Below are 72,089 nucleotides of genomic sequence, written 5' to 3' on the forward strand. Positions count from 1 at the left end.
AGAATTAATGCTTTCAAATTGTGGTGCTGGTGAAGACTAACAGTCCCTTGTACTACAAGGAGATCCAATCAGTCAGTTCTAAAGGAAATCAACCCTGAATATTCATGGGAAGGACTAATGCTAAAGCTGAAGATACAATCCTTTGGCCACCTGATGGGAAGAGCTGACTCATGGGTAAAGACCCTGATGCTGGGAAAGATTGAAGGCAAAAGAAGGGAGCAGCAGAGGATGACATACATAGTATGAATTTGAGATTTGAGCAAACCCCAGGAGATAGTGGAGGACAGGGGAACCTGCCATGCTGAAACAACAGCATAAGGTAAAAGGAAGCCATAAGGGTGGGATCCTAATCTGATAGGATTGGGAGCTTATAAGAAGATAAAGAGAGAAAGCTCCCTACATACACACACAACAAAGAAAGGTCCTGTGAGTACACAGCAAGAAAGAGGTCATATGCAAGACAGGAAGAGAGCTCTCAGTAGGAATCAAACCGATCAGTACCTTGTTCTTGGCCTTCCTAGCTTTCAGACCTATAAGCAACACATGTCTCTTGTTTAAACCACTCAGCCTATGGCATTTTGTTATGGCAGTTCAAACAGACTAATACATTACATAAAGAAGGAACTTAATTTTTAACCAAAATAAATATCATAGATAATTCAGAGAAAACCATTGCTGGGAAATTCAGGGAAGCTTTTATGGAAGAGGTAGGTCTTGGGCATTCCTGCTTTAAAGAGTAAAACAAAGAGTTGGATATAAATATATATATATATATATATATATATATATATATATATGAATTGGACCTGAATGGAGACGTGGGCTGAGCATGTGTAGAGGGATAGAGGAAGACAGAGTCACAGGGCTAGAATGAGACCAGATCATGGCATTTTCAACACCAGGCTAGATGGACCAATAAAACAAACTAAAAGCTGAGGAAGCATATGGGGCAGATGTGTACTTGAAGGATTGGAGATGGAGTAGTGGTAAAGCAAGGAAACCACTTTGAATGGTTTGCTTTAATTTAATCAGGAGATAAGGAGAGGTTTCCCTGATGATGACAGCTAATTAAAGCTTACATCATTTCATGAATTAAGAGTAAATGTAACTATTACATTTTCATGGCACCAACTTCTGAGGGGATCTAAGACACTTCTCAGCTCAAGGGAAGCTGTGAAAACAGCAAAGATCAAGGCATAGCCCATGGAGTTCTGAAGGAAAGCACAGGGCCATGTACAAAGTTATATTTGAAACTTACTATTGAATGGTGATTTTCATTTTCCTGACTGGAACTTTAATTAATTCTTATAAACATTTATGATTTACAAATTTGTTTTCTAAATTATAATTATATCTTTAGCTGTTTCGAGGATTTTTCCCAGTGCCTTACTGGATGCCCCATGAGTATAAGGGCTCTTCAGAAACCTGGAACCAATAGGATGATACACAGATAGATAGACAGATGACAGATGGGTTTCCCTGGTGGCCCAGTGGTAACGAATCTGCCTGCCAATGCTGGAGATCAGGGTTCAGTCCCTGGGTCAGAAGATCCCCTGGTGAAGGAAATGACACCCACTTCAGTATTCTTGCCTGGAGAATTCCATGCACAGAGAAAACTTACAGGCTACAGTCCATGGGATCACAAAGAGTCAGATATGACTTAGTGACTGAGCAGGAGCACAAGATAGATTGATTGATAGATAGATAGAATACAGACACACAGACAGAGAGCTAATCAATAATTGGCTCATGAAATTATGGAGGCTGAGAAGTCCAAAGATCTGTAATTTGAAGACCTGATTACAGGAAAGCCAAAAGTGTAAATTTCAGTCTGAGCCTGAAGGTAGGAGAAGACCAGTGTCCCCCAACAGAAACCATCAGGAAAAGATAGTGAATTCTTTCTTGCTTAGCATTTTGTCCTATTCGGGCCTTCAGTGGAGTGGATGAGAGCTGCTTACACTGGGAAGGATGACCTGCTTTAGTTACTCTATTGATTCAAAGGTTAATATTATCCAGAAACATTCTCACAGACACACCCAGAATACTGTCTAACCAAATATCTGGGGACCCTATGGCCCAGTCAAACTGATACATAAAATTAATCATCACAAAGCAAAAATCACTTCAAAATCATCACTTCAAAGTAAAACGTTATAAACTGAAATGACCTTTTCCATTCCTATGGAAATAGGACTCTATATCCTATAGTCCTATCCTATAGGTCCTATATCTCCATGAACAGAGTCACTGCCAACCCACTAGCCCAAGCTTCATGCCCTCTCCCTTCTGTATAACATTCCACTGCCTTTTCAGACTTCTATCTTCAAAGGAATGGACTATTGTGAAAACTAACCTCCTGGTCTTCTTGCTTCTTTTTCTAATCTTACCCATGTGACAAATTTTTCCATTACCATAAAGACTAATTTTCCTAAAATGTAATTCTGATCACGCTATTTCTCTGTTTAAACTCACCCTTGATTCATCATTATGTGAAAAATAGTTCCAAACTCTTTACTATGACATTATCCAAATTTGGATTTTGACTACATAGTCACATAGTCACCATTCCTCCTGGTGCATCACTTTATCCTACAGTTGAATCAAAATGTTTATAAATCCATGAATCCACTAAATTTATCACCCTCAAGTTCATATGTTGATGGTCTAACCCTGAGCACCTCAGAGTGTGGCTATATATGGGAATTGGGGCTTTAAAAAAGGTAATTAAATTTAAGTCTTTTGGGTGATCCCTAATTCAATATGACTAGTGTCTTTATTAGAAAAGGGAATTAGGACATAGACACATATAGAGGAAAGACCTACAGGAGAAGACAGAAAAGACAGCCAACTATAAGCAAGAAGATTCTTTTCAGAAGAAACAAACCCTGTCAACTCCTTGATCTCCAGAATTGTGAAAAAATAGATTCTTCTTGCCTAAGCCATGCAGTCTGTTGTACTTTCATATGGAAGCCTTAGAAAACTCATGACAAAATAGTGTTCATTTGACTTAATTCATCTAATTAAATTCACTCAATATTGTCCAACACAATATTTATTAAATGGTCTCTGCCCCTAAGCTAAGATTCTTTTCCATATGTTGTCCCTTGGTAAAATTCCATTCATCCTTCATGACTCATTTCAATTTCATCTGAGAAACACTCTCTTCGTCCTCTGTGAATACATTATACACCCTGTTCTTGTGGCACATATCACATTATGCTTGAATTACCTTGTTAGTATGGTTTCAATTGGAAGAATCTTTTGGACTTAATGTACTATGGAAGTTTGGAGTTACAGAATTTCCAGGACTAGGCAAGATATTTTCATGGATTTTTATTGTAATAAACAGAATTATCTCGTACTAACCTAGACTCCTTTGTTTCAGATTGTTTTCCCCTTCGTGTCTACTTGATATTCAAGATGAAAAATTCAGAGTGTTTATTTGCTTATCTATTAATGCTAAATAAGAGGGAGAGATCAAAACAATAAGGTGTTTTAGCAAAACTTAAATGAGCGATGCCCTTGAATGAAGTGTCAGAAGAAGGTGGGAGATAAACTCCTAAGACAAGCAAAAAGCATTTTATAATTAGAATCCAGTTTCTACTGATAATACTTTCTCTACCCACTTTAACACCATATCACAAAATAATTATTACTAATTTAAGGAAAATGTTGACAAATATTATCTTTAGCAATAGATAGCATGTATTTTACGCTCTGTGGGACATATGTCTCTATTGCATGTATCAAAAATGGCCATTGTAGCACAAAGCCATCATAAGAAGTATGTAAATAAGCGTTCCAAAAAAGTTTTATTTAGAAAACTAAATAAAAGTTTAGTTTGATGAGCCAGATTTGGCTTGCAAGCCTAGTTTGCTAATAATTTGTTTAGGGGATAGTGGGAAGAGTGAAAGTACATTTCTTTTCCATGGCCAAGTTAACTCTTAGTGTTAGTGTGCTGTGATAGTTGCTTAGTCACGTACAACTCTTTGCAACCCCATGGACTGTAGACTATCAGGGACCTCTGTCCATGAAACTCTTCAGGCACGAATACTGGAGTGGGTAGTCATTCCTTTCTCCAGGGGGTCTTCCTGACCCAGGGATTGAACCCGAGTCTCCGCATTGCAGGCAGATTCTTTACCATCTGAGACACCATGGAAGCCCAAGTTAACCCTTAGCAATATACTAAAAAAAAACAAACTCTAGGTATTTGATATTATTAGTAGAAGCCTGTCATAGAGAATAACAGAAAGATAAGTCTTAAACTTGATTCTTAGAATATTGCTATGATGACAAGCCAGGAAGAATAAATGGAAGGATAAAATAGAGGCAGGCTAGATGAATATGCTGATGAAGAAATCTTCTTAATCATAAATCTCTTTTCATAGTAATTCTTCTCTACCTCTTAATTCCTAGAGTCCATGTCTCTGAATCAGGAACTGTGTGTTCCAACCCTTTATAAATTTGGTCATAGTTGCTTTTTTACACTACCAGAATGCCCTTTTGATTCCAGCAGTAGGCTCTGCACTGCCTAAAATATGTAGCAATACAAGTAAAAGACAATGATGAGTCCTAATGCACTCTACATGTTCTTTACTAACAGTATCCCAAATTTGTTCAGAGTAGCAATGTATCTGGCTAAGAACTCCAAGCTCTCTCTTACCACTTAGCACAGCCAATATGAACTTATCTGGGCAATGACATAAATCCGAAAAGGCTGAATGGGCCTTCTGGAAAAGCTTTGCAAAGATGTCATTTTGCTGTCTGCTCACTCATATCTTCATCTTCTTCCTTCTTAGCATGAGGTTGAGTGGAGCTATCTTACAATAAGAATGAAAAACATCTGCTAAGAATAACAGAGCAAGAAGCTAAAATGACTCTGTGTTGGTATGACACACTTGAACAGTAGTACCTGCCTTGGGCTGCCTAACTCTGGATTTCTTATTACATGAGAAAAATGAAACTTTCTCTGTTCAAGTCAGTAGTAATTGGACTCAGTATTTTTTTCTGCCTACATCGCAAACTAATAAGATGAGTAATAAAATCCATGGTTGTACCAACCATAAGAACTTGGTAGTATTAGTTTTCTATGGCTGCTGTGGCTACCAGCTTAGTAGTCTGAAATAATTTAGACTTGTTGTTTTCTACTTCTGTAGGTCAGAAATCTGATGTAGATCTCACTGGGCTAAACTCAAGGTGTTGGCAGTTCTATATTGCTTTCTGGAAACCCTGGGGAGCTTCCTTTCCATTTCCTAGCTTCTAAAGGCCACATATTCCTTGGCTCATGCCCACTTTCTCCATCTTCAAAACTACTCCTTGGTAGTTACCTCTCTGTCTGACTCTAGCCTGGAAAGGTTCTTTGCTTTTAAGGACTCACTTGATTAGACTGGACAGGGATAATCTAAGACAATCTAAGACTGGGGTTCTTAATTTAATCACGTGGAGAAGGAAATGGCAACCCACTCCAGTGTTCTTGCCTGGAGAATCCCAGGGACGGGGGAGCCTGGTGGGCTGCCGTCTATGGGGTCACACAGAGTCAGACACAATTGAAGCGACTTAGTATAGTTCCTTTGGCCAAGTAAGGTAAATTCAGTTTCTGACGAAAACTCAGTTTCTGGTGATTAAGATTTAGATATCTTGGGTTATCTATTATTCTGTTTACCAACAACTACATAAAGAAAACCATATAAGGTTAAATGACCTTGTTTCTTGGTATCACTCAAAGTTGTTGTATAGAGTTATGCAAATAATAGAGAGATAATGAAAAATAATTATGTTTATCAGATATAAGAATTATTACACATTTTTTTAAAATTGCCATTCTAAAGTAATCTTATTATATCAGCAAAATCTACCTTTGCAGGATGGATAATGAGCCTGAACTTCCTTTAAATTGGGAAAGCTAAAAATGGAATTAGCCAGAAAAAGCAAAAAATTTCTATTATTCACACATGGGTTGTTGTAATTTTTCAGCAGGACAGATAGAGAGGTAGAAAATTTTATAGAGCAAATGACTGCTTCTCAAGGAAAGAAGTAGTTATAGAATCAGGAAGTGAAAATTTATATAAAAACTTATGTAATAAGTTATATTTTATAATTTATAATGTGATTTTTTACATTATTCATTCCACTTATTCCTATATTTTTCCTAAAATTATTTGATTATTCTACTCTGTTCCATATATTGTAGACTACAAAATTATTTGATCATTTTTCAAGGAATCCTTCTTGTTTCTGTGCCTTTGCTATATCCACTGTCAACAATCATGCCCAAGTAAGACATAATTTAGTTTTTACATTGCCTAGTCTATTTGATCTTAAACTCTTACCCCTATATTACAACCCACATGCTGTTGTTCAAACAACCCTAGAAACATGAAGTTTTACAATATTTTAGATTTGTAAAGGATACACTCATTTAAGGGAAGTTTGAGAAGTGGCTATCTATCCGTTCATTCAAATCTTCTAATGACAGGTAATGTTGTTTTGCAAAGTTCTCTATACTATGCATCACTGGTAAACTTTCTACTTATTTGGAAAACTTCCCTTCCTATTTTCATTTAACTCCCCATATTTTTGCCTTTTAAAGCAACATGCTCTAAATAAACTCTTTCTCCAGCATAACATATTTTCACATATTTGAAGATAGTTATCATATTTTTTCACTATCATATATTGTCTCAGTAAATTTTTCATTTATCCAACTCATCCTTGTTGCAGTTGGAAATGCAAGATTTTTCTGTTCTCTTCTGAATACATCACAATCCATCAGTGTGACACGAAAGCTATTTTTGGTTGAGTTAAACTGAGTACTCCTAAGACCAGCATACTGTAGTATATGGGGAGCAGGCAAATCTGGCCGTAGTTTTTTATATTGCCTATGATTCATGAATTCTGCGATTTCATGTTGGATTTTCTTCCATGACTTTCATATGATTTACTATCAAAGATGTTCTCTCCCATCTTGATCTTTTACAATTTATATTTATAAATGAATATGTCTTATTGCACAGACAATACCTATTCATTGTAGAAGGTAAAGATAAGTGAAAAAATGAGAAAATTGGCATTCAAAAAATTATTAACCACTTAAACCTAAATGTGAAAATCATTTGCTTTTTAATAGTAGATTAAACAATTTGACCAATCTTCTTACCAAGGACAACTAGAACAATTTGATAGAAAGATATAAAAGTATATAAATAGCCTTAAGCACTAATAAAAATGAAGACATTTTAAAGGTAGAAATCTAAAGACAGCACTTGGAGCATCTTTTCTGCTGGTAGTGTCTGACATACTGCGAATGTGAGAAGCACTTCTGAAAACATCTTGGGGCAGGGAATAAATCTTTGAAGTTCAGGGTTCAAAAAACATGGAAGTCTTAGTAATTCTAACACTGTGGATGAGGACTCTGAAAGGCTGCAACCTAGTGAAAGAGAGACCTGGAAATAGAACTATATAGGCTCACAGAAACTTTGAAGAAAAGCTTCAAATATTCTCAGTGCCTAGGAGGGAAGTCCAAGAGGGAGGGCATATGTATACCTATGACTGATTCATATTGATTCATGGCAGAAACTAAGACAATAGTATAAAGCAATTATCCTCCAATTAAAAATAAATTTTAAAAAATGCCTGGGAGTTGATTAAATTAATCTCAGATTGCTAGTGTCCCCAGATACTTAGCAGAAGTAAAGATGAGTATTCCATGTAGGATTATGACACTGATCTAATCCTCAAATCATTACTACAAAAAAATTTCCAAATACAATGTCACTTACACAATCAAAATTATCAAGCCTACAGGAGCTAATACATGAATGACCTATCACTTAACACAGATCTTAATACAAATTTCTATATATGACAAAACTCAGTTTTCAGCAACTTGCTTGACGTCTCACATTGTAAGGCTCTTCTGTCCATGAGATTCTTCAGGCAATAATACTGGAGTGGGTTGCCAAGCCCTCCTCCAAGGAATCTTCCTGATCCAGGGATCAAACCCACAACTCTTACATCTTCTGCACTGGCAGGTGTGTTCTATATCACTAGTGGTACCTGGGAAGCCCATAAGTACAAATGTAAGTTTCAAACTAAGGCAATGTGACTGCAGAGTCTGTGTTTCAATCAATATAATAAACTGCCTCTTAATCAAAATGTGTAGGTGAGAAAAGCAGGCAAGTGTGTTATCTTGACTGGAGTCAGATTCCCTGAGCTTAGATTCTGGCTTCATGCCCTTATGCAAGGTACTTTATGTTGCTTTCCACCCATAAACTGTGAATGTTGTTAGCACCTACCTCATATGAATTCTGTAAGGATACACGAAAATTGTGTATAGTGTTTCCATCACTAAGGATCTTAGAATTAGCTATTATTTTTTTTTATCAGTATCTGCCCCAAACAAAAGCCATAATATTTAAAACTTATTTTGAAAGAATATCTAACTTAAAATATTAAAGTGAACATAAATGAGGTAGAAAGGGAAAATATTTCTTGTCCTGCCTTCTACAGAAATGAAACATTACAAAAAGAGAAATAAAATCATAAAAGGAACAAATCAGTCAAGAAAGACTAATGAAAAAGATTATTGGCCACTCTTATAGTTGTCTCAATTATTATTCACTGCAGTACCACAGGAAAAGTGCTTTTATTCACATATTACCTCAGGAACATTATTTTGTTGATTACTCATAATCACACAGTGAGTAAAAGGCAAAATCAGGAGGATTTGAAACCATATCTCCCTGACATCATATCTCCAATTTAAAAAGAGACAGATTGCTTTGGCTATTCGAGGTTTTTTGTATTTCCATACAAATCTTGAAATTATTTGTTCTAGTTCTGTGAAAAATATGGCTGGTAGCTTGATAGGGATTGCGTTGAATTTGTAAATTGCTTTGGGTAGTATACTCATTTTCACTATATTGATTCTTCCAATCCATGAACATGGTATATTTCTCCATCTATTAGTGTCCTCTTTGATTTCTTTCATCAGTGTTTTATAGTTTTCTATATATAGGTCTTTAGTTTCTTTGGGTAGATATATTCCTAAGTATTTTATTCTTTTTGTTGCAATGGTGAATGGAATTGTTTCCTTAATTTCTTTTTCTACTTTCTCATTATTAGTGTATAGGAATGCAAGGGATTTCTGTGTGTTGATTTTATATCCTGCAACTTTACTATATTCATTGATGAGCTCTAGTAATTTTCTGGTGGAGTCTTTAGGGTTTTCCATGTAGAGGATCATGTCATCTGCAAACAGTGAGAGTTTTACTTCTTCTTTTCCAATTTGGATTCCTTTTATTTCTTTTTCTGCTCTGATTGCTGTGGCCAAAACTTCCAGAACTATGTTGAATAGTAGCGGTGAAAGTGGACACCCTTGTCTTGTTCCTGACTTTAGGGGAAATGCTTTCAATTTTTCACCATTAAGGATAATGTTTGCTGTGGGTTTGTCATATATAGCTTTTATTATGTTGAGGTATGTTCCTTCTATTCCTGCTTTCTGGAGAGTTTTTATCATAAATGGATGTTGAATTTTGTCAAAGGCCTTCTCTGCATCTATTGAGATAATCATATGGTTTTTATTTTTCAATTTATTAATGTGGTGAATTACATTGATTGATTTGCGGATATTGAAGAATCCTTGCATCCCTGGGATAAAGCCCACTTGGTCATGGTGTATGATCTTTTTAATATGTTGTTGGATTCTGATTGCTAGAATTTTGTTGAGGATTTTTGCATCTATGTTCATCAGTGATATTGGCCTGTAGTTTTCTTTTTTTGTGACATCTTTGTCAGGTTTTGGTATTAGGGTGATGGTGGCCTCATAGAATGAGTTTGGATGTTTACCTTCCTCTGCAATTTTCTGGAAGAGTTTGAGTAGGATAGGTGTTAGCTCTTCTCGAAATTTTTGGTAGAATTCAACTGTGAAGCCGTCTGGACCTGGGCTTTTGTTTGCTGGAAGATTTCTGATTACAGTTTCAATTTCCGTGCTGGTGATGGGTCTGTTAAGATTTTCTATTTCTTCCTGGTTCAGTTTTGGAAAATTGTACTTTTCTAAGAATTTGTCCATTTCTTCCATATTGTCCATTTTATTGGCATACAACTGCTGATAGTAGTCTCTTATGATCCTTTGTATTTCTGTGTTGTCTGTTGTGATCTCTCCATTTTCATTTCTAATTTTATTGATTTGATTTTTCTCTCTTTGCTTCTTGATGAGTCTGGCTAGTGGTTTGTCAATTTTATTTATCCTTTCAAAGAACCAGCTTTTGGCCTTGTTGATTTTTGCTATGGTCTCTTTTGTTTCTTTAGCATTTATTTCTGCCCTAATTTTTAAGATTTCTTTCCTTCTACTAACTCTGGGGTTCTCCAATTCTTCCTTTGCCTGACTTCAGGCTCTACTACAAAGCCACAGTCATCAAAACAGTATGGTACTGGCACAAAGACAGACATATAGATCAATGGAACAAAATAGAAAGCCCAGAGATAAATCCACACACATATGGACACCTTATCTTTGACAAAGGAGGCAAGAATATACAATGGAGTAAAGACAATCTCTTTAACAAGTGGTGCTGGGAAAACTGGTCAACCACTTGTAAAAGAATGAAACTAGATCACTTTCTAACACCGCACACAAAAATAAACTCAAAATGGATTAAAGATCTAAATGTAAGACCAGAAACTATAAAACTCCTAGAGGAGAATATAGGCAAAACACTCTCAGACATAAATCACAGCAGGATCCTCTATGATCCACCTCCCAGAATTCTGGAAATAAAAGCAAAAATAAACAAATGGGATCTAATTAAAATTAAAAGCTTCTGCACAACAAAGGAAAATATACGCAAGGTGAAAAGACAGCCTTCTGAATGGGAGAAAATAATAGCAAATGAAGCAACTGACAAACAACTAATCTCAAAAATATACAAGCAACTTATGCAGCTCAATTCCAGAAAAATAAATGACCCAATCAAAAAATGGGCCAAAGAACTAAATAGACATTTCTCCAAAGAAGACACACGGATGGCTAACAAACACATGAAAAGATGCTCAACATCACTCATTATCAGAGAAATGCAAATCAAAACCACAATGAGGTACCACTTCACACCAGTCAGAATGGCTGCGATCCAAAAATCTGCAAGCAATAAATGCTGGAGAGGGTGTGGAGAAAAGGGAACCCTCCTACACTGTTGGTGGGAATGCAAACTAGTACAGCCACTATGGAGAACAGTGTGGAGATTCCTTAAAAAATTGCAAATAGAACTACCTTATGACCCAGCAATCCCACTGCTGGGTATACACACCGAGGAAACCAGAATTGAAAGAGACACATGTACCCCAATGTTCATCGCAGCACTGTTTATAATAGCCAGGACATGGAAGCAACCTAGATGTCCATCAGCAGATGAATGGATAAGAAAGCTGTGGTACATGTACACAATGGAGTATTACTCAGCCGTTAAAAAGAATTCATTTGAATCAGTTCTGATGAGATGGATGAAACTGGAGCCGATTATACAGAGTGAAGTAAGCCAGAAAGAAAAACACCAATACAGTATACTAACACATATATATGGAATTTAGAAAGATGGCAATGACGACCCTGTATGCAAGACAGGAAAAAAGACACAGCTGTGTATAACGGACTTTTGGACTCAGAGAGAGAGGGAGAGGGCGGGATGATTTGGGAGAATGGCATTCTATCATGTATACTATCATGTAAGAATTGAATCGCCAGTCTATGTCTGACGCAGGATACAGCATGCTTGGGGCTGGTGCATGGGGATCACCCACAGAGATGTTATGGGGAGGGAGGTGGGAGGGGGTTTCATGTTTGGGAACACATGTAAGAATTAAAGATTTTAAAATTTAATAAAAAAATAAAAAAATAAAAATAAAAATTAAAAAAAAAAATTAAAAAAAAATATAAAAAAAAAAATAAAAAAATAAAAAGAGACAGAGAAAGAGAGATTATATAAATGAAAACTAAAAGAAGCAAAAACCAAAATAAACAGAGTAACAGGGGCTCAGATATTAGAGTTACACCTCAGATAGTTTAATATAGGAAGTAAGTTGAAAATTGCCGGGAGAAATATCAATCACCTCAGATATGCAGATGACACCACCCTTATGTCAGAAAGTGAAGAGGAACTAAAAAGCCTCTTGATGAAAGGGAAAGAGGAGAGTGAAAAAGTTGGCTTAAAACTCAACATTCAGAAAACTAAGATCATGGCATCTGGTCCCATCACTTCATGGCAAATAGATGGGGAAACAGTGGAAACAGTGTCAGAATTTATTTTCTGGGGCTCCAAAATCACTGCAGATGGTGATTGCAGCCATGAAATCAAAAGACACTTACTCCTTGGAAGGAAAGTTACGACCAATCTAGATAGCATATTAAAAAGCAGAGACATTAATTTGCCAACAAAGGTCCATCTAGTCAAGGCTATGGTTTTTCCAGTAGTCATGTATGGATGTGAGAGTTGGACTATAAAGAAAGCTGAGTGTTGAAGAAATGATGCTTTTGAACTGGGATGTTGGAGAAGACTCTTGAGAGTGCCTTGGACTGCAAGGAGATCCAACCAGTCCATCCTAAAGGAGATCAGTCCTGGGTGTTCACTGGAAGGATTGATGTTGAAGCTGAAACTCCAATACTTTGGCCACCTTATGTGAAGAGTTGACTCTCTGGAAAAGACCCTGATGTTGGGAAGGATTGCAGGCAGGAGGAGAAGAGGACAACAGAGGATGAGATGGCTGGATGATCACCGACTCGATGGACATGAGTTTGGGTGGACTCCAGGAGGTAGTGATGGACAAGAAGGCCTGGCGTGCTGAGGTTAATGGAGTCACAAAGAGTCAGACATGAGTGAGTGACTGAACTGAACTGAAGTTGAAAATTGTAACAATATGAAAGGAGATAGATTTGAAAGAAAATAACATTTTTATAACTAAAAATAATAAATATAAAAGGAAGGATCTAATGAATAAATTTAAGAAGGTAATCTCATAACATAAAAGCAAGTCTTTATTAATGAAATATTAGAACATTTAATCCAACACTAAATTAAAAGAATAACATATCTTGACAAAGTGAATTTTTTTCCAAAAATGCAAGTTTGACTTAACATTTGAGAACCAATCATCACAACTCACATCCTCAGAAAAAAAAAAAAAAAGGAGAAAAACTATTGTGTTCTTTCAATTACAGCCAAAAAAAAAAAAAGATAAAATTTAATTTATTCTAAAAACCCTCAGCAAACTAGGAATACAAGTAAAGGTCCTCAGTTCAGTTCAGTTCAGTCGCTCAGTCATGTCTGAGTCTTTGCGACCCCATAGACTGCAGCACGCCGGATCTCCCTGCCCATCACCAACTCCCGGAGTTCACTCAGACTCACGTCCATTGAGTCGGTGATGCCATCCAGCCATCGCATCCTCTGTCGTCCCCTTCTCCTCCCACCTTCGATCTTTCCCAGCATCAGGGTCTTTCCAAACGAGTTAGCTCTTTGCATCAGGTGGCCAAAGTATTAGAGTTTCAGCTTCAACATCAGTCCTTCCAATGAATATTCAGGGCTGATTTGCTTTAGGATTGACTGGTTGGATCTCCTCGCAGTCCAGGGGACTCGCAAGAGTCCTCCAACACCACAGTGCAAAAGCATCAATTTTTCAACTCTCAGCTTTCTTTATAGTCCAACTCTCACAACTGTACGTGACTACTGGAAAAACCATAGCTTGGACTAGACGGGCCTTTGTTGGGAAAGTAATGTCTCTGCTTTTTAATATGCTGTCTAGGTTGGTCATAACTTTTCTTCCAAGGAGCAAGTGACTTTTAATTTCATGGCTACAGTTACCATCTGCAGGACTTTGGGGCCCAAAAAAATAAAGTCTGTCACTGTTTCCCCATCTATTTCCCATGAAGTGATGGGACCAGATGCCATGATCTTAGTTTTCTGAATGTTGAGTTTTAAGCCAACTTTTTCACTCTCCTCTTGCACTTTCCCTGGTGGCTCAGATGGTAAAGTGTCTGCCTACAATGCGGGAGACCCAGGTTCAATCCCTGAGTTGGTTAGATCCTCTGGAGAAAGGAAACAGCAACCCACTCCAGTACTCTTGCCTGGAAAATCCCATGGATGGAGGAGTGTGGTAGGCTACAGTCCATGGGGTTGCAAAGAGTCAGACACGACTGAGTGACTTCACTTTCTTTACTTTTTTTACTTTCATCAAGAGGCTCTGTAGTTCTTCTTTGCTTTCTGCCATAAGGGTGCTGTCATCTGCATATCTGAGGTTTTTGCTATTTCTCCCAGCAATCTTGATTCCAGCTTGTGCTTCTTTCTTCAGCCCTGAAGCAATATTCATTGCTTCTTCCAGCCCAGCATTTCTCATGCTGTACTCTGCACATAAGTTAAATAAGCAGGGTGACAATATACAGCCTTGACATACTCCTTTCTCTATTTGGAACCAATGTGTTGTTCCATGTCTAGTTCTAAATGTTGCTTCCTGACCTGCATACAGATTTCTCAAGAGGCAGTTCACTTGGTCTTGTATTCTCACTTCTTTCAGAATTTTCCAAAGGTCCTTAATCCAACAAAAATTCCTATCAAAACAGCATCTAATAACTTACTGAAAAATTTACCTTGATCCAGGAACAAAACAAGAGTGTCAACTATACTGATATGCTTCACATATCATACTGGAAGTCTCTGCCAGTATTGAAAAAGCCACAAAAAAGCCTTCTGGTTTTGGCTAAGATGAAATAGCCCCATTATTCCCAGGCATTGCCTCTTCTAAGTGAAAACTCTGGACATACAAAGGACAAACCCCAGAAGGCCCAGAAAAAAGGCAAATTGTATAAGGACCTTGGAACCTGAGGACAGGCAAAAGAGTGAGTTGCTTGGCTTCCTTATTGATTGTCATATATCCCAGCAGGGTGATGCAGAAGCCTTCAACCCAAGACCTACAACAGGCACAAACAGAAAACAAAATAAAAAACAAGCTCCAAGTAAATCCTATTTTACTGGTCCAAGGACCAGAAATGCTGCTGCTGCTAAGTCGCTTCAGTCATATCCGACTCTGTGCGGCCCCATAGATGGCAGCCCACCAGGCTCCCCTGTCCCTGGGATTCTCCAGGCAAGAACACTGGAGTGGGTTGCCATTTCCTTCTCCAATGCATGAAAGTGAAAGTTAATTCGCTCAGTCATGTCTGACTCCTAGTGACCCCATGGACTGCAGCCCACCAGGCTTCTTGGTCCATGGGATTTTCCAGGCAAGAGTACTGGAGTGAGGTGCCATTGCCTTCTCCGAGGACCAGAAATATGTGGCCTCAAAACAAAAGTCTTTAGTGGCAATACCCAATCTACTCTGGTCAAACACCAAGAGAAAAAAGTGTACCACTCACTGCAAGATTTCAGAGGCTGAACAGGAAGCTAATCATCTACCAACCCTATCCCAGCCCAGCAGAAGCCAGGCAGCTGCTGTCCAATTCTCTCCCCAGTGGTATGCGTGGAGCCAAGCTGGGAGCTAAAGTTTCATCCCCAAACTGGCCAAAGCTGGCAGCACTCTTAATTCCCTGATAAAACAGTATCATCATTCCGAGTCTGGAGCTCATCTTCTGTGCTCTGTATGCCTACAGAGGATAAAAGATGCTCCAATTCCCTGATCTCCCACCCAGAAGCAGATGGCACTAAAATAATTCCACCACGGTAGTGTCAGTGAGGTTCAGCCACAAGCTGAGCCTCCACCTCTTTGACAGCACTGAGACTGTATAGGCAGCATGAGTTGGGACTAGTCAATACTCTAAGTTTTCCTCACCCCTGTTCTTACCAGTGCCCACAGGCAGTTGAACCTTCATACCCACCCAGCAGCAATGAGACTGAATGAGGCAGTTCAAAGCAAGGTTAACTGATATGAATCCTGGCCATCTCCTAGTATTGGTGGGGCCCAGTGAAGAGCTGAGCCTCTAATTCACCTAGCATTACAAGGCAGGATGAGATTGTTGGGACAGGCATGTCTAGTTGACACTTGCTTCATCTGCGCCCTTCTAATGGTGTCATTTGGGTCCAGCAAGGAGCTGAGCCTATATCCCTACTTGGAGGCAACAAAGAAGTATAAATTGATGTCCTAGTTTTATCAAGAAGGTGTCAGTGTGGAAGAGAGGAAACGTGAATTTGTCTGAAATAATGCAGTGTGAGTCGGCCCTCCATTTTGGCTAGGGTAGTTTAGGCAGGGCCTGGCCTGAAGCAGAACAGACATGTTTATTAACACTTGCCCCAGGTTCCAGGCTTCCCTGGTGGCTCAGACAGTAAAGGATTCTTCTGCAATGTAGAAGACCCAGGTTCAATCCCTGGGTTGGGAAGATCCCCTAAGAACTAAATGCCGACTCCACTCCAGTATTCTTGCCTGGAAATTTTCATGGACAGTGGGGCTTGATAGGCTGTAGCCCATGGGGTTGCAAGAGTTGGACACGACTTAAGGACTAAACTACCACCAGATGTACACCTCAACAGGGGACTACCTGCTACAATAAGAAGATTATATAGTATCCAAAGTTTCATAAAATAATATCCAAAATATCTAGGGTACAATCAGAAATCACTCCTCTTACAAAGAACCAAAAAATTACAACCTGAATAAAAATATACCAGAATACAACACTAATATAAATCATATGTTGAAATTATGTGTAAAGGATTTTAAAGCATCCAGCATGAAAAGGCTTAAAGAAGCAATTGTAAATCTTCTTAAAGCAAATAAAAACATAGAAAATATCAACAAACAGAAATTATGAAAAGGGAAAAATTGGAAATTATAGCACTGAAAAATGTAAAACTGAAACAAAAATATAACCTGCTTGATGGGCTTAATAGTAGAGCGGCAACAGGTAGTAGAGTAGAGGGACAGAGGATAGACTCAGTCCCTGACATATCGACAGAATTCACCCAATCTGAACAACATGAAAAGCAGACTGAAAAACAAACAAACAAACAACAAACCCAGAGTCTCAGGAACCTATGGGGCTATAACAAAAGAATTAGCATTGGTGTAATTAAAATCTTGTAAGAAGGGGAGAGTGAGAGTGGAACTGAAAAACTATTCAAGCAAATAGTAGTTGAAAATTTTCCAAATTTGGTGAAACATTTAATTCTACAGATTCAAGAAGCTGAGCAGACCCGAAGTAGGATAAACCTCGATACCAAATGCTGTCAAGGATCTGGGGAAACTTGATCATTCATATATTGATGACAGAAATGTCAACTACACTCAGGAAAATAGTTTGGCAGTTTCTTAAAAAAAAATTAAACATGAGCTTATCATATGGCTCAGGAACGGCATTGTTGGGCATTTATCCCTAAGACCTAGAAAAGTTTTTACACAGGAATCTGTACATGAACATTCATAGCAGTTTTATTCATGATAGCCCCAACCTGGAAATAACCCATCTGCTGTATGGCTAGGGAATGGTCAGACAAAATATGATACATCCATACCACAATATCAGCAAGAAGAAGGAACAAACTTTGAAACAACTTGCATATTGTATGATGGGTCTATCACAAGATCATTATGCTGAGAGGAAAATTAAAGAAAACAGTCTCAAAGTTTTCATTCCATTATATAACATTCTTCAAATGAATGAATTATAGAAATGAACAAAATTATAGAAATGAACACCAGATTAATGGTTGCCAGACCTGAGGGCAGGTAACGGGTTGCAGTCAGAGTTAGGCAACTGTGACTATAAAAGGGTAGCACAAGGTATCCTTGTAACAAAACTATTCTGTCTTGACTGTGATGGTGGTTGCACAATATGATAAAATAGCATAGAACAAAATACACAGACACCCAGGTGTCACTAGTAGTAAAGAACCCGCCTGCTAATGCAGGAGATATGAGAGGTAGGTTCGATCCCTGAGTCGGGAAGATCCCCTGGAGAAAGGAATGGCAACCTACTCCAGCATTCTTGCCTGGAGAATCCCCATGGACAGAGGAGCCCCACGGGTGGGCTATAGTCCATAAGGTCACAAAGAGTCAGATACAGACACACACACATATACAAACGAGCACATGCAAACTGTGGAATTCTGACTAAGATTGATGGGTTGTATCAATATCAGTTTCCTGATATTGAACTATAGTTATGTATGCTCTAACTGTAGCAGCAAACTGGATGAAGGGTCTATGGAATTGTACCATATTTTTTCTTTCAACTGTATGTGCATCTCTAATTAACACAAAATAAAGTTGCAAAATGAATAAAAATATAAACTTTATAAATTAACAAACTTTATTTGCAGATGACATGATTGTGTGTATAAGAAAAAGTATCCAGAAGAATTTAAACTGTTGAAAAAAATTAATTAATCAAAGTTTCAGGATATAAGTCAATATTCAAAAATAATATCTCTCTATACCAGCAGCAAATTTCCCCTGGTAGCTCAGATGGTAAAGAATCCACCTGCAATGCAGGAGACCTGGATTCAATTCCTGGGTCAGGAAGATCCCCTGGAGAAGGGAATGGCAACCAACTCCAGTATTCTTGCCAGGAGAATTCCAGGGACAGAGGAGCCTGTGGGCTATGGCCCATGGGGTTGCAAAAAGTTGGACATGACTGAATGACTAACACTATACACTATATATCAGCAGCAAACAATTATAAAAGGAAATTTTAAAAAATGTATCATCTATACTGGTTTGCCTAAGAGTAAATATAATATGATATGTGCAAGAATTATATACCAGAAACTAGGAAACATTGTTCAAAAAGAATTTAATAGCCCAATATTAAAGGATTAGAACACCCTATATGATTAGTATGAAAATTGTTCAGATTTATCTCTGAATTCTCTACAAACATAGCATATTGGGGGCAGGACTGAAAAGCTGATTCTGAAATTTAGATATAAGTAGAAAGAACCTAAACTAGCCAAGACAACCTTGATGATGAATAACAAAGATGGAGGAATTCCACCAAAAATTTCAAGACTCATTCTAAAACTAGTGTAAATAAGACAGCCTAAATGTCTTATTGTCTTATTGTCTTATTGTCCTAATGTTTCATATGCATAGAAACATTGACTAGTGTAATAGAAGAGATAAGTCATTAATGGATGTGCAAATGAAGAGTCATCAATGGTTCCAACTCTAATTCACTGGAGGAAAGGATGTCTTTTTAATAAATTATATTGGAACAATTGCCTATTTATTAGATAAAAAAGAGGAACATAGACTCTTACCTTACATGCTCATAGGATAGGTACAAATTTCTCAAGATGGATCATAGGACTACCTGTGATTAGTAAACAATAAAGCTTCTATCAGGAAAGAGGACAATATTTTCATATCTTTGGTGTGATAAGGCAAAAGATTTCTTAAAACCCCAAATCACTAATTAAAAATAAGATAAATAATCCTTTGATTTTTGAAAATTAAATATTTTTATCAATCAAAAGACATCATTAACTAAGTGAAAAGATAGTTCATAGGCAGGGAGAAGATACTACAATGCACATTTCCAACAAAAGATATAGCTGGAATATATAAATCACTCCTGTAAACAACTGAAAAAACAAAAAAACACCTAATGAAAAGAGCAAGTCTTGAACAGGGACTTGATAAGAGGGAATTCAAATGGTTAGTAAGAATAGGAAAATGTGCTCAACATTTTTAACTACAAAGGGAATGCAAGTTATAACACATTTCCTCTGAAAATTCAGATTCTAAAGAGTCACAATACTAATGTCAGCAAGAATGTGGAGTAACTGGGACTCTCACAAATCAGTTAGGAGTGTAAATATTTACCATCATTTTGGAAAATACTTTGGCAACATTTGCTAAAGTTATATCATTCCTAGTCATATTCACAAGAAAAATGAGTGGATAAGTTCTCACAAAAGCATAAACAAGAATATTTCATAACAGCCCCAAACTGGAAATAACCTTAATTTCTATCAGCAGCAGATTAATAAATTGTGGAACACTGATACAGTAGGATGCTACAAAGAAATAAAAAGAAACTGTGAATACATATAAAAATATAGATGAACCTCATGGTTATTAGGTTGAGTAAAAGGAGTTGGGCATTAAACACACAAATGACTCCATTTATGTTAACTTCAGAACAAGCAATACTAACTGATGGTGGGATAAGTAAGAATATTGAATAACCCAAAAGATGAGAGAACCTTCCAGGCTTCAGAAATGCTCTAGATCCTAACATGAGTGGTAATATATGAATGTATTTACAATGCTGTAAATATGAAGCTGTACACTTATGCCTTTTATACAATCTATAACATTTAAGATACACCTCTATAAAACAAGTTTTTAAAAATCATAAAAGCTCTTGACAATACCATCTCCCTCCAAGGACGGTTAAGAGTTTTCTGACAAGCAGATAGACTTCTGGCAGAGCACTGTGATTTTATAGAGGCCTCAGGCTTCCTTAGGACTGCTCTTCAGAGTTTCCCTTGCTCTCAAGCTATTAATTTTATTCCTCTGTTGGAGGCCCTTACTCTTAGGACATGGCCTTTCTGGAGTCTCACCTGAAAGCCCAGTGTGTATATGAAGCCCACTTAATTGAAATGCTTGAATTCCAACTTTTGTCTCCACAGCACCACATAGATACTAAAGTCTCTGTTCAATTTTCAACATTCTATGTGATATTTTACTGAATTCTAAAGTGATTTACCCTATATACACATAGTTTCAGCACTGGCTGAAGATTCACAGGAGTATGCAGGCAGATTTTTCAGAGTCTTTACTGGATTGTCCTTCTGTCCAGAATTTAGTCTGTAAAGTACCAACAGATCTGAACTCTATCTTCCCAGTCAGTTAATTCTACCAATTTTCTTTCCTTAGCAGAACAGTTTGGAAAATGCCCTTAGAAGATAAAGTTGGGATAAAAATGGAACTCTCTTTTTTTTTCTTCTAAAGAATCACTGACTAGAAAGCATTGCCAGCACTGGTTGCTCTCCATCGTCTTTCAATATATATTTCCCCCTAAAACTACTTTCTCCAGTTTCTGTATCCCCACCTACAACTACACTTCCTGTTCCCTCAGTTGGAAAGTTAATCTGATACAAGCTATTCTGTCATAGTGACAATTTGAAGTCTATTTGTTTTCTTCACACATGGAATATAACAAATTTAGGAGCGAGGAAACACATCACATATTTTTTCTGTTCTTAAATTACCTAATTCCATTTTCAGGTCACAGTTTCTGCTCAGAAAGTTTTTTGATTGCTTCATTTGAGTTTGAATAAGAGGCAGGAAAACAGTAGGCAACAGTTGTGAGCCAAATTACTGTGACAGTGAGAGAACCTCAGTTAAATTTAATATTGGGTAGAGAAGGACTAATCTTGTATCTCTATCTGTGGGAATGATCCTTCAGTAAATTATGATTTTCTGATGCCTCTCTGTGCATCTTCCATGAAACAGTACAGAACAGCAATCACAATTTCTTTTGCTATTGTACTTGTGGTCCATAAATATAAATATATACTCTACTGAGATGTTTCAGAAAAAAATATATAACAGGTGAGGAAACTGAGAATCAGAAAGGATTGGAAAAAGTAGAGAAGGGAAGCCAACTGTCATTGAATCTCCACTAAGAATAACTGTGCAGATTTCTTTTACATAGTAACTAATTTAATTCTCACAGCAATCCTAGGGGTAAATGGCTTGTAAATTTCAAAGGGGTTAATTTTTTCCCCAGCTTCTCAAGTTATAATGAACTTGAGTGCATCTGGAACTTGAATACATCTTCTAACTTATATTCCTGTGCAGATTCAGATAGAATACTAATTAGCACACACTGATTGTAGAATAAAGCATGAAAAAAAACCTTGCATATCAAATCTGAGGGTCTTAGAAACAAAATGTCCAAAAATAACAAAAACTGCTGATTGACAGAAAATTTAAGAAGTTCTCTGTGATGCAAAACCATTAATAAAAAATTGAATACCAATGTGTGTTTTGGAAAAGCTCTATCCTTTCTAAACATACAAACATTATTCAAATACTACATCTAAAAGTGTTACAGGAAAGCTTTTGCATGATCTTACTTGGAAGATCATACAATAAAACTAGAAAATATGAACCTGATACCACATAATGCCCAATATTTTTTCTTGTGTTTTGTTTTAAGGTAAATTGTTCCCATTTGACCTAGATTGGCACTGTGAACGGAAACAGACACTTTAATTGAAACAACAGAAATTTTTAAAATATATTAAAAATTATAGGCAGTCTAAAATGTGTTTACAGTTGATCAACAAGATCAACTCTTGTGACAGTTGGTCACAAGAGTCGGGCTGACTTAGCAACTAAACTACCACTACCACAGTTGATCAAAGGATTTATTGCATCATATCCTTAATATTTGGCCTTTCAAGAAAAACCATAACCATGTTGGAAGTAAGAATTTTTTTCCAGTACATAAGATGATTTTAATAATTTCAAGTAAATGAATTCAGTAAAGGTTGTATTCTTTGATTATGAAGTAGCATAAGGATTTTTCAATTTCCCACATGTGCTTCAACTGCACAGCTAGATTTTGATTAGGTGTACAAGTGAGGGAGCCTGGACAGCCAGACAGAGGGATAAAAGAATTTGTCACATTCTGGCCTTCAAGGCTGACCTGCTCCTCTGTGTGCTTCATAAAAACTGTGATAGGAGAACCACCTTCTCTGGGGAAACCTGGCCACAATCTAGTCTATAATTTTACCAGGTCAAACAAGGATTCTTGACTTTTAGTAGGGAAAACTTGACCTTGCAGCCATTTTTTCCTTCTAAGGTATAAGATTTTTCTGCTAAGTTTTAACACTCTAAAATCTAAGTAGTTGACACTGAACTCCTTCCTGAAACATACTAAATTTGCAAAGCTCTAAGGTGATCCAGCCGTTCCAAATGAACTCCAAGGAAGCCTAATTTAGCAAACAAAACCTAATATTTATATAGGGCCTTGTTTATAGAAATCCAAATCCTTTAACACATTGCTGTATCTAATTTATCAAAAAATATTATTACAAAAAAAATTTTCTCAGAAAACAAATACAGGTCTTTTCTTACACACACACTGAGTATTTATATAGGTTCTAAGCTACCACAGTTTTAATAAACCCTTTTAAAATATGAAGCCATTCATGAAATATATATAAAAAAAAACTGGTGATATGATTCTAGTACCATGTTTACTATTTTCAGAGGGTCTTTTTCTATGCTACTTCATATTTTCATCTAACATTTCTTTTAGGGAATTAATATTTTAAAATGTCATGACTTGCAGACATATTTTATGTTTAGCCTTTCTCATTGGTACTTGTTTTTTTTTAAAGATTAACACTTCTTGAAATTTCAATCTTTGTGTCTCTGGAACTTCCAAATTGTCCACAGGATCCTCCTCCAAATTCTTGACATTAAATCACCCAAATGTTGGTACCTTAGTAAACGTTCTGTTCTCCATAAGGAACTCTTTCCCTTGAAACTCCATGCCTCCTACTCTTAAGGCTCTCTCTTGTTTCATACTTTTGACTAAATTTATTGACAGTGTGGTTTATGTTCATTAGCGTCTTATTTTTTCAATTACAGCTCACTCCCAGGATGATTTTGTTTTTCCTTAGTTCGTTTTTCATTTCATCAGCAATGAGCTCTTACTGGCCCAAATCTATTTTAGCGGCTAAACAACAACAAAAGCAAATTCTGCTATTAGTCCTACACTATGGATCACCCCTCCTCAGGTAAGACCTCTGCTCCCTTACCTCTTGACACACTGTCTTCTCCTAGCTCTCCTCACTTTTATATCTATTCTAGTCAAAATATTTCCATCCTGCTACCCCTTTTAAGGTTTATGCTTCAGAGGTAACTGCCCTTTGAAGTCTTTTTACAACAAGTGCCTTTTTCAAGTTCTTCCTATAGGCAGACATTTTATAAAAGCCTATTTTCTGAACCAACTTCCCTCTTGAACTCCAATTATCTACTGGATATCTGCACCAAAATAGTCCTTACACATACCTGACATACTGATTGCTGCAAGAGGCATTTGATCACATCATATAATGCACCAATCAGGGTACTTCATTTCACTAGTACACCATTCCATTTCACCCGTGGCGAAAGTTTTGACAACTGCATGCTATCCTATTCCAGAGACTCTCCTTGCTACCACCAATGATGTGTTCTGCCTTGCTAGATATTAAACTCAAAATCCCATTTCAGAGCTATCAATTGTAGAGCTTTGCTTATTACATACAGAGCTAACACATATTATTTTGACATAAAAAGCTATTATAGCCATTACAGCAAATTTAGAATGAGTTAGATGGTTTTAAGAATAACTATTTTTTAAGACCGGTATCTGCTAGAATTTCTATTCCAGCTTGCAAAGAATGGCGGTATATGGAGAGGTTTAACATCTGTGTAGAAAATTTAGAAGTAGAAGACTCTGTAGGAATTAAGAGAAACTGTGTTTGAATCTTAGTTTCACACTTTAAAACAGTTTTAAATAAGTCACTTAATCTTTATCATTTGTAAGGTGAAAGTGAAAGTCGCTCAGTGGTGTCTGACTCTTTGTGACCCTATAGGACTATAGAGCTCATGGAATTCTCCAGGCCAGAATACTGGAGTAGGTGAGGTGAGGTGAAGTCGCTCAGTCATGTCTGACTCTTTGTGACCCTGTGGACTGTAACCTACTAGGCTTCTCCATCCGTGGGATTCTCCAGGAAAAAATACTGGAGTGGGTTGCCATTTCCTTCTCCAGGGGATCTTACTGACCCAGGGATCAAACCCAGGTCTCCCACATTGCAGGCAGATGCTTTAACCTCTGAGCCACCAGGGAGTCTTTGCCTTCTTCAGGGGATCTTCCCAACCCAGGGATCGAACCCAGGTCTCCCACATTGCAGGCGGATTCTTTACCAGCTGAGTCACAAGGAAAACCCAAGAATATTGGAGTGGGTAGCCTATCCCTTCTCCAATTGTAATAAGGTAGTAAAATACCATTAAACTGTTTATATAAGATCTGCTTTCGCATGTAAGAAATATTCAATTATTAACCATTCATTTACAAGTTGTTCTGGATATTATTAGCTATTTTTGGTTTCGCGATCATATTTGCACTGTTATTGGCTTTACTATCATACCTTATGAATACAGAGAAAGAAAAGGAAATTATCACTTATTTACCTTCTGACCCACCTTAAACTTTTGGAGATTTGGTAGAGAGTTTTCTATAAGTCCTTAAGTTTTGTTCTAGTTGAACCATGTTATTGCATGGTTAGGCAAAATTCCTGATTATACAATTAATAACTAATTATTAAAATTGGCAAATGTTGTTTATCTTCTGTTAGTTTTCTTTAAATCTCTAGCAGTAGAGAATAGAAATATAAATGAGCAAGCCTAGAGCCAGCAGTTTAGTGATACAGTTTTAAATGCTTTGGTGTTTGACCTTCAGAGAAGGCAATGGCAACCCACTCCAGTACTCTTGCCTGGAAAATCCCATGGACGGAGGAGCCTGGCAGGCTGCAAAATCCCATGGACGGAGGAGCCTGGCAGGCTGCAGTCCATGATGTTGCAAAGAGTCGGACACGGCTGAGCAACTTCACTTTCACTTTTCACTTTCATGCATTGGAGAAGGAAATGGCAACCCACTCCAGCGTTCTTGCATGGAGAATCCCAGGGACGGTTGAGCCTGGTGGGCTGCCATCTATGGGGCTGCACAGAGTCGGACACCACTGAAGCGACTTAGCAGTAGCAGCTGTTTGACCTAAGAAAACTTATCTGATTTCTTTCTGATTCAGTTATCTGTGAAATGTGGAAGAATACTAGCAACTACTTTCTAAATTTGTTGAGTTGAATGAGTGCTTAGAATATAGGATGGCTCAAAATTAGCACTCAACAAACGTTTCCTCTTCTCATAGTCCAATTTACCAGATATATGAATACTGTTACTTTAAGTTTACTCATTGGGTCACTTTTCTGTTGAATCCCACAAGGATTCTATGATCCCCACATATTCCAACATTTTCTTTTCAGTTATCAAATGGATAGGAGTTCAGACTTCCTTTCTTCACTAGTAATGCCAATGATATAAAACTACATGTCTTCACAATTTAGAAAATGAAGACTACATGGACGAAAACCAGCAAAAACATTTATTAAATATTCTACATTGTCTTTTTCTTTTTAATCAGAATAAGATTTTTATGGGGAGTAGATTGGAAAAGGATATAATTTTGGTTATAAATACAGTTTCAGGGTGGTATCTTCTGTAATGAGATTGAAGGTATAAAACACAGACACTGAAAACCATCTGAAAAAAGATCCCAGTTAAGCATTATACATATTTCAACAGTATTAGATCTTACTATCTCTCAGTCTTGTTTTTAGTTTTCCCTTGCTAACACTACTGGAGAAGTAAATGGCAACCCATTCCAGTATTCTTGCCTGGAAAACCCCATGAACAGAGGAGCCTAGTGGGCTACAGTGTAAGGGGCGGCAATGAGTTGGACACAACTGAGCAACAACATTTAACACTGCTAACACTTTCTATTTTATTAAGTTAGTAAAATATTTTTATACTTGGTTATTTGCTCTATTGCTTTGTCTTTAATCACTCTGCATTTGCTTTTACTGACCTCAGAACTAATTATCTCTAGATTCTCCTTAGTATACACTACTGTAATAATTGGTGAACAAAACAATTTGATATAGTATCTCAATCTTTTATTACTTATTATTTAATTATTACTCTTATCTTCATTATATATCAATCAGCTGTTAATGATAGATGACTTTTATTGAACTCATATCATGAGCCAAGATGAACTTTACATGTTATTTATTTTTCACAAATTCCTTTGAGGTCAGTGCTGTCTCTACCACTTGCAGATAAGATAACTGATATTCAGATTAGATCAGCCCTTGGTGCTATATTTTCTCTTAGTATATTCTGTACTTTTTTATAGCACTTATCATAATCTATACCTTTGGATTATCTAATCCCACAATAATATAAATACATTCAGTGAAGGGACTTAGTCTTTTTTACTCATGCTTCTTTTTCCAGCACATAGCACAGCACCTGGCATACAGCAAGCACTTAATAAGTATGTATTGAATAAATAAGTATATATGAACTAAAAATTGTTTTAAAGATTTATTTTTGCCTGATAATCTCCCAAGAGGGATAAACATTTGTCTCTGTCATCTTTCTAATGAAATGGTCACATTTTCTATCATAAGCAGATCTAAACAACCCAAGGAGAGTCAAACACAGCTGAGAAGTATTACAGGATTTACTTTAAAAACAGACAAAATTTTCTATTCTGATATAATTATAGACTCTAGGAAACTGCAAAAGAAATGTACAAAAAGTCCCAGAAAATTATTTTTAGTACATAATATATGTTCATCAAAGAAAAAAAAAAGTATAGACCAAAATAACGATTTTCCCTGTAATGACAGAAAGCAGTAATCATTGTTGATGTTTTAGTGCACTGCCTTTCACAATTTTCTATGTGTAAGCATTTCTTCAAGAATGAAATCAAATCATATGTGATTAGTATCCATATTATGAAATGAGCATTTTCATATTATATTAGGTAATTCTGAAAAATGCCACTATAATACCTAACCAGTATCACTCAAAATGAATTTGTCATAAATAATTTACTCATTCTATTATCGTGGAGTAATTGATTTGTTCATAATTTTACTATTAAAATTATGCTTTAATAAATAATTTGAAAAATCATCTATGACAAAGTTTTACTTGTTTAGAGGGTAGACTCCTTGATATAAAAATATTCTTAAATAATATGACTATATTTGTTAGTTAGTTCAGTTGCTCAGTCGTGTCCGACTCTTTGAGACCCCATGAATCGCAGCACGCCAGGCCTCCCTGTCCATCACCAACTCCCGGAGTTCACTCAGACTCACATCCATCGAGTCTGTGATGCCATCCAGCCATCTCATCCTCTGTTGTCCCCTTCTCCTCCTGCCCCCAATCCCTCCCAGCATCAGAGTCTTTTCCAATGAGTCAACTCTTTGCATGAGGTGGCCAAAGTACTGGAGTTTCAGCTTTAGCATCATTCCTTCAAAGAAATCCCAAGGACTATATTAGGTATTCTTAATTTGAACTGACAAATTTCTTTCCAGAAAACTTTAACCTGTTTATTTTTATGCAAGTAGTTTATGGGAATAATTATGTCAACTGATCTTTATCAAAAATTTATATAGGTATAATAAAATAATAAGAATAAGAATAAAGGCTTTGCTAATTTGGTCAACAGAAAGTAGCATTTTAGCTATTGTTACCTGGGGCTTCCCTGTGGCTCAGATGGTAAAGAATCTGCCTGCCATACAGGAGACCTGGGTTCAATCCCTGGGTTGGGAAGATCCCCTGGAGAAGAGATAGGCTACCCACCCCATATTCTTGCCTAGAGAATTTCATGGGTAGAGAAGCCTCACAGGCTATCGTCCAGGGGATTGTAAAGACTTGGACACAGCTAAGCGACTGACATTTGTAACTTTTCACCTGAAAAGCATACTATCAGTGGTAAACTATCAATGGTGGGAATGGCTGCATCTAGAATTACAGCACTATATGAAGTTAGCAAAAACACCAGGCTGCCCTTTAGAGATGAAATATGATGAAAATCATCATATTTCTCTAAATATCCAGATCTTTGAAGGACAATACTAAAGAACATTTAAGGACAATCAGACACCAAGAAACAATCCAGTGGCACTGGATAGGATCAGCATGCTAGGCAGAATAAAGACAGAAAACCCATCGTGTAACCGGGTCTTTGGAAAGAGCAGCTCTCAGCAATGGTGGGCATGACTGCATCCTAAGAACAAACACTCCAGGAAAAGGTGACCAAGTCAACCTACCTCCCAAAAGAATCCACATACCTCCAGCTGCTCCAGCTGCTGACCTGTTGTGAAGATTGCCTGTCATCCACCCAGGAATGACACTCACTACTCAAGCCAGCCCAGCTCCTTAAACTTTCATGTGGGAATATTTTGGGAGTTTTTCCTGGAGCTGCCTCTGCCCCTTAAATTTCATGCGAAACACCTGCAGTCATTGTGCTAGGGCAAGATGCCATTCTCTTGCCAAATGAACCTCTGGGGCTTTAACTAGGAATTTCCTTAGGGTTTTTTTCATCCAAGGAGGAACAATGTTTATCAAAATCGGGTTTTGAGTTCAGTATTTTTATACCCAAGGATTCCGCTCATACAGAACTGTGCTTTTCTACATTCCCTTAACCCTTAACTAATTCCCCAGTTACCTCCAGCCCTGGTGAAGCCTGCTGCCACAGTTTTGAGCACTTATTAGTTCCTCTTATAAAACATTCTGAAAAATAGGGAACCATATAATCTAGTGATTATTTACTGTGAGTTCTGCCAGAATACATCTATGCTTTAACTTTATTTATGTACTTATTGAGTTTATTAACACATGCTTCTTAGTTCATAGAACATTTATCATTAACTCAGGCAAGGCCTCTCCTTTACTTTGTAAACTCTTTAACCCCAAAGCACAATGCTACCAGTCACCTATCCGGTTATACTTCACAAAGATCCTTAACAATGTACACATAGAACATCTGCTTCTGCCGTGCGGAACAACTGCCTTGTCCCCAAGCCATAAACAATTAGAAATGACACAAAACTATACTAAACAACATAATTTGACTGTAGTTATTGCAGGGCAGTGCTTCCTGAGAGAAAGAAACAAATGAAGTGAGTTCATGATCATCCTTGTTTTCCGCATGGAAGACCATTCTGGTCTGTGAAAGAAAGACAGGGAGCTTGAGCAGAGATTAGACAAGGATGAGGGAGAGAATAAGGTGGCTGGAATTTATGGGGTGGAGAAAGGAAGGGAAATCAGCAACAATAGTTCCAGAAATTGGCGAATTGAAAGCCCTGAGTCTGTTTCAGACCATAAATTGTATGCATGTGGTGAGACTGCAAGCAGCTGGTACCAGCAAAGAATTATAAACTGAATAATTCCTAGAGCTTACAGTAGAGTACAAACTGTACACTTAAATGGGTGATTTATACTGTTTATGAATTATAACTCAATAAATGTAATTTTAAAAATAACAAATGTGTATCATATATAATGGTGTTTCAGGTGTATGTTTCTAATGTAACTAAAAGTTGTACCATAAATCTCATATTTTTAATACTTTTTTCATTCAATAATCTTTCCCCAGTATTTCTGTATTTATTATTTACTGTTTCTAGGCATTTAAATTTATGTAAATAAATTATAATTATGCTTATAGTATATATTTTAAATCTGCTATTTGTATGGTTAGCTGCTTCTTCTCTTTCCTAACATCATATGTGTCTTCCTCTGGTTAAAATAGGAAGTGTCAATTAAGTTTTATCTTTTAGTCTTCTATAAGAAACAATTTTTATCTGTTAGTCGTCTCGCGAATCTTTTGCTCTATAGCTGACTGATTACTCCTCTTATCTTTACATTCTTTCCCCTGATTTTTTCAGGTTTGCATCCATTTTTTACTTTCTTGGGTGAGACATGTAACTAATAAATTTAATCATCTATTCTTTTTAATAGAGATCTATAAATTGTCCTCTATAAATGCATTCTATTTGAGTGTATCCTGTAGTTATGATATGTGGTATTTTCATTACTGTATTTTTAAAACTAATCATAATTAAAATATTAATACAAATCAAGTTGCTTTTACATTTGTCATTTATTTACAGTAAATAGCTAATGAAATCAAAAATTACCTTGGCACTTTTACTTATAGATAAACCATATATATGTTGCTGTTGTTTAGTCGCTCAGTCATGTCCGACTCTTTGCGACCCCATGGACTGCAGCCATGCTTCTCTGGCCTTCACCATCTCCCAAAGCTTGCTGAAACTCATGTCCATTGAGTCGGTGATGCCATCCAACCACCTTGTCCTCTGTTGTCTCCTTCGCCTCCTGCCTTCGCAGCATCAGTGTCTTTAATGAGTCGGCTCTTCACCTCAGGTGGCGAAAGCATTACAGTTTCAGCTTGTGCATCACTCCTTCCAATGAATATTCAGGGCTTCTTTCCTTTAGGAAGGACTGGTTGCATCTCCTTGCAGTTCAAGGGACTCTCAAGAGTCATCTCCAGCACCACAGTGCAAAAGCATCAATTCTTTGGTGCTCAGCTTTCTTTGCAGTTCAATTCTCACATCCATACATGGCTACTGGAAAAACCATAGCTTTGACTAGATAGACCTTTGTTGGCAAAGTGATGTCTCTGCTTTTTAATATGCTGTCTAGGATTGTCAAAACTTTTTTTCCAAGGAGGAAGTGCCTTTTAATTTCATGCCTGCCGTCACTATTTGCAGTGATTTTGGAGCCCAGAAAAATAAAGCTTGTCAATATCCATGATTTCCCCCATCTGTTTGCTATGAAGTGATGGGACCAGATGCCATGATCTTAGTTTTTGAATGTTGAGTTTTAAGCCAGCTTTTTCACTCTTCTCTTTCACTTTCACCAACAGGCACTTTAGTTCCTTTTCACTTTCTGCCATAAGGGTGGTATTATCTGCATATCTGAGGTTATTGATATTTCTCCCAGCAATCTTGATTCCAGTTTGTGCTTCATCCAGCCTGACATTTTGGATGATGTACTCTGCATATAAGTTACATAAGCAGGTTGACAATATATAGCCGTGATGCACTCCCTTCCCAGTTTTTAATCAGTCCGTTGTTCCATGCCCAGTTCTAACTGTTTCTTCTTGACCTACATTCAGGTTTTTCAGGAGGCAGGTAAGGTGGTCTGGTATTCCCATCTCTTTCAGAATTTTCCACAGTTTATTGTGATCCACACAGTCAAAGGCTTTGGTGTAGTCAATAAAGCAGAAGTAGATATTTTTCATGAACTCTCTTGCTTTTTCTTTGATCTAACGGATATTGGCAATTTGATCTCTGGTTCCTCTGAAAAAGAGAAAGCGAAAGTGAAGTTGCTCAGTCATGTCCGACTCTGCAACCCATGAACTGTAGCCTACCAGGCTCCTCTGTCCATGGGATTCTCCAGGCAAGAATACTGGAATGGGTTGCCATTTCCTTCTTCAGGGGATCTTCCTGACCCAGGGGTCGAATGCAGGTCTTCTGCATTGCAGGCAGACGCTTTACCCTCTGAGCCACCAGGCAGCTTGAACATCTGGAAGTTCTCAGTTCACATACTGTTGAAGCCTAGCTTGGAGAATTTTGAGCATCACTTTGCTAGCATGTGAAATGAGTGCAACTGTGCAGTAGTGTGAACATTCTTTGGCATTGTCTTTCTTTGGAATTAGAATGAAAACTAACCTTTTCCAGTCCTGTGGCCACTGCTGAGTTTTCCAAATTTGCTGGCATATTGAGTGTAGCACTTTAACAATATTATCTTTTAGGATGAATTGCACTTTAAAGGCATCATCTTTTAAGATCATACACATAATACTCCAATACATGATATCATAAAGGAGTAGTAATTGAAATTAAAATATAAAAAACTCACACATAAGATTAATGTATAAGTAATATTTACCTAAAAGTTTTCTGAAAGTATAGTTCCATCTAACTTTAATTTGAATAAAAGGGTAGTCTCTTAAGTAGTCAGCAATTTCTAAAATTATAATAAAAGAGAAATAATCTAGACTCATCTTGATGAGAGAGGAAAACTTCTCAAGTTTTTTTGAGTATATTACTGGAAGAACAAATAATTGGTTTACTTAAAGGTTGAATTAAATTTGAAGAGAATCTCTCTATTTTCAGGACTGAAGTTGATGGAAAAATCAAATCTGTAGAGAAAAAAGGACTTCCACAATATACTCCCAGTTTTTGAAATGAAATTGAACCAAGGATAAGCATTATATGTAGGTGGTATGTCTCTTGACTCTATTTTTACATTTTTATTGATGTACTATATGCACTCTTGAGTGGTCTTTCCTTTAGGCAGAACTCTTATTTATTTTTTACATTTGTATTATCGATGAGATGAGACATTCTGTGAGGTATACATATGGCTATAAATGTTCCTCTGATGATTGATGTAACTGCAACCAACAGAAATTTTGATATGTGATGTTCTCATTATCATTCAGTCTGAAGTATTTTAGAATTTCTCTGGAGAATTTTTTGACAAGTTATCTAGGAGTGAATTATTCAACTTCATCTGCTTCATTCTACCTTCTTAATATGGCTACCAGAAAATCTTAAATTATATTGGGTTAGTCAAAAGGTTCCTGTGGTTTTTTTCCATACCAATGTTTAGTCATCTTTAACTTCATTTGAGGAACTTCCCTGGTGTCCAGTGGTTAAGACTTTACACTCCCAATGCAAGGGACATGTGTTTGATCCCTGGTAGGGGAACTAAGATCTCACATGATGAGTAGTGTGGGCAAATAAATTTATTTTCAAAAATTTAAAAGCATAATTTCAGGCAATTTTGTTAGACTGTATTGTGACAGCTGTCATATCAGTGTGCATTTTTAGAAAGTTACCAAAATTGGTGAATTTTTGTGTAGCCATTTTAATACTGAAGATGGAAAAAAAGGAACATTTTTGGCTTAATATACTTTATTATTTCAAGAAAGGTAAACACAACTGAATCACAAAAACAGATTTTTGCAGTACATGTAGAAGGTGCTATGACTGATCGAACATGTCTAAAGTGGTTTGTGAAGGTTCTTGCCGGCTGGGTAGACCAGTTGATAGAGGTCAAATGAAAACATTTATTGAGATCAACGTCCTACCACATGGAAGATAACCTACACATTCAAAATATCCAAACCAGGTGCTGAAACTGTTTTACACCAGCTTAGTTATGTTAATTGCTTTGATGTTTGGGTCCCACATTAGTTAAGAGGAAAAAACCTTCTTGACCATATTACTGCATGTGATTCTCTACTTAAACAAAACAAAACCGTTTCATTTTAAAAACAAATTGTGACAGGTGATGGAAAGTGGATACTGTACAATAACGTAGAGTGAAAGAGATTGTGGGACAAGCAAAATGAATCACCAACAACCACACTAAAGTCTGATCTTCAACCAAAGAAGGTGATGTTGTATATATGGTGGGACTGGAAGAGAGTCCTCTATTATGAGCTTCTTCTGGAAAACCAGATGATTAATTCCAACAAGTACTGCTCCCAATGAGATCAACTGAAAGCAGCACTCAGTGAAAAGCATCTGCAATTAGTCAACAGAAAATGCTTAATCTTCCATAAGAATAATACAAGATGGCATGTTTTCTGATGACCAATCAAAGACTGTTACAGCTTGGCTGGGAAGTTCTGATTCATCCACCATATTTACCAGACATTGCACTTTCAGATGTTCATTTATTTCAGTCTTTACAAAATTCTTTTAATGGAAAAAAATTTCAATTCTGTGAAAGACTGTAAAAGGCACCTAGAATAGTTCTTGCTTAAAAAATAAAATGTTTGGTAAAACAGAATTATCAAATTACCTGAAAAAAGGCAAAAGGTAGTAGAAAAAAATGAAGAATAGCTTGTTCAATAAAGTTCTTGGTGAAAATGAAAATTGTGTCTTTTATTTTCACCTTAAAACCAAAGGAAATTTTTGGCCAACCCAATACATGAATAATTTCAGTTATTGATTCATACTACATATGAGCTTTACAGCATGTTTTTATTAAAGAGCACTGTTTTATTTTTACTAATTTTTAGACTGATTTATGAATTATAAGAGGGAGGTGTGTTTGACTTGTATTAAGTTAAAGATTATTTACCATATTCCTAGTTTTCTGAATGTTTTCATCATAAATATTGCTGAATCTTAACAAATTATTTCCCTGAATCTACTAAGATAATCTAATTTTCCCTTGCAGTCTAAAAGACTGGTTAATTACATACAAAAAGGTAATATCTTATTGTTGGTTTAGATTGCATGCTAACTCAACAGTTAAACTAAAAATTGAAGACAGAGTATGCGAATTCAGAGTAAGAAAAATAAACTTCAAGATAGTAGGAGTCAATGAAACCAAGGCTAGAGATTGTTTCCCCTCCATTGAAAAAGAATGAATATTCAACTAAGGAGATAACTAAAGGATCATTATAAAAGTTGTACAACACAAAAGGCAAATCTGAAAGATTGATTTTGCTGTGATTTTGTGGAGTAACCCAAAATAAAATGATTTGAGGATATAATAGAAGGTAACAAAATAAGAACCAAACTTAATCATCCTCATTTATTTACCTCTAATCCACAGGTCTGTTTCATGAGGAGAAGAAAATCTACACCATGACACATCTACCTTCTTCATCCTAAGTACCATCCATCCATTTCCTCACATACACACCTCAAAAGGAAAATTTTCCTTCATGTCTCAGAAAAATAATATGCGCTAAAGAGTCGCAAAGAGTCGGACACGACTGAGCAACTTCACTCACTCACTCAAAGAATTAACAGGTGCAAATATAATTGTTTATCATCCTAACATAGCATGCTATCAGACACTGCCTTCAATTTCAAAAAGCTATTACCATAAATGTAAAGCAGAGAGTTCTCAAGAAAAAAATTTCTTTCTATATCTTAATATTTTATGAAGTAAAGCCTCATATGACCTTCAGACAGAGAAAAAAGTTCACATTTGGCAACTGAAGCCATTTTCCCATTTCTTATAAATAGTGAACTATTATATTGCTTCCCTATAACAACCTAATTCTCATTGATATTCTACTAAGCTCTCTCTAAAACTAAGATGTTAATCAAGACATGGATCAGAAAATGATGTAAATCTTTATGTTCAACACCATGACTATCTGGTTTATTCCTATGTAATGATCTACCCACAGGCTTTAGACCAGCAAAAAATACTATGCATTATTTACTAAGGCATAGTAACAGTTCTTACTTTTATATTTTCCTGTCTAATGTGAATTTTGAGATATTAGATGATAAACCACAAGTAGTTTTCAAATTTATCATATTAGGCTCTTCATAAATTCTTGGCAAACTTCACTGCTTATCCACTTCCAAGACTTGATGCTAATGTGTTTGAAATCACATAACCAAATATTGATAGGTGAGAAAAAACAAATACTGTACATAATAGTTTCACTGCATTTTCTCAGTTTTTGAAAGAACTAAATAATTATCTTACATCAAAACAAAATATGACCTATCATGTTTTCCTTATCTTTAATTTTTGTTGTAGGTAATGGAAATAATTGATCTTTTCAATCACTACTTATAGTAGGATATAATTGTACTTGTAAACTATAATAAATCTAGAAATATTACATTTTGTGATTGACTTTACATGCAAATAAAAAAATTCCTTCCTTGATATATATTTGTATTATCTTTATAAATTTTAGAGCTATTATGTAATGGATTAAAATGAGTTAGAAATTATGCTAGTCATCTTGTATTGCATTACTGAAATTATGGGTGCTAAAATTACATAGAAATGAAAATGCCCATTTTTTCATAAAAATTCATTTTTAAACCAAATTTATGTCCAGTCAGTAAGACAGACTAAGCTGATATGTCACCACCACACATGTATACCAATATATAGAAACATCAGATAAAATATGGGGAACTATTTATATAATAGAACTAAGCTTGAAACTAAGAAGAAAAATATCTAGGTACCAAAAATGTTTTACCAATGATTTAGAAGAGAACCCATTTCCATATAAGAGAGGACTCCAAGCTATGTACCTGCTTTATATGATTAAAGCCAGGATATTCCAAAGCACCTCTCTACACAAAAATATAGAATAGGAAGACTATCTACCTACTGACCTATAAAGGGAGCAAGGAGGTTTGCCATCCTTCTGGGGCCATAGGTAGAAATAAAGTACATAGCAAAAACACTGAATTCCTTTCTGTGCCACATCCATGTGTGAGCCAAAACACACTATCCTTGTGGTGTGGAATCTCAAGACAAACATTTAACATAAAATAGTCTAATCAATAAAATATATTAGGCCTAACAGCAGCAAATATGAAGTCATCTCAAGTCACTTTTATAACTTGCAAATTACATAGAAAATAAGTATCAGTGATTTTAATTCATAATAAAAAATCAAAATCCATCATTTGTAAAATACTAGATAATTCTACATCAGAATTACTAGATTATTTAAAAGTGACACTTAGACCAAGGATCTCTAAATGTTCACAGGCAATTCAAAAAATGAAATGGAACTGTAAAGACAGTACGAGATAACAGAGTAAGTCTTTAAGTTAAACATTCAAAAAAGACTAACATGTGCCCCTAAAGACTGGGATCAGTTTCTGAATCTAGTCTGAAAAATCATAGAGGAATGAAGACTAGTGGACCTCTTGATGTGAAGGTCATGCTGAAGGTAAAGTGCTATGCCATTTTAATATAGACTCTCAGTGTCTTTGAGGACCACAAATGCATGAATGACCCCTTTGTACTGGGTGTCAATCATGCAGAAGAGAGAACATTCCTGGAGGAATAAACATATTTAGAACTGGAAAGCTGACATATTGCTAGATAGACAGGCATTTAAGAAAGAAACAGCAACAAGCTCTGATCAGAAGACATTCTCCCTAATTTAATGCAGATGGGAGTTCCCAACAAATTAGGTGGGGCTGAAGGAAAGAAAAGAGAAAATATCTGGAGACCCCCTGCTTAAGGCTCACCCATATGAGTTACCTCAAGCCTTTAGCTGTTGACCAATTTCAGTCAGAGGGAAAAACCCACAGGATATTTGGGGGTTTGGGGAGAGTGGGATGAAACAAAACTTGGTTTATTTATTCTCTTAGTTTCTTCTCTGCTCTCACTGTGGCTTGGCAGTGTGTGCATTTCTCCACCTCAGGCCTAAGCTGTTAATAGGTGACCAAGTATGGTGGTGGCTCTTCACTCTTCCTAGCCATGAGGTGTTTCACCTTTCCTTTTAAAACACTCTCTTCATTAAATTGTTGGTCATTGCTCCTTTTGTATGTGTCACCTGTTCCCTGCCAGGACTTTGACACAGTAAGCAACTCTGGCAGCCTCAAACACAAGATTAAAAAGCCACAGAAAACCCTGTAGAAATTCAAGGCAGAGGGATAGAAGAAGCAGACCATATGTGTTCCATCTCAACCTTAGACTTTACTCATGCACTCGGTCCAAGATAGAGGTGGAAAGAAGTTTCAGCATTAAATCAAATTTAGAGTTTTGACTATTACATGAAACTCCAATGATCCAAGAAGACCTGAAAATGTAATAACCAAATTGAGATATTATTTCATGCCTGTAAACAACCACGTGATTCTTGATTAGCCAAGGGCAGTTAGAGATGTCACAGACTCCTCAAATTCTCCCTATTACTTGGGAAGAGTAAACACTCACAGTGCCAGTATAAAGGAAGAGGGGAGACACATGAAATTGCTTCATGATTAAATCCCACATATTCATGGTTATCCAAGTTACTAATTACATACAGGAGCAAAATGTTGTTTGGAAGGATATACACCAAAACCTGAATGGTAGTAGCCCTTAGGGAAATGGTAGTCAAAGTTAGTTCAACATTATAAACATATGTACTTTGTCTACTTTTACCCCATGGATTGGGGCCCACCAGGCTCCTCTGTCCACGGAATTTTCCAGGGAAGAATACTGGAGAGGGTTTCCATTTCCTGACCCAGGGATTGAACCCAGATCTTTTATGTCTCCTGCACTGCAGGTAGTTTCTTTACCACTGTACAAGGGGCTTCCCTAGCTACTTTATATCTTCTATCAAAAATCTTAGATCTAAAGCAGCAACGCTAACTTTTCAAAAAATTGTGGATGTGTGGTATATGAATATTTATTATATTATTCTTGATATTTTTTGAATTTATTTTTGGCTTCTCTGGGTCTTCATTGCTACCCGTGAGCTTTCTCCAGTTGCGGTGAGCAGAGGCTGCTCTCTAGTTGAGATGCCTGGGCTTCTCATTGTGGCGGTTTCTGTTGTTGCACATGGAGCACAGGCTCTAGAGTATGGTCCTTAGTAGCTTTGGCACACAGGCTTTGTTGCCCTGCAGCATGTGGAATCTTCTGCATGGGATCAAACCTGTGTTTCCTGCATTGGAAAGTGGATTCTTAACCACTGGACCACTGGGGAAGTCCCTATCCTTGATATTTTTTCCTCCCTCTTTTAAAACTGGGCCTCTTGATGCTAAGTCCATATATTCTTCATCTTCACAAATTTCACTATTGTTTAAGCCACAAAGGCATGTTGCTTTATTCAGCCAGCCTGAGAAATGGCTACTATTATTTCTTAGTTTATAATCTGCTTTGAAACTTCAAGGGTCCTCACAAGGCAGGAATTCAAAACTCTACTGTAGTGATATAAATGCTAATGGGAACTAAATGACATTGTTAACCACAGCTTATTTTGCAGTTATAATTAGGGGCAGCCAGACATGGGCCTATAACTCAAGAATTTAATGGGAATTCCTGAAGCAGAACTACTGAACTGACAAGTGTGTCTGTAGGAACTAGACAAAACACACCACAACAAGGCTCTTTCACTGAAATTACTTCCTTAATTTGGAAATTGACACTTGTCTACCTTATGGCTTCAGTTATGAAAAACAATTTTCCTTACTTCACAAACCACTCCAAACCATTCAGTCAGTTCAGTTCAGTCACTCAGTCGTGTCCAACTCTTTGAGACCCCATGAACCGCAGCACACCGTGCCTCCCTGTCCATCACCAACTCATGGAATCCACCCAAACCCATGTCCATCAAGTGTGATGCCATCCAGCCATCTCATCCTCTGTTGTCCCCTTTTCCTCCTGCCCTCAATTTTTCCCAGTATCAGAGTCTTTTCCAATGCATCAGCTCTTTGCATCAGGTGGCCAAAGTACTGGAGTTTCAGCTTCAACATCAGTCCTTCCAATGAATACCTAGGACTGGTCTACTTTAGGATGGACTGGTTGGCTCTCCTTGCAGTCCAAGGGACTTTCAAGAGTCTTCTCCAACACCACAATTCAAAAGCATCAATTCTTTGTTGCTCAGCTTTCTTTATAGTCCAACTCTCATATCCATACATGACCATTGGAAAAACCATAGCCTTGACTAGACAGACCCTTGTTGGCAAAGTAATGTCTCTGCTTTTTAATATGTTGTCTAGGTTGGTGATAACTTTCTTCCAAGGAGTAAGCATCTTTTAATTTCATGACTGCAATCACCATCTGCAGTGATTTTGGAGCCAAGAAAAACAGTCAGCCACTGTTTCCCCATCTATTTGCCATGAAGTGATGGGACCAGATGCCATTATCTTAGTTTTCTGAATGTTGAGTTTTAAGCCAACTTTTTCACTCTCCTCTTTTACTTTCATCAAGAGGCTCTTTAGCTCTTCTTCACATTCTGCTATAAGGGTTGTGTCATCTGTGTAGCTGAGGTTATTGATATTTCTCCCAGCAATCTTGATTCCAGCTTGTGCTTCTTCCAGCCCAGCTATTCTCATGATGTACTCTGCATAAAGTTAAATAATCAGGGTGACAATATACAGCCTTGATGTACTCCTTTTCCTATTTGGAACCAGTCTGTTGTTTCATGTCCAGTTCTAACTATTGCTTCCTGACCTGCATACAAGTTTCTCAAGAGGCAGGTCAGGTGGTCTAGTATTCCCATCTCTTTTAGAATTTTCCAGTTTATCATGAGCCACACAGTGAAAGGCTTTGGCATAGTCAGTAAAGCAGAAATAGATGTTTTTCAGTCAATATTAAATTGTTATTTTCCAATTTTTTTGAAACCTCCATAGAAGCATTTTTGCCTTTTGACAGACAGTCCCCATGATTTAAGAATTAATAATGTGCACTGAACTTTGATGTGACCTAATTTAAACTGGGCCATTGGTTGGCCAATGCCAGCCAGATACCAAAACTTAAAGAAACTAACATCAACACCTTACCCTCACACCAGAAAATAAATCAAACAAACAGAAAAACAAGAACGTAATAATGCAATGTAGTTCTTGGAGCCTACTGACAAGAAACCAAAAGAGAAATTATGTTGTATTAAAAAGAGCAAAACTTTCCAAAAATAGTATCTGTCTAAGTCTAGTCTAAATTGCTCTCATTACATGGTACCTACTCCTTAAATTCTCTTCTTCTCAACATTACTCTCTATTTCTACCCCACTCCTCTTACTCCAACACCTCCTCACATCTATTCTGCCCTTCAGAAAGGACTCTCACATTCTTTCCATTCTATAGTGAAAGTATCCTCTTTTATTAATTATTTAGTCTTTTCAATGCAAAACCCCAATCAGAACAATAAAATACAAGGGTTCAGTAGATCATAAAAAGAATTTTCCCAAGAAAACTTGGTAGAAAGGACAGAGACTTGCCAGGTTTTGCAAATAAAAATACAGGAGATCAGTTAAAAGTGCATTTCAAATAAAAACAATTATTTTTAGCCAAAGAATTGACGCTTTTGAACTGTGGTGTTGGAGAAGACTCTTGAGAGTCCCTTGGACTGCAAGGAGATCTAACCAGTCCATTCTGAGGGAGATCAGCCCTGGGATTTTTTGGAAGGAATGATGCTAAAGCTGAAACTCCAGTACTTTGGCCACCTCATGTGAAGAGTTGACTCATTGGAAAAGACTTTGATACTGGGAGGGATTGGGAGCAGGAGAAGAAGGGTATGACCGAGGATGAGATGGCTGGATGGCATCAGTGACTCAACGGATGTGAGTCTGAGTGAACTCCGGGAGTTGGTGATGGACAGGAAGGCCTGGTGTGCTGCGATTCATGGGGTCACAAAGAGTCGGACATGACTGAGTGACTGAACTGAACTGAACTGATGTCCCAAAAAGACATTTTAAAAATATTTATATTAAAAATACATTTTTATATGGAATTAAAGCTTAACTGATGTTCTTTACTTTATCTGCAAATTAAGGGTGGTTTGTAAATATATTTATACTATATGTTGTCCTTGTGAAACATATAAAATACAAAGATTCAAGTAACACCTTATTGAGTTCAGTATGTTGGGATATAAATTATTTATGATAGGACTACTTCAGTTCATACAGAAGCCTAGCTTTGTGTGGTTTAGTTTCCTAAACTTTTTCACTGGCATTTCTTGATATGTTTGGTGCTTATAGTAAGATTCTGCAAATCACTCCAAGAAAATACTGTCATTTTTTAATGCCCATTATCAACAACAACAAAAAATGCATAGGTGAGTATAAAGAATGTCATTCAGATAATTCCATCATGGACAGGAAAGGGTCTCCATTATTGTCTTTGCAGTCAAAACCTGCATTAATAATACTAGGGTGTTCTCAGACTATAAAAGAGAAAGTTAAAGGAAGTATCTCAGCTTCTAAGATACAGTGAAACTGAGCATAAGCCTCATTGATGTGTTCTAGAATATTCATATTCTATTCCTGTGCAGAATTACATGTATGCTCCAGTTTTCCTTCTTAACTTTTCTCAAAGAAAAAATAAAACCTCCCTTAGCTCCCTTAGTTACTTAATAACTAAAGATTTTATAGTAATTGACTTAAAGTTCCCTCCTCTAGTGACTTTCATGCTAATGTACTTGGGCCAAATGATTTAAGATGTAAAGCGATAGACCAAAGACAAATTCGCTCTTGTTATATGTCATTGCTAGTTACACAGACCATGCACACTATTAATTAGAGAGGTAAAAGCACATCTTGTGGCAAATAGCATAGCACATTTAATTTTAGAAGTTGGATATACAAAGGTTGATTGGAAATTGGGTATGCTTTGACTCTCACTACTGATATATTAGCTAACAGATGGATTTTAAGGGGAAAAAAGGCAACAAGTTGATAGCCACAGAATTCATTGTTTTTAAAGCATATCCCATTGTTTGATTTTTTTGTTCAATAAAAGAGAGAAATGATGTACTATTGAAAGTGCACTTATAGCACAGCATATAGATAACTCTACGGGTTTGTGGTGCTGTTTTATAGGATACAATGTACCATTTAAGATAGGAGCCATAATATGGCTCTATTTTCTCCTTAGAAGCCTAGGTACCAAAAGAAGAACTGATTTTTCTTCCTATTATTCCTGTTAACCCAGTGGAAGAATCTGATTCCTGTCTCTACAACTTTGAGCTCAATGGATTTACAGATCTTAAAGCCCAAGGGCGGAGAAGGCAATGGCACCCCACTCCAGTACTCTTGCCTGGAAAATCCATGGACAGAGGAGCCTATTAGGCTGCAGTCCATGGGGTCGCTAAGAGTCAGGCACGACTGAGCGACTTCACTTTGACTTTTCACCTTCATGCATTGGAGAAGGAAATGGCAACACACTCCAGTGTTCTTGCTGGAGAATCCCAGGGACGGGGGAGCCTGGTGGGCTGCCGTCTATGGGGTCGCACAGAGTTGGACACGACTGAAGCGACTTAGCAGCAGCAGCAGCAGCAAAGCCCAAGGGAAGAATGTTTTTACCAAACACTATCATGGTTCAAGGGATTTGGATGCCACGGTCATTACTGGCCATTTTAGTTCATAAAGTAAACCAACATTCAGAGAAGGAGGTCATTTGACTGATCAGAATGGTTGATCAAGATTACTTAGGGCCAACTGTATCGATGTTACGTAATGAACACAGGGAATACTGTTTGGATCCCAGGGAATTGATAGTATTTCCTTTCTCAGCAGTCAAAATAAATGGGAAACTGTAGCAACCTCATAAAGATAAAGCCATCAAGAACGCAGGTCCTGCAAGAATGAAGCACTGTGTCACCTAACAGGTATATATCACTGTTCAGCTGATATGCTGGCAGATGGGATGGGCAACATGGAATAAGTACTGGAAGAGTATAGGCATTATTACTGAGGAGGAGTACCTCTCACTAGCTACAGAAATGGTAGCAATGGTCTGAGTAGCAGCAGCTATAGTTTATGTTGACTGTTTTATGATCCTTGGTTTTTCCATTATACAAATGTGGCAGCTAAGCTTTTCTGTTTTAGACAGAAGTATGACTAAATTGATATCACTACATGATGATATGGTAATTGACATGACTTTATATGCTTCCTGTGTTGGGTATGTAAATTTTTTATCAGAGTAAGTTAAGGATGTGTGTATAATGAAAGAAATAGGGGTGAGATGTGCTAGATAATTGCCTTCTGCCATCCGTATCCACTTTCTACTTCCCTCAATCTTGCAAGGGCTACATATTAGCTTGAAAAAACATGCAAAAGGTATTCAACTTTAAAATATTAAATTCAATGTGCTATTTTATACATATAAAGACATAATATTTATATAAGTTTTAAGATATATAAAGAAATAATATTTACCTGTTTTAAACCTTGGTTTCATTTTAAAAATTTTTAAAAAAATAATTTTGGCTGCACTACACAGCTTGAGGGATCTCAGTTTCCTGATTAGGGATTGAACCCAAGCCATGGAAGTGAAAGCACTGAATTCTAACCACTAGACCTCAAGGTTAAAACATGAGCCTTCTATACAAAGAAAAAAGTAGTATTCTACTTTTTGGCCATCATTTTAAATTTCATACTTTTCATTCCTTTGCTTCTGGTTAACTTTTATAAGCATTTGTTTTCTCATATATAAAAATTTATCAACCTATTTATCATAAAATCTCATTGGTTCAGTCTTCAAAATATATCCAGAATCTGACTACACTTTGCTACCTCTACCACTTAAACCCTAGACTCCAAGATCAAGTCACCATGATCTCTTCTTCAACTATTGCTGTAACTTCCTAACTAGTCTCTCAAATTTGTCATCTCCCTGCCTTCTATTCATCCTATAAAAGCTAAAATGGTTCCTTTAAAATATAAATTAAATCATGTAACTCCTCTGCTCAAAACCTTGTAATAATCATTTCCCATGTCACTCAAAATAAAATCCTAACTTCTGGCCATGTCTTAGAAGGTGTCACACGTTCATGTCATTGCCTCCTGCTCTAACTCCTACTTTTCCCACTCTTGCCTCATCCAATCCACTTTGGCTTCCCTGATCTTCTCTACATTTCTCAAAATTCTCTGTTAACACTCTGTTAACTTTTGTATTCACGTTCTTTCTGACTAGAATATTCTTCTCTCACAATTCCCCAAAGTTCATTACTTCCCTTAGTTTAATTCTTGATCTTTTCAAAAGCCATCTTCAGTCTTGCCTGGTGGCTCACTGGTATACAATTCACCTGCCAATGCAGGAGACATGGGATTGATCCCTGATCCAGAAAGATTCCACATGCCACAGAGCAACTAAGCTCATGTGCCACAAATACTGAGCCTATGTTCTAGAGCCTGGAAACCACAACTTCTGAGCCCACAAACCACAACTACCGAAGCTGGTATGCCCTAGAATCCATGTTCTGCAACAAGAGAAGCCACTGCAATGAGAAGCCCCCACCCCACAACTAGAGAGTAGCCCCCACACTCTATAACTAGAGAAAAGCTGGGCAACAACAACAAAAAAGCCATCTTCTCAGAGAAACTTTTCAGATAACCCTACCTAAAATGGTACTCCCTTATCTCATTATCTCATCACCTCATCTCTTTTTCCTATTTGCCCTCTATAGAAACAGTGCAAACAGTGTCAGACTTTATTTTGGGGGGGCTCCAAAATCACTGCAGATGGTGACTGCAGCCATGAAATTAAAAGACACTTACTCCTTGGAAGAAAAGTTATGACCAACCTAGATAGCATATTCAAAAACAGAGACATTACTTTGCCAACTAAGGTCCATCTAGTCAACGCTTTGGTTTTTCCAGTAGTCATGTATGGATGTGAGAGTTGGACTGTGAAGAAGGCTGAGCGCTGAAGAACTGATGCTTTTGAACTGTGGTGTTGGAGAAGACTCTTGAGAGTCCCTTGGACTGCAAAGAGATCCAACCAGTCCATTCTGAGGGAGATCAGCCCTGGGATTTCTTTGGAAGGAATGATGCTAAAGCTGAAACTCCAGTACTTTGGCCACCTCATGCGAAGAGTTGACTCATTGGAAAAGACTCTGATGCTGGGCAGGACTGGGGGCAGGAGGAGAAGGGGACGACAGAGGATGAGATGGCTGAATGGCATCACTGACTCGATGAACATGAGTCTGAGTGAACTCCGGGAGTTGGTGATGGACAGGGAGGCCTGGCATGCTGCGATTCATGGGGTTGCAAAGAGTCGGACATGACTGAACGACTGAACTGAACTGATAGATGTATTATGTATTTGTTGGAAGTATATTATCCATATTTACAATGTAAACACAACCAAGACAGGGACTTGGCCTCTGCTGTTCACCACCATGTTTCCAGTAGGCACAGCAGTGCCTGGCCCAAGACAGTGATAACTGATACACTCAACTCTGGGTGGCTAAAGCCCCCAGCCTGTTTGCTTGAAGCAACCTTATGTGGTCACTACAGTGTACTAATACTATCATTGCCTAAGTGTACTGTAATATTATAATGCAAAGTGCTATATGGGCTTGATTACAGAGAATAAAATAAATATACACATTCAACTCTTATGCAAAAACTTTTATGACAGTTGTGCAAAACCTGTGAAAACACAGGAGATGAGTAAACACAATACACAAAACATTGTGTTAACACATGTTTAATTCACAAGTGAGTAACTGAAAAATGAGTGCTTTTCTAGGCATTCAGTTTGTTGGTAATGCACCAAGGCATGACAACAAAGCTTTTTGAAGGAGAAAAAGTTGACATATAAACATCCATAACAAGATTTTAAAAATCTATTAGAAAATAAGCCTTTAAGTGATCACTAAAAGATCAATGGAAGAGATTTTAAAATAATGTAAGAAGCTCCTGAAGATATTTTTTTGATATGCTTTTTACTTCAAAATACTGAACATTTACAGGAAGGGCACCAAAGCTAAATGGCAGAAACAGGTTATTTTGGTTTCTTTGAAAGTATAGGTTTACAATCAGATTTACATTCACTTTAAAAGAAAACATCCCTGGAAGGAAGCCAGACAAACATGTCTTACAATAACTGAAGGCATTTTAAGGACAAATTCCATAAAATAATTCTTTCAGAAGTGTCTATATATAATTCCTCAGAAAAACAATTCTGCATAGATACAGATAATTAGAGATGTTTGTCCTTTTTATAAAAATCTGAGTATTCAAGTACTGTAACAAAATATTCCTTTCATTTTAGCATAAGATTTCTCCTATTTTGAAAGTCTTCACAGTGAAAAATAAGGACTGCATTGTCAGCTACCACCGTCAATATTTATTTTCACTTTTGCCAAGTCAAGCAAGGAAAAACAAAAATATAATAAAGATAAAAATTTTAAAAAGCACGAGGAACAGACTGAGAACCAGGTTATGGCTTTAAGTAGTAGCACACAGTGTATATAAGATACCCAAAGAAAATAGTTTTTAGACGATACTTTGCAAACCTGAAAATGTGTGATCTTCAGTTCGTTTACCTTCACTTATGAAGTATCTGTGATCTCCAGTGAACAATACAGTGCTCAATCAATTAACCAAATTATGACCAAGAAGCAAAATGTTTGTATGTCAGGTACACAACATTAACTTCTTAAACTATCCACAAAATTGCACAAATGCAACTATAATTTTTTTTAAACATGAAGGCAACATAATTATTTTTTACTTCTGTCAAAATATTTTCAATATTGTCCTATCAGTATTAATATCTTTGTCATAGATGCTTCATGAATTTTCAGCATAAAATGGAGCACAGGTGTTACAGAGGGGTTATTAATCTATCAAGTAAATAGTAAATAGTATTAATTTCAAGCACATATACTGTCATATCACAATCCATAAAAATTACCATGAAATTCTAAACACCATATCAAATAAATTCTGACAATATCTCACCATGTCATAATGAAAGGATGTATATATGGAAGACAATTCTAAAAGAACATTGTTGGTAGATTTATGGTGAACATTGTATAGTGACAATTCCTATAAATTATTTTTATTCATAATTCATGTAGCAGTCACTCAATAATAGATTTTGTATTACATACTGTTTACACTTTAAAAAAAACAGGAAGAGCTGAGTTGAATTATTCATTTTGTGTGGGTATTATTTGTGTTTTGTCTCAAGAAATATTTAATATTTAATACAATTTTTCTTCTTTTATGAAGACTTTTCATTAGAAAAGTATACCCAAAAGTCATAAAAAAAAGTATACCCAAAGTCATAAATTTCAATCCATTAAAACAGGAAGAAGGTCCCTACGTTTAGAGGAGAAAATGCACAGAATTGCATATGCTAATTTTTCTGTTGCTATTTATTTTAAAACATCTCCAACTTGTCAATATGTGTTAACTCTCTTAAATTAATTCGTTTAGTTTTTCTTTGTTACTATTCCACTGAAACAATTCTTGTCATACTCAAAATGACTCTATCTTACCATATACAACAGCAAATTTTCAGACTTTGATCTATGTACTTTATCAAAATCATTTGACACATTTAGTCACTTCTTCCTTGAAACAATTTCTTTACTTGGATTCCAGGACTCAATATTCTGATTTTACCCATAGAGAAGACTTTTGAGAGTCCCTTAGACTGCAAGGAGATTCGACCAGTCCATCCTAAAGGAGATCAGTTCTGGGTGTTCATTGGAAGGACTGATGTTGAAGCTGAACCTCCGATACTTTGCCCACCTGATGCGAAGAGCTGACTCACTGGAAAAGACCCTGATGCTGGGAAAGATTGGGGGCAGGAGGAGAAGGGGACAACAGAGGATGAGATGGTTGGATGGCATCACCGACTCAATGGACATGGGTTTGGATGGACTCTGGGAGTTGGTGATGGACAGGGAGGCCTGGCGTGCTGTGGTTCATGGGGTCGCAAAGAGTCAGACATGACTGAGTGACTGAACTGAACTGAACAACGTCTGTTTTGTTTTGTTTTTCTTTATGAGTGTCTCTTGTCTCAGACCTCTGCACATTAACAGTAGCAGAAGAATGTCCTCTTTGATCTCTTTTTTCCCTTTGTCTATAATCATAAACTAATACTGCATTGAGTTCTATGGATTCAAATACAATCAATATACTTATACTTAACATATTTGTATTTTTGGTCCTGACCATTTCTCTAAGCTCCAGAATAATATCCCAGCTACTTACTAGAACCCTTGTGCCAGTTATTTTCTACTTGCCCCTCCAGACTCACTTTTCAACCCTCTCTACTCTAATCTCTATCCTGAGAAGCTAATGTATTTCATGTGTTTGGCATATAACAACAGTGTCCTTATGATCTTTGACTTCCATTGATTTCACATATTATTATTAAAATGTTAGTTAAAATCATACTGTGAAACAAATATTTAAGAGGCAAATTAGCCAAAATGAGAGAGAGCCCAAAGGTAGATACAATAAAGGTGTGAAGAAGTCAGAACTCTCTTACACTGATGATGTGGGGTACAAATTGATACAACCACTTGATAGCTTAGAATGCAGGCTAAATCTGGAAATATACAAACTTTAAGACCTTTTAAATTCATTCTTATATCAGAGCTGCTGCTGCTGCTAAATCACTTCAGTCGTATCCGACTCTGTGCGACCCCATAGACGGCAGCCCACCAGGATCCCCCGTCCCTGGGATTCTCTAGGCAAGAACACTGGAGTGGGTTGCCATTTCCTTCTCCAATGCATGAAAGTGAAAAGTGAAAGTGAAGTCACTCAGTCGTGTCTGACTCTTAGCGACCGTATGGACTGCAGCCTACCAGGCTCCTCTGTCCATGGGATTTTCCAGGCAAGAGTACTGGAGTGGGGTGCCATTGCCTTCTCCATATATCAGAGCAGACATACACAAATGAGAAAACTGCAGCTTTTTAAATCAAACCCATGGACTAGAATGTTCATAGCTTACATTTAGCAATACTTTCAAATTGTAAACTGTACAAACATCTATAAAGCAGAGGATGGATAAAATAAGTGTGGTATATTCACACTATAAAATATTATACAGTAAGAAAAAGAAATTACTTCTAACATCACGTAGCAATTTGAATCATTCAGTTCAGTTCAGTTGCTCAGTCATGTCTGACTCTTTGCAACCCCATGAATCGCAGCATGCCAGGCCTCCCTGTCCATCACCAACTCCCAGAGTTCACTCAGACTCATGTTCCTCGAGTCAGTGATGCCATCCAGCCATCTCATCCTCTGTCATCGCCTTCTCCTCCTGCCCCCAGTCCCTCCCAGCATCAGAGTCTTTTCCAATGAGTCAACTCTTCACATGAGATGGATTAAGCAAAAGATCCAGAAGAGTATGTATGCATTATTACATTCATATAAAGTACAGAAAGGGGCAAAACTAATTATACTGTTAAAAGTCAGAATGGCAATTACCTTAATTACCAGGAAAATTAGTTATCTTTGTAGAAAAAAATTAATTAAGTCTCCATCTCAAGCCATAAAATAGATCAATTATAAGATATCTTATAATTTATTATAAGATAAATAATCATTATAAGATATCTTTAGCTTTTAGGGACTTCCTTGATGGCTCAGTTGGTAAAGAATCTGCCTGCAATGCAGGAGACCTGGGTTTAATTCCTGGATAGGGAAGGTCCCCTAGAGAGGGAATGGAAAGCCATTGTAGTATTCTTGCTTGGGAAATCTCATGGATAGGGGAGCCTGGCTGGTTACAGTCCATGGGGTCACAAGAGTCGGACATGACCGGCTAAACCACCACCACTACCACCAAGCTTTTAGAGGAGAGAAAGATTTCTTTAAAAAGATTAAAAAATTTTAAATACTACTAAATTTGACCATATTAAAATTAGAAATAGCTTTTCATCAAAAATAAAGTATAATGAATATAAAGCGGTAAACCACAAACTGGAAGAACATTTTTAGAAATCTTATAATCTACAAACATCACTTGCCAGATTATATACAGGGATATTATATGGAAGTTAAAAAAGAGAGAGATAATATAAGAATGTCCTTGAAGGAAGAAACAAATTAATGGTTATATATAATATATATGTGGACTTCCCTTGTGGCTCAGCTGGTAAAGAATCCGCCTGCAATGCAGGAGACCTGGGTTCAATCCCTGGGTTGGAAAGATCTCCTGGAGAAGGGGAAGGCTACCGACTCCAGTATTCTGGCCTAGAGAATTCCATGGACTGTATAGTCCATGGGTTTGCAAAGAGTCAGACACTACTGAGCGGCTTTCACTTCCAATTCCATAATATATATGTTACATATATAGTTTTATATGTTATATATGTTTCATATATATATATGTATATATGAAAGCAATGATCAATGATAACCAATATATTGGCAATAAGTAAACAAATGTGGTAAGAATACAGGCTAATCAAGTTTCAGGACAACAAGAGCTATCACTCACTATTTATAATAATATAAATTTGTATTATACACAGAAAATTATTTTGAAATATAAATATAAAGATGAGTTTAGTCATAATTTTAAAATTCCACACTTATGCATATTCCTTGGACAAATATGTTTATGTGCTACAGGAAACATGCTCCTATCTGCATTATCTTTAATAGCTAACATGGGGAAAATTCAATACCTATCAAGAGTACAATAGGTACATTGTTATGCATTCATACAAAGAAATGCAATGCAGCAATAAAAAGAATGATTCACTGATGTACATGGTGATTCTCAAAGGCATAGCAAGGCATAAAAAATACAAACTAGTATGTCCCATATATTCATTCATATAAAATGAAAAAGAACAGACAAATTTTCAAAATTCTTGTCTTAGATATGATGTGGATGGCAAACCATTGAAGAAAAGCAATGGGAGGATGGAGAGGGATCTGTTCATGGAAGGAGCCTCATGGAGCTTCCATACTAGTCACATTTTTGTTTTTCTTATGCTGATGTTTGATAGTGTTAACTGTTATTATATTTTAAATTATTCATCCACTTTACACTTTGGATATGTCACTAAATAAAAACAAATATGAAACGACAACCTTTAACATTCCTATGGAGATTCCCATTTGAAGATAATGATAAAAACTGGACAATCTCTAGTTTGAATTTATTTAAGTGTTACAAGAATGTTTTAAATTACATAGTACATTGGCTATGTGTAAGGGACACAGATAAAGCATACTCAAAGGATCACAGAGGAGGAAGTACTGCCATATGCAATGGAAACAGGCAGACATGTTCTTGGGAGAATGAGGAGAACACTGAAGCTAATTATAACAGAAAAATCAGCAGCCTATAATTCCCACAATTGAAATATCCATCCTAAGGCATAAACCATAAAAACCTATCTTTGTAAAAACAGAAAAGGATAAAAAAAAACACATTTTATTTGACTAGATTCATGAGAGATGAGGACTGTACTGGACAGTTCTTTACCTCTTTGTCCTGTCAACTGTGGTTGGCTAGTGTCTGAGCTGGATAAGAAGTTCCAAATACATTTGACTCTTATTCTAGGCCTGTCTTTCTACATGGCTAATGCAGGCTTCATCCCAAAGTAGTCTGACCTATTCCAGGTGGCTGGCTTAGTAATGACTTTCAACATTTCTAAGGTGGATCAAAGCAGAAGTTGCAGGTCTCTTGAAGCGTGGCCTCAAAAGCTGTACAGTATCAGTCCCATCAATTCTGTTAGTCAAAGACAGACACAGAGCCAGATTCAAAGGGGACAATGATACTGCCATTACTCAGTTTTGGTGGGGTGTGGCAAAGAACCTATAGCCATTTTCAATCTATTACTCTATAAGAACATAATTCAGGAAAATAATACTGAAAAATTAATGTTATTTAATATGCTGAAAGTACATGCTGTGTTCCAGGAAAAACAGAACCTAAATAACTGCCATTAAAATATCAGTTAATAATTTTCAGACTCCAAATTATACAAATAAGCTATCATTTACTAAGACTGTTACTTAGTAGCTATATGCCAGACATAAAGTTGCCAGATTTAGCAAATAAAAATGTCTCATGCAATGCTTGAGGCATACTTACCCTGAAAAATATTTCTTGTTTATCTGAAGTTCAAAATTTAACTAGACATTTTTTATTTTATGTTGCACACTTTCTAAGCAGTAATTTAAGCAAGGTACTATAGGTGGAACTCTAGCCAACTGAAAAATAATCATAAAACTAGGATAGGACTTCGCTGGTGCCTCAGTGATAAATAATCCATTTGCCAATGCAGGAGACATGGGTTCAGTTCCTGGTCCAGGAAGATCTCGTATGCTGTGGAGCAAATAATCTGGTGTACCATAACTATTGAGCCCATGCGCTGCAACTACTGAATCCCACGTGCCCTAGAACCCACGCTCCTCAGCAAGAAAAGCCCGTGCATAGCAGCTAGAGAGTAGCCCCAGTTCGCTACGACTAGAGAAAAACCCACATAGCAACAAAAATCCAGCACAGCCATAAATAAATAAATATTATTTTTTTAAAGTAAGTAAAACATCTGGCAATAAGCATTAAATGTATGTAAGAAAATGACAGGATAACAAACTACAGTGATATAGATATAGATATAGATATAGTTTACTAAAACAGTATATTCCCTGACTATGTAGAAAACATAACTAACAAAGGGGTGTGAAAAGTGAGTGGTAGCATAAATGTGCAGAGTTCTTCATTTTCTATAGGAATTAGAATGTATAAGTTAGAGGTGACTATTCAAGTGACAGGGCTTCCTTTGCTCAGTGGTAAACAATCTGCCTACCAACGCAGGAGACACAAGAGACTTAGATTCAGTCCTTGGGTCAGGAAGAATCTCTGGAGAAGGGAACTGTAACCCCCTCTAGTATTCTTGCCTGGAAAGATCTCATGCACAGAGGAGCCTGGCAGGCTACAGTCCACGGGGTCCCAAAGAGTTAGACATGAGTGAATGACTGGGCACAAGCATGAGCATTCAAGCAACAGACCTGTAATCACAGTTAACAGCACAGCAATAGACACTGAGAAAAATCTCATCATTAGTTAAAATCTGGCATTGTGGGAGAGTGAGAGAGCGAAAAGTAATTATGCTAATTTTATCATTGCTTATAATAGGCATATCAGTCAAGGGGCCCAGTAGGAAATAGATGGCATACTAAAAACAGAAAAGTTCGAGGTAGGTTTGTTTTCAAAGGAACAATTTAAAAAGTGTAGGCTTAATGAAATAACAAGGAAGAGAACAAGAACCAGGGTTCCTACCTTTAGCCTAGAAAGAATGAGTGAAGCAGTACAGAGTATTTATTTAGAATCAGTCCTCATAAGAGAGACTGTGCTGGTAGGTCAAGGGACATAACTATTCTCTCCTTCATCCATCTTATTTCCTGCCGGGGTCACCAGCGGCTGAGCACAACCAAAAGACGGATGTCATGGAATATACTGATATAATCCATTGGGTCAGACTTCTGGACCAAAGAGAGCAAGTAAAAATATGGAAAGTGAATCTGGAGGGGCAAACGAGGTATGTGGTATCTTAGATAATTAACAAATAATGCTGAAGAAATAGACTATATAGAGGATAATATAATACTGTAGTTATAAAAATACTACTATGGCAAAAATAAATAATCTAAGAAAATCTAAATTAAAAAACAAAACAGAGAAAGAGCCAAATCAAAGATTTTTGCTGCTAAGTCGCTTCAGTCGTGTCCGACTCTGTGTGACCCCATAGACGGCAGCCCACTAGGGTTACCCCGGTCCCTGGGATTCTCCAGGCAAGAATACTGGAGTGGGTTGCCATTTCCTTCTCCAAAGATTTTTATAAGCTATCAAAACAGTTATTTTAAAATAATTTAAGATAACTTAAACACATATGCTATGTCAATAAACAAAAATGGCTTATTTTCACTCAGTAAAAGAAAAAGACATTCACATTACCTTACAAATAAAAAATACTGTTTATATCAGTTTCTAAGACACAATTGAAAGCAAAGTGATTTGGAAAAGTAAGTAAAAGGATTTGCAAAGCTATGTTAGTAAAGTGCAATCAAACAAAAGAGAACAGCGGGTATGATCTTCATATCAGATAAAGATACCTTCATTTAAAGGCATTAAGTAATCATAGAAAGGCACTTGTAACAACTTAAAGCTAATGTATGATGAAGTAGCAGACATGGTTATCATAACAGAGCACTGACAACCTTAAAGCAAAGATTATAGGAGTCAAAAATAAGTGATAACCAAAAAATCAATTAGCAAAATATTTTACTTCACTGATGTCAGTCTATAACAGAGCAAATGAATATTTTTTTTAAAAATGCTAGGAAAACAGATGACCTGAATGCACAATAAGTTGTATGTTTATATAAAATGAGTTGGGAAGTGTCCCCACAATTCCTACTTTCTAAGATGTTCTATTACTGGTATTTTTCATTCTTAAATATTTGATAGAATTTATAAGCAAAGCTATGTGGCCTTAGAGAAATATTTATATCTATCAAAACTTACTCTAAAGAAACAGAAAGTCAGAAAAGACAACCATAACAAAAGAAGAGGTGTCACAGAGCTATTCCCCAAAAAGCACAAAGCTAAGATTCATGGGGTCGCAAAGAGTTGGACACGACTGAGTGGCTGAACTGAACTGAAGACAATTTTAAGAAGAAATCTACATTTCTCAAGACCAGACAAATGAATGCAATTTAAATTTTTTCAAAGCACAGAAAAACTTGTAAATTCTTTGGGTGAAATGAGGATAATTTAAAAACAACAGCAACAAATATCACAAGATAATATAAATAGATATCACCATGATAATTAGTAATTAAATGCATTAATAGTTCAAACAGGAAAATTAAGTAATTCCTACAGATCATTAATGGATATCAGTAATATTAATCATCCATCCCTGATTTCAAAATTTTAATAAAATAGGATGATGGTATTAACATGACTTATGCAGATAACTCCAAAGACAGCATATGCATAATGAGGAAACATTCCCCCAAAACTTGGAAGCAAAGTAAGATGTCCATTGTCACTACTATTATTTAGCATTGTTCTGAGAATACTATTATTGCAATTACAAAGTTAGGAAAGGACAATGGTGTGGAATTATTTCTGCTTTCAGTCACCAAATTCTATATACAAAAAGGGGAACTATTACTGAAAATCCGTAACAAATATGATTCCATAAGGTGAGTAGATAATAACTTCATGCACAGAAACCTTTAACAGCCATGTATTAAGACAGCAAGAATTTAAAAGATAAAGTAAATGTTCACTTTGGGTAGATAGAAAAGGTTGAAGTATATTAGGCATAACTGATTCAAAAATATTTAAGATCTATATGGATTGAGCTTGAAATTTTTCCTGAGAGATTACAAATAAGGCTAATGGAAGCATATAATTTTTTCTTAAATGGGAAAATTCAACATCATAAAAAATAGAAGCTTTTTTTTAAGATAATCTTTAAATTTAAAGCATGCATGCATGTTAAGTCGCTTCAGTCCTGTCTAACTCTGTTCAACCCTATGGACTGTAGCCCCTCAGGCTCCTCTGTCCATGGGGATTCTCTAGGCAAGAATACTGGAATAGGTTGTCATGACCTCCTCCAGGGGATCTTCCTGACCCAGGGATCAAATCCACATCTCTTATATCTCCTGCATTGACATGCAGGTTTGATAGCTTGCATGAATGATGATCTCCAAAGAAGAAGATTTAGCTTTGGGGCCAGGGACCAGTCTTGATCACTCAAATGCCTTTGTGTAGCAGAGTTTTATTATAATGAAAAAGGGACAGAGTAAGCTTCTGCCATAGACATCAAAAGGGGGACAGAGAGTGCCCTCATTGCTAGTCTTTGGCAAGGGAACTATATACTTTTTAAATTAGTTGTTACAATAAATCAAAAGAATGTCTCAAGGTTGTAAAAATTTTACCAGACCCACTCCCACAATTTACATTTTAAGTTGACAGGATCAGAACTAACAATAGAAAGATATTACTAGACCCACTCCCATTATATACATTTTAAGATAACAGGATTAGTCAGAAGACTTTCAAGAAGGACAAACCATCCTCAAGCAGGATACACTGTTGTTATATAATTCTTAGTACTTGTTATATAATCTTGTTACATAATCCCTGAAATACCAGATGTTGAAGTTGGTTGCAGAAAAGGCAAGAATCAGAGATCAAATTGCCAACATCCGCTGGATCATCAAAACAGCAAGAAATTTCCAGAAACACATTTATTTCTGCTTTATTGACTATGCCAAAGCCTTTGACTGTGTGGATCACAATAAACTGTGGAAAATTCTGAAAGAGATGGGAATACCAAACCACCTTACCTGCCTGCTGAGAAATCTGTATGCAGGTCAGGACGCAACAGTTACAACTGGACATGGAACAACAGACTGTTTCCAAATAGGAAAAGGAGTACGTCAAGGCTGTATATTGTCACCCTGCTTATTTAACTTATGTGCAGAGTTCATCATGAGAAACGCTGGGCTGGAAGAAACACAAGCTGGAATCAAGAATTCTGGGAGAAATATCAGTAACCTCAGATATGCAGATGACACCACCCTTATGGCAGAAAGTGAAGAAGAACTAAAGTGCCTCTTGATGAAAGCAAAAGAAGAGAGTGAAAAAGTTGACTCAAAGCTCATCATTTAGAAAACTAAGATCATGGCATCTGGTCCCATCACTTCATGGCAAATAGATGGGGAAACAGTGGAAACAGTGGCTGACTTTATTTTGGGGGGCTCAAAATCACTGCAGATGGTGATTGCAGCCATGAAATTAAAAGACGCTTACTCCTTGGAAGAAAAATTATGACCAACCTAGACAGCATGTTAAAAAGCAGAGACATTACTTTGCCAACAAAGGTCTGTCTAGTCAAGGCTTTGGTTTTTCCAATGGTCATGTATGGATGTGAGAGTTGGACTATAAAGAAAGCTGAGCACCAAAGAATTGATGCTTTTGAACTGTGGTATTGGAGAAGACTCTTGAGAGTCTCTTGGACTGCAAGGAGATCCAAGCAGTTCATCCTAAAGGACATCAGTCCTGAATGTTCTTTGGAAGGACTGATGCTGAAGCTGAAACTACAATACTTTGGCCACCTGATGTGAACAGCTGACTCACTGGAAAAAACCCTGATGCTGGGAAAGATTAAAGGCAGGAGGAGAAGGGGACAACAGAGGATGAGATGATTGGATGGCATCACCGACTCAATGGACATGAGTTTGGGTAAACTCCCAGAGTTGGTGATGGACAGGGAGGCCTGGCCTGCTACAGTCTATGGCGTTGCGAAGAGTCAGACATGACTGAGCAACTGAACTGAACTGAGCTGAATCCATAGCACAGAGTTTAAACTGAGTTGTTTGTTGTGTAATCATCAATTCTGGGCTTAAAGAAAAAAACCTTTTATGTGACTAAGACTAAGGAATGTAGAGGAAAAAAGATATTTATCCTTTCCTCCTCCTTGAGAATTGAAACCCTTATCCAGACCTCCTTGAGAGCCCCAGGCCCCTTTTTCCTCATCCTCAGGGACCCCAGACTTCTTATCAAACTGCCTAGGAATTGACTCTGTCAGGTTCTTTACCACTAGCGCCACCTGGGAAGTCCTTAAATTTAACACAATCACAATAAAAGTGTCAAGAGCATATACAAGGTGATGCCAAGGTCATATGGAAATAAGCAAGGATAGTCAGAGAACAGAAGAAAAAAAACTGAGAAATAATTAGCTTAAGCAGATATATAATGATATTATAAATATTAAATAACAAAAGCATACAGATTTTATTCAGGTAAATAGATACATCAAAGGAATGGAAAATTAAATCAATAGAAACAGATTCAAAACCAGATAGAAATATGATAAAGTGGGTATCAAAATTAAAGGAAGAAAATTGAATCATTTAACAATGTTAAAAATCTATATGAAAACAGTAATTTTATCCAGCTTAAGATCCAAATAAAGCAAACATTTACAGCTAAACATGTAAATAATAATTAAATAAAACCATAGTATTATTTCAAGAAACAATAGGAGAATTACAAAATTATATATATATATGTATTTGATTGTATATGCCTAAGATATTTTTAGAAAAATATTTAAAGGGCAGAAATCCTGTTTGCCTATAGTAAGGAGAATTATTTGGCTGGAATCAAAGAAAAATTGAAGACGCTTTGCTAAATAATTTTATGTAATGTTTGTATTTTCTACAATGTATATGTATTACCTATTCAAAAATATAATATACACAATTTAGACAAAAATAAAATAAAATGCACAAGCCGAATAAAAGTAATTCTTAATCCCAGATATTAATCCAAATCACTGACATAAATATTTCATGCATATTATGGAAGGTGTTCCAACAGCTAAAATTACTTCCCTGTCTTCTTTCTGTTTCTTCTGACTACAGATTTTAGCCTAAGAAGAGTCCTGGTTTATAACGTCCTATTCAGCCCCTATATTTTAAGGACATCTGATTTTATTGAAAGATGAAAAAAACGCAGTTTACAAATGTTTTTATCTTCTTTGAATTACTGCAATTTAAAATGAAAAAATACAAAGAAAAGTTAATATATTTCATGGACTATGTTAAACTTTCCATAAGCATAGAGATTTTGATGTTGAGAATTTTATTTCAGGAACCTGGGTCTGGATGGAAACCAAGTACCCACTGGCAGATGTATCTGATGATCTCAGCCAAGGTCCTATTAGAATGATCTGAGACTCCTTTGTGGATGGTTGCCTCTGATACAAAGCAGTCTTAAGTCAGGATAGATTTATGTGCATTGGCAAAGCCAAGTAACAAACGAAACATGTTCTCACAGTATGTCTGGCCTGAGCCTGTGTGATTAAATTCTGACTTTGATGAATCCCAGACCTTCAGGGAAGAGAAAATAAAGTCCAAAGACAGTTGGTTAATAAGAAATTACTGAATCAGCCTGGGTCTAAGATGTTGCAGCAAAAGGAACAACATTTAATAAGTCTGCAGAGAAATAGAGGGAAAATCTAGAAAATAAAAGTTATTTTTTTTCCAAAAATGACAGTCTATCTTCCCCTCAATTTTGCTTTCATCACATTTTGTATGATGTATAGATATGTAGAATATTTTACGATCAAAATTGGATCTTTTATTAAATTCAGACATGTTGCTCTTAATAATTATAATCTAGGACTGCTCTGGGAAAATCAGCTTATATATGGCACTGATTCCAAAGCATTACAAGATCTTGTTTATGTACCTGTCTCCTCACTAATATGTCGATTCCTTGAAGAGAAAGACAGTTGCGTGTAATTCACTATAATATCATCATTAATCCATGTAATGTCTAGTATGTGGCCAAAATGAAATATTTTGTTGAGAAAGAGAGAAAAAAAGTATGAATTAATGTGTGTATTGATGGATAAACACTAGGGAAACTCAATCTTACTACTAATATGCTTTCCCAGTATATTTTCAAATTATGTTAGATAATTTGAACACAAACTTATTTTATACGCTCAATAAAGGTATATATGTACCAAAAAGATGGTTTTGTGGTAATTCAAAGGGTTGAAATTGGAGTTTGAAATGTTCAGATTTAGAAAACATACTCAGTAAGAAGTACTACACAGTACTTTTAAACATTCTTAGCAGCTTAGCCATGGGTACTGATGTAGTCATCTTTACTGGGCCCAGTTAGCTGATCAAGTGAAATACTAGAACTTGTAGTGATAACATTAGCTGGAAAATATTTAGGTCAACATCTAACAAAAACTATTCAGAAATCTAGAAGTCTGTTCTTCATACTGCCCTTAATAAAGGTATTCTTGTAGACTTGATTGTTACAGAACTAAAGGTCACTGTTCAGAACAACCATTTTAATTGCACATGATTGTAGGTAGACAACTAAGTGAATACATACTGACATAGGAAAATGCCTAAATTTAGTTTTATTTGGTTATTATCACCACATAAAATTAGAAATCCTTGATAATGATATCAGATAAGCACAGCATAAAAGAGAATCAAAGAATTCTAAATGAAATATTTTAAAACCTAAATGCAGCAATATTCATAGACTGCTGCTGCTAATGCTAAGTTGCTTTAGTCGTGTTCGACTCTATGCAACCCCACAGACTGCAGCCCACCAGGCTCCTGTCCCTGGGATTCTCCAGGCAAAAATACTGGAGTGGGTTGCCATTTCCTTCTCCAACGCATGCATGCATGCTAAGTCACTTCAGTCATGTCCGACTCTGTGTGACCTTATAGACAGCAGCCCACCAGGCTCCTTTGTCCACCGGATTCTCTAGGCAAGAATACTGGAGTGGGTTGCCATTTCCTTCTCCTATACCCATAGACTACACAGTGAGATTAGTCTAGGATTTGTTGGCATAATATTAAGAATTTATTAGGAGTAACATCAATGAAAATGGGGAAGCAAGCACCTCAAAGAATTTCTTTACTCCACAAAAAAAAAATAAAAACACTGGCAAAAAAAAAAAAATCAGAATAAACTTCAGCACTCCACAAATTAACCAGAGACTAGCAAAAAAACAAGATCATTTATTTAAGGAAAACAGCAGAAAAACAGTTTACAATATTTAACTTGCCCTAATGGCACCCCACTCCTGTACTCTTGCCTAGAAAATCCCATGGGTGGAGGAGCCTGGTAGGCTGCAGTCCATGGGGTCGCTAAGTCAGACATGACTGAGCGACTTCACTTTCCCTTTTCACTTTCATGCATTGGAGAAGGAAATGGCAACCCACTCCAGTGTTCTTGCCTGGAGAGTCCCAGGGACAGGGGAGCCTGGTGGGCTTCTGTCTATGGGGTCACACAGAGTCGGACACGACTGAAGTGACTTAGCAGGAGCAATCCTATCTTCCTTTCCTCCTAAGCTTTGTAGTATCTTTGAAAACCAAGAGCCCATCATCACAGTAAAAATGAATAACTTAGTAATCACTAAAGGGGGAAATAAAAGGTTGGGGCTATTTCAAAGGCCCATTCACAGAGAATTTTTATTATTGACTGATCTGGTATTTCCTTGGGATATCTCACTTGCAAAGTTTTCTTTACTTAAAATGACCTAAAGATTATACACAGGAGGCTCACCAAAAAGCTTAAAAGAATAAAGCATAAGATGTTAATAGGGGGTTTGGCAAATCCCCGATATATTTCTGGTAATATAGAATGCCATGCATGTAGGATGTTATACATTCCCAGGGTTATGAACTAGTTCAGGACAGATGTGAAAAGGTCCCTACACTCTTCACTACTAATTATCCTTGAAGCTCTGCATTTGCAAGAAATGAAGGCTAAGGCAGTTTTAAACTCCCTGGCTGAGTGTCAAGGCTTCACTAACATGTGTAAGCAAAAGTAGGATGCCAAGGTTTGTTAGAATGACTATTCTGCTTTGTTTTTATTCCATAATGATATAACATATTCAGTTTAGGATAGAATTCACAGAAATATAGTGAATTTCCATGCCTCCAAACAAGGGTAGGGGCTTTCCTGGTGGTTCAGCAATAAAGGATTTGCCTCCCAATGCAGGAGACTTGAGTTCTGTCCCTGGTTTGGGAAGATCCCCTGGAGAAGGAAATAGCAACACTTTCCACTATTCTGATTTTTCCAATAGTCATACACAGATGTGAGAGTTGGACCATAAAGAAGGCTCAGTGCCAAAGAACTGATGCTTTCAATTGTGGTGGTAGGACTCTTGGGAGTCTCTTGGACAACAAGGATCAGTCAGTCCTAAAGGAAATGCTTCCCTTGTGGTTCAGAAACCACCTGTAATGTGGAAGACCTGGGTTCGATCCCTGGATTGGGAAGATCCCTGGAGAAAGGAAAGGTTACCTACTCCAGTATTCTAGCCTGGAGAATTCCAGAATTCCATGGACTGTACAGGCCATGGGTAGCAAAGAGTCAGACAGGACTGAGAAACATTCACTTCACTTCAAAGGAAATGAACTCTGAATATTCATTGAAAGGACTGATGCTGAAGGTGAAACTCCAATACTTTGGCCACATGATGCAAGGAACTGACTCACTGAAAAAGACCCTGATGCTGGGAAAGATTAAAGGCAGGAGGAGAAGGGGATGGCCGAGGAAGAGATGGTTGGATGACATTACTGATTCAATAGACATGAATTTGAGCAAATTCCAGGAGATTGTGAAGGACAGGGAAACCTGACCTGCTGCAGTCCACGGGGTCACAAAGAGTCAGACATGACTGAGTGACTGAACAACAACATGTATACAGAGCACTTAGACACTCATTGAAAGAATTCTTGGTTCCAGGCATCAAAAAAATCTCTGTGCAATCATTATCTGACCACTAAGTTAACTGAGCAGAAGCCTTAGTAACCATACCTGACAAATAATACAAACTTCACGGAATTAGTTCAGAAAAGTCACTAAACAAACTACAATAAAAAGCAAAAGCAAAACCCTGATAAGAAAAACAATCTTATTTTCAGAGTTCCTTCTTTTCAATTTAAGAAAAAAACAAAAGCAAACAAACAATCAAAAACTATGTGGCTTGGAAAGAAGCAAGAAAATATGGCCCGTGTTGCAGGAAATAAAACCAGCAATCAGAATCTGTCTCTGAGAAAGCCCAGAGGTTGGAATTATTTGACAAAGGCTTTAGATTAGCTTTTTAAAATATGTTTAAAAAACTGGAGCCCATATCTTAAGAAATATAGGAATATATGAGAATGATAGAGGATATCAACAAAGAGATGAAACGAAATGACAGAATGAAAAGTTCACTAGAGAAGCTCAACACCAGATTTCAGCAGGTACAGGAAAGAATCAGTTAACTGGGAGACAGCTTAATTTATTATCCAGTCAAAGGTTACAAGAAAAAATAGTAAATAAAATCAACAGAGCCTCAGAAACTCACAGGACACCACCAAGCATATCAGGATACACATAATGGAAGCTCTGGAAGAAGAGAGAGGAAGAGGACAAACGAATATTGAAGAAATTACTAATGAACGTCTAAAGTTTGATTACAACAATTATCAACTATTAATTCTAATTCCAGCCCCTTCTCTCTGGAGACTGGGGTGAGGCACTAAAAATCCCAAGCTTGTAAGCATGGCTTGGTCTTTGTGGTGACCAGTCCTATACAGGAGCCATTCAGGAGCACGCTCCTAACAAAAGAACAAAGGACATTCCTAGAACCCAGGAAATTCCAAGGAATTTAGGAGCTCAATGTCAGCAACCAGTGCCAAAGAGCAAATGTTGGAAGAAAAGATGTTCCTAGTGTTCTCATCACTTAGGGAATTATAAGGGTTTTAGGAGATTTATTCCAGGAACTAGAGATAGAGACAAATACATACATTCCCTTCTATTATACAAAAGGTTTTGTATACTATAAAATTTGAGTTGATATCAATCTAAATCAGATTTCTATACATCAAAATATTATTTGCAATTCCAAAAAAATCATTTTTTTCTTCAGCTTTGTAAAACAGTTAAAAAATAGTGGAAAAAAATGACAAAAGGATAAAAATGGTACAACATAAAATGTCTATTTAACACAAAGGAAACTACTAATGAAGGAACAGAAGAAAAATGTTTAAGATATTAAATATAGGAATATTACAGATATAAATCCTATCTTATCAATTCAGTTCAGTTCAGTCTGTCAGTCATGTCTGACTTTTTAGAACCACATCGACTGCAGCATGCCAGGCCTCGCTGTCTATCACCAACTCCTGGAACTTGCTCAAACCCATATCCATCCAGTTGCTGATGCCATTCACCATCTCATCCTCAGTCATCCCCTTCTCCTCCTGCCTTCAGTCTTTTACAGCATCGGGGTCTTTTCCAATGAGTCAGTTCTTTGCATCAGGTAGCCAAAATATTAGAGTTTCACCTTCAGTATCAGTCCTTCCAATGAATATTCAGGATTTATTTCCTTTAGAATTGACTGGTTAGATCTCCTCGCAGTCCAAGGGACTCTCAAGAGTCTTCTCCAACACCACAATTCAAAAGCATCAATTTTTCATTGCTCAGCTTTCTTAATAGTCCAACTCTCATATCCATACATGACTATTGGAAAAACAATAGCTTGGACTAGAGGGACTTTTGCTGGCAAAGTAATGTCTCTGCTTTTTAATATGTGGTCTAGGTTGCTCATAGCTTTTCTTCCAAGGTACAAGTGTCTTTTAATTTATGGCTGCAGTCACCGTCTGCAGTGATGTTGGAGCCCAAAAAAATAAAGCTTCTCACTGTTTCCATTGTTTCCACATCTATTTGCCATGAAGTGATAGGACCAAATGCCATGATCTTACTTTTCTGAATGTTGAGCTTTAAGCCAATTTTTTCACTCTCCTCTTTCATCAAGAGGCTCTTTAGCTCTTCTTCACTTTCTGCCATAAGAGTGGTGTCATCTGCATATCTGAGGTTATTGATATTTCTCCCAGCAATCTTGATTCCAGGTAGTGCTTCATCCAGCCTGGTATTTCACATGATGTACTCTGTATAGAAGTTAAATAAGCAGGGTGATAATATACACCTTCCTTGATTTGGAACCAATCTGTTGTTCCATGTCCAGTTCTAACTGTTGCTTTTTGACCTGCATACAGGTCTCTCAGGAGGCAGGTCAGGTGGTCTGGTATTCCCATCTCTTGAAGAATTTTCCAGTTTGTTGTGATCCACAAAGTCAAAGGCTTTGGTGTAGTCAATGAAGCAGAAGTAGATGTTTTTCTGGAACTCTCTTGCTTTTTCGTTGATCCAACAGATGTTGACAATTTGATCTCTGGTTCCTCTGTCTTTTTTAAATCCAGCTTGAACATCTGGAAGTTCACAGTTCACATATTGTTGAAGCCTGGCTTGGAGAATTTTGAGCATTACTTTGCCAGCATGTGATATGAGTGTGGTAGTTTAAACATTCTTTCCAACAAAATGTGGAAAATTCTTAAAGAGATGGGAATACCAGACTACCATCCCTGCCTCCTGAGAAATCTGTATGCAGGTCAAGAAGCAAGTTAGCACTAGACATGGAACAACAGACTGGTTCCAAATCAGGGAAGGAGTATATTGTCACTCTGCTTATTTAACTTATATGCAGAATCAGTTCAGTTCAGTTCAGTTGCTCAGTTGTGTCCGACTCTTTGCGACCCCATGAATTGCAGGACACCAGGCCTCCCTGTCCATCACTAACTCCTGGAGTTCACTCAAACTCACATCCATCGAGTTGGTGATGCCATCTAGATCATGTGAAATGCTGGGCTGGATGAAGCACAAGCTGGAATCAAGACTGTAGGGAGAAATATCAATAACCTCAGATATGCAGATGACACCACCCTTATGGCAGATAGCAAAGAAGAACTTCACATCACAGAAGAATTTCATGATCACACCATCATGATTACCTGGGTCGTGAAGATCTTTTTTGTATAGTTCTTCTGTGTAATCTTGTCACCTCTTCTCAGTATCTTCTGCTTCGGTTAGGTCCATGTCATTTCTATCCTTTGTTGTGCCCATCTTTGCATGAAATGTTCCCTTGATATCTCTAATTTTCTTCAAGTGATCTCTAGTATTTCCCATTCTATTGTTTTCTTCTATTTCTTTGCATTGTTCACTGAGGAAGGCTTTCTTTTCTCTCCTTGCTATTCTTTGGAACTCTGCATTCAAATGGGTGTATCTTTCTTTTTCTCCTTTGCCTTTAGCTTCTCTTCTTTTCTCAAATTTTTGTAAGGCCTCCTCAGACAACTGTTTTGCCTTTTTGCATTTCTTTTTCTTGGGGATTGGTCTTGATCACTGCCTCTTGTACAGTGTCACAAACCTCAGCCCATAGTTCTTCAGGCACTCTATCAGATCTAATCCCTTGAATCTAATCTAATCAGATCTAATCCCTTAATCTAGCCTTTACTGCAAAATTCAGACTTAAATTGAAGTAGGGAAAAGGACTAGACCATTCAGGTATGACCTAAATCAAATTTCATCAGTAATTTGATGAAATATAAATGAATTAATCCTACTAAAAAAAGATGAACAATGGCACAATAGATTAAAGGAAAATACAAGTTTACTTTCAACATAAATGTAAAGGAAAACTTTGACAGTAAAAGGATGAAAAAAGATATAGTATGCAAACAGTAAGCAATAGAGAGCTGGAATGGCTAAAATAATATCAGATAGAATTGACTTTAGGACAAAGAATTTACTAAAAAATATTATTATTATAAATTGTTAATTTATAATTATAAGGGTAAACTCATCAAGAAGATAGAAAAATTGTAAACAAATGTGCACCTAAAATAGAGCCCTCAAAACAGGCAAAACATTATGGCTTCCCTGGTGGTACACTGTTCGGGAATCTACCTGCCAGTGCAGGGTACACAGATCTGATCCCTGGTCCTGGAGGATCCCCCAGGCCGTGGGGTGGCTGCAGCTGTGCACCATGATTACTGAGGCTATGCTCTAGAGCCCATAAGCCATTGTTGCTGAGCCCTCGTGCTGGAACTGCTGGGGGTTCCATGCCCTGAAGCCTATGCTCCACCAAGGGAGAGGCCACCACTATGAGGGACCAGCCCACTGCAGCTAGAGAGTGGACCCTGCTCACTGCAAATGGAGAAAGCCCACACACACAGCAAAGAAGACCTAGCAAAACAAAAAATTAAAAATAAATATACAAATAAATAAATCTTTAAAAAAGAATATAAAAAAACACTAATTCATAGAATTTAAGGAAAAAATAGGCCAAACAAACTGGGATAGTTGAACAATTCAATGATTCACTCTCAATAATGGACAGAACAACTATAGAGAAGTTTCAAAAGGAAAAAGAGCACATGACCATCCTATAAAACAATTAAACCAAGCTCACATGTATAGAACACTAGGGTGTTAGCAAAATGTGGCTCAGACGGTAAAGCGTCTGCCTGCAATGCAGGAGACCCAGGTTCAATCCCTGGGTCGGGAAGATCCCTGGAGAAAGAAATGGCAACCCACTCCAGTATCCTTGACTGGAGAATCCCATGGACAGAGGAGCCTGGTAGGCTACAGTCCACGGGGTCCCAACGAGTTGGACACAACTGAGTGACTTCACTTTCACTTTCACCTAGCAAGAGCAAAAAACATATCCTTAAGTACCAGAGAACATTCTCTAGGATAGATTACATATTAATCCATAAAACAAGTCTTAATAAATTTAAAAGGATTGAAATCATACAAAATATAGTTTCCAACCACCACAAATGATATTAAAAATAAATAACAGACAGAAATTTGGTATTCACAAATAAGTTTAAATTAAACACACACTGATAAAGATCAGTGAGCTAATGAGAAATCACAAAGGACATGAAAAAATAACCTTAAGATTAATGAAACAAAATCACTGCATAACAACTTACAAGATGCATTAAATGAAAGATTAGAGGTAAATTTATAGCTGTAAACACCTATATTAAAAAAGAAAAAAGAAAGATAAATAATTTTCTACTTTAAGAAATTAGAGAAGGAAATTATGCTCATAGTATGCAAAAGGAAAGAAATAATAAAGATTAGAGTAGAAAAAAGTGAAATACACAAACCCACAAGATGGTTCTATAAAAAGCCAACAAAAGTGATGAAGCTATAGCTAGATTATACAAGAGAAAAAGAGCAAATAATCAAATTATTAAAATCAGGAATAAAAAAATGGGCATTACTAGAAATGAAAATTATTGCAGAGAATACCAATCCTTCATAAACTCTTATAAAAAGTAAAAAGAGAGGAAATATTTCCCAACTCATTCTGTAAGATTAGTAAAGAGACATAGAAAAATCATTTGATAATATCAAACATACTTATATAATTAAAAAAAATAAACACTCAAGAAACTAGGAACCAAGGGAAATTCCTCAACCAGATAATGGACTTCTAAAAAAATAAATAAATAAAACTAACATTGTGCTTAATGGTAAAAGATTCAAGTATTTCCACTATGATTAAGAAAAGATGAGGATTCCCACTCTCACCACTTTTATTCAGCATTGTACTGCAGTCCCTGAGCAAGACAATTAGCAAGAAAAATAATTTAAAAAGCATCCAGATTAAAAGGGACTAAATAAAACTGTCTCTATTTATAGATGATATTACCTATAATATAGAAAATCCTAAGAAATCTAGTAAAAAGAAAACTATTAGAGATAATAAATGAGGTCAATAAAATTTTAGGACACAAGATAAATAAACAACAAAAAAAGTAAGACATATTCTGAAATCTACAAAATACCATTGGAAGAAATTAAATACCTAGATAAATCAAATATATCCTGTGTTGAATGAGAATAACTTAATACAGTTAATGCATCAATACTCCCCAGAGTGGTCTACAACTTTAATGCACTCTTTCACACAATATCAACTCATTTCTTTATAGAAATTGACCAGCTTATTTTAGCATTTATATGAAATTTCAAAGAACCAGAATTGCCAGGCGCCAGCGTGAGGAACTCCGCCCATAGCAAAGGTCATAAGGAAGGAGGCTTGGCATACGCAAAGGCGTGATCAAGCCTCAGGAAACCCCCTGTTCCCTCTACCCCAAAACCAGAGTCTGTTTTATGCTCTCACCTACACCTCTGACTTTACGGGGGGCTCTCCCCCATCACCGTTTCTCTCGGAGAAGGAGTAAACGTGCAGCTCCAAGGCAATAAAAATTCTTGGGCGTGACAAGAGTGTTTCAGCTTATGGACTCCTCTGAAGGTTATCTAGCCCGCCTGTATAGGTTCTTCCGGCCACATGTGATTGTTTACAGCCTCCCAATCTGAGAGGCAGGAGATGTTTTAGACTTACTAAAGGCAAATTCTTTTGGGGAGTTAGAAATTATTAGTATAGTGGGTTGGTTAGGAATTATATTGGTGAAGGGTTTTTCATTTGTTGTGCCAATAATTGCTGATAATTCCCTGCTCTGGGTGGGACAAGGATGTCTCAGGTCAAACCTCTCTGCTGACAGACTAGCTTGTGTGACAGGATTATCCATACTCCTGCCACATGATTGTTTACTACTTCTTAACCATAAACAGCACAGAGAGTTTTGGAGTATTTTGAAAGTCTTAATTAGCATAGGGCGTTTTCTTCTTATTGAGTCAATGATTGTCGCCAGGCCTCCATATCCTTAGGCACCTGGGAATATATTAATCAATGTATTTGGAATATAGAAAAGGAAACATAGTAGTTTTTGATGTTAACAATGGTAGACTTTTTGAGTTAATGGATTTTCTCTTTTGTAATAGATCACTGTGCTTTGTTATAAATCACTGTGTCCTTGCTATGTAAAAATGTAACTTTATCACTATCTTAAGACTAAATAGATCTTAAGGGGAACATTGGTGAAAGGATTTTCACTTGTTGGGCTGATGTTTGCTGTTAAATCTCCATATTTCCTGCCCTTATAATGAATATAACTAACATATAGGAGAAATAAGTATTAACCTTTAAGATTAATCATGTTAACCTTGGGTTAAATAAATTCCTTTCTTGATTGTAACTCACTACACCCTCATCCTATAGGAATGTAACTTTATTTGGAGGGCGGTGCCTGGTTTAAGAAAAAACACCCTTGGAAAAAATAAGGTTTTTGGTTATCAGAAAGAAAGGATCATAAAATTCCTAAGACCTTTTTATGTGAAGCACCTGATTTTGATAAAGGTCAGGACTGCTGACCCCCCCGTGACTCTGTATTCATCCCTATGTGTAACAAAAGGTATATAAGCAAACCTAAAAATAAAGAAAACGGATCAGTTTCCGGAAAGACTGATTCCCCCATGTCGCTTCTTTCTTGCTCCCGTTGATGGCTGAATTCCCATCTGGAGCATGGATGCTATTCCACTTAGACCAAGTTATTCAGCCTCTTTTTCTCCACTAATCCTCCTACTACACTATCTGTTTCTAATCTCTCTCTATATCTGTAATTAAATATGTATTTTTCCAAAGACGCTGACTCCATCCCCCCACCTTCGAATCACCCTGGATCCACCGGGGCTGGACCCTGGCACAGAACAGACATAACAATTTTGAAAAAAAAAATAGTAGAAGGAATCACACTTCTGATTTCAAAAGTTACAAAAATCTGTGGCAATGAGGATGAATGGCTCTGGTCAAACACTGACATATAGTAGATCAGTGGAGCAGAACTTAAAGTTCAGAAATAACCCCAGATGTTACAGTCACTTGATATTTTAGCAGTGTGCTAAGATTGTTCAATGTGGAAAAGTGGTCCTTTGAATAAATGATGATAGAACAGCAAGACCACCACAAGTAAAAGAATTAAATTGAATCCCTAACCCACACTATACACAAAAATCAAGATTAAAATGAATCAAAGACCTTAATATAGAAGTTACAATCATAATTTTTTATAATAAAACATCATGGTAAATATTTGTGGCCTGGAATAAGTAATTGTTTCTAAGATATGATACCAAAGCATAAGAAACTGAAGAAACAAAAATAAGTTGGATGTTATCAAAATTAAAATCTTTTGTGCTTCAAAGTACACCATCAAAAAATTGAACAGGTAATCCACAGAAAGAGAAAAGACAAGAAAGAAAGGAAGTGAAATCACTCAGTCCTGTCCAACTCTTTGTGACCCCATGGACTGTATCCCACCAGGCTCCTCAATCCATGGGATTTTCCAGGCAAGCTAGAGTGGGTTGCCATTTCCTTCTCCAGGAGATCTTCCAGACCCAGGGATTGAACCCAGGTCTCCCTCATTGTAGGCAGATGCTTTACTGTCACCAGCAGATGCTTTAGAGATGCTTCACCAGGGAAGTCACAGAAAGAGAAAATATTTGTAAATCATAAATCTAATAAGGAGCTTATATCTAGAACAAAGACAACAGAGGACTCTCACAACTCAACAATAAACCACAAATAATCCAACTTTAAAATGTTCTAAGAATTTGAATGGTAATTTCTCCAAAGATAAACAAATGGCCAATAAACACATGAAATGGTTCTCAACATCATCAGTTATCAGGGAAATATAATTCAAAACCACAACATGGTTTTGCCATACATTGACATGAATCCACCACGGTTGTACATGTGTTCCCAAACATGAACCCCCCTCCCACCTCCCTCCCCATAACATCTCTCTGGGTCATCCCCGTGCACCAGCCCAGCCCCAAGCATCCTGTATCCTGCATCGGACATAGACTGGCGATTCATTTCTTACATGATAGTGTACACGTTTCAATGCCATTCTCCCAAATCATCCCACCCTCTCCCTCTCCCTCTGAGTCCAAAAGTCCGCTCTACA

Source organism: Capricornis sumatraensis, chromosome 2, assembly GCF_032405125.1.
Source record: "Capricornis sumatraensis isolate serow.1 chromosome 2, serow.2, whole genome shotgun sequence".
Taxonomy (NCBI): Eukaryota; Metazoa; Chordata; class Mammalia; order Artiodactyla; family Bovidae; genus Capricornis; species Capricornis sumatraensis.